Below are 69,991 nucleotides of genomic sequence, written 5' to 3' on the forward strand. Positions count from 1 at the left end.
GGTTTTTTGGTCCGTATGGTCACTGCAGGGCGCGTTGGTTTCGTGGCGACAGAACTGGGAGAGGCGCTCTTTGAAGTGGTACCGAGGGTCCCTTTAGTAGCTAAAAAAAATGACGCACATATCTACAGCTTAGTTCTGAAGACTTTAATTGGCTTAGCGTCAACCTAAGCGGTATTTTGTCCACGTCTCGATCTTGTTTGATTACCTTTCGGCTGGACCCCTTGCTGCTAAGCGACGAGTTTGTGATCTGTATAGTTCATGCGAAAAGCGTTGCTTTTGCAGCAACAGAACTTGCAGAAACCATTATTGCAGTGGTACTGAGAGAAGCTCTCGTGACTTATTTAGAAACAAGAGCTTTATTATAAATAGCATCCTTAAGTAGGGTTATAAATGAATTAAGCGTCTATTAATTATTTCCTCACTTGCCTTTTGTTACTGGAATTGTAGCCTTGCTGCTAGGTAACCAACCCGTAGTCTTCTTAGTTTCTACAGGATTTGTTGGTCTCGTAGCCACAGAATTTGGAGAAGTGATTTTTGTCTTAGTCTTGGGCGTCGTTTTGGTTGCTATATAGTAAAGTAGTAATTTATCATTATCATTTGGTGTTAATTAAAAATTAAATGAGGTATTTCAGTTTCTCTTTACGCTTTGTTAATGGAATCGTAGCTTTACTGCTAGGCAGCCGGCTTGATGTCCGTTTCGTCTTTGGTTTTGTTGCAACAGACCGCGGTTAAGAGGGGCTCGTCCCAGCCGTGTGGCGTGTGGTTTTTGTGATTGATAATAAAACGACAAAGAAAACCCAAATACGTCACACGACAGTGACGCAATTATAAAGCAACGCGTATTCATCTTTCTAATATCTGTTTGAATACAATAATAATTTATAGATCAATTTTATGGTATTTCATATCTATGGGTTATAAAACAATGCCGTAGTTCGGAACTATTGTAAGTTAAGTATCTTCCAATCCAATGGATTGGAGAAGCCATTTGGATCACTGATCGGTGTCGGTCGTTTTATAGGATCAACCTATTTTGTTTGCAGCATAAGAGGATGATTTTCTCTTGTTCGTGGCTGGCTCATAGTTCTATATTTTATACTTACCCGTTGGTCTTTGGGTCGGCTTAGTAGCTGGTTTCTTTGTACTGGGCAGACCCTTCCCAGGGTTCAAAGTCCTTCTTATGGATGGTAACCTGGTCGGCCTTGCTGGTCGTTTTGTCCCTAAAGATGCAGGTTTTACTTTTGAAGCAAAGTATGTAATACCAGAGAACATTCAAACTTTCACTATTGGAGTTCTGGACCACTTTCTAATAGTTAACTAAGAAAGGTTTTAAACATATTATTCTACGTAATATGGAAACGACGTTTGTTAATGTTAGAATTTCACTTACGTTTTGTTGCTGGATTCGTGCCGTTGCTGCTAGGTAACGAACTGGTTGTAGGATTTGTTAGTTTTGTTGGCTTTGTAACAACTGGGCTTGGTAAAACACTTTTTGTAGAAGCACTGCGAGATGCTGTATGGGAAAAAGAGAACCTAAATTTTGCTATTCATTCCATATAATTATGCAACCAGCGTTTAGATGCGAATATAGGATTTTAATGCCACGATAAAACAAAAAGATTAATCGTTTACATGGCTAGCAATTGTATATTTTAAGTTCAAGATCGCAACTTTGCCTGCGATTGACTGGTAAGATACGGGACAAAGAATTAGAACCCATACCTGAAGTATTCGTGTCCCCGTTTTCACATTGTATTCTCACTACATGTATTTTCCACGAACAACAGTGGGGGTATCAGTGGACCTTTTTGACGATGTCAAGCTATATAAACAATTTTTCATTTTTTTTTTTTTTTGTCATATATTAGCAAAACAGCCACTTCTTTCCTCTATACATGTAGATCAATTTAATTACATACATATGCGAAGTTTCATAAGAGTCAGGCCCGTACCTGGTAACAGGCAAACACACTAAATCATCATAATCACACTAAATACCGCGGAAGAGAATTTACTCATGCAAATTGCCTCAGTCATAATTTCTTCATGGACATTGCCTCAGTCATAGTTTGTTCTGGGTACGGCCCTGAGAATCCATTGTAAGCTCATGAAAACATGGGAACAAGCTTGCCAATTTTTACAAAGAAATGTTTGCCAGATGGGCAAGCGCGGCTACATTCAACGACACTTACGCCTGGTAGCTTTACTTGTCCCTTTACTTGTTGGTGTTGCTGTTTTGGTCGGATGCTTGATCTGTGTGGTTTTCGTTTTTGGAGTCGTTGCTTTAGTCGTCAGAGGGGTCGTTTTAATCGGAAGGAAACATGGTTTACTTGATGTATCACTTGCTATAAGAACAAGAAAAAAATAGTCCGTTACTCCCAATGAAAATGTTCCCACAGTGCTGATAGACACTAAATAAACAAATAAATCTTGAACGATATAATACACATCTGCAGCCAAGAAAAAACTAACATCAGAATCCTCCGTAGGAAAAAAAACTTGGCGACTGGTATACATTTACCCATAATTCATAGTGCAAGAAAACACCGACAATGCCCATTAGTACGAACAGGAAAGTTGTAAAACCTTCAAACCCAGCAAGCACAGTTTTGTTAGTACAGGGAAAAATATTTGCAAACATCACAAAACAGTGCAAAACAATATTGTGCCTAATGGGGTGTGTTAGGTTTGCGAGGTATTGTGGTAAAATGTTCAGCCGCCATCTTTTTTCCTCCGATCAACAACAACACACACTTTATCACCAAAGTAGAAAAACTCTTAGTTACAAAAAAATGTAATTGAGACAGAAAATTAGGTATATTCACCCAGAATAATCATCACTTTATCATTATTAATCATTATTCTTTGGTTGTAGTCTACGGTGACTTTCCAATATTTATTTAGTTCTTCTCCCTTGAGGCACTGATTACCAACATCGTTAGCAGTATACACTCACGTTCTCCTAACTTGTAAACAAAGATGGAATTTTCAGCTCCAGCGCAGGGTTGGCTTTCACATGTCAGGTCACATGGTTTGTAGTCGGAGGTGAAACACTGTCTTGTTGGCCCGTCTCTTTTGTACGTGCTCAGTCCGCCATCTCCAGAGTAACAATCGGCTGGTCAAGAACAAAAAACAAATCATAGATGTCTGAGATACTTTTGGGCCTGTTTTACAAAAGGAATAAATGTGTAGTATAAAATAATTCCATGTACAAAACTTAATGAACGGGAAATAGTAGTAAAGATGGGGTCTTTTCCACCGTTTTTTTGCACACTGAGTTGGCGTTTATAAGTAAAAAAAATCAACCAAGGTACTTGTTATATCATTTAACACTGAATTCTTACCTTGCATATCGACATATAGCACCAAATAAATTTGTTTTTTTATGGAGAGACAGGTCGGCTAGATGATTTGTGACAGAATAGTTTCACATGTTGGGGAAAGACTTTTACGCAACATTATTGACCGACTTTTTTTAATCGTAAATCATGCGTTTTGGGATGAATAGTAGGAATCATTCTTCAAATCCATTATGCACACTTATTATGCGATTATGTTAGTTCAGAGGGCCAATAACTTAAATAAAACAATTAGATTGCTCCATTGTCGGTCCAATATTCCCTAAGTATTGGACCGGACACTGCCTCGAATGATCACGCAAGATCACTCTTGAAGATTTTCGGGTAGCAAAGGTCGTGTAATAAATTTCTTATTAACCAAGTTTGCTCGAAACCGTACCAGAAGAATATCGGTCTTCGGTCTGTTGTTTTTGTTTTTGTTTTTTGTTTTTTACGGATTTCCCTGCATCGGTCCATGCTGTCAACACCTCGGACCGATATTCTCCCACTACGGCCCTCGCGCTTGGTTAATAAGATATATGTATGGACTTGAACATTTTGATAAGCACATGAAATCATAACTGTTCATAATTGTTCGTACCAAATTTCTCTATACCAAAAACTTCATAACCAAATTTCTTGCACTCTAATGCACATCTTTTGATTAAGTAGTCAAGATAACGTCGATCGTAAATCTCCTTGGCGTATTTTATGCCACTATATTTCGGTGAGGATTCATTACGGTCTGTGAACAACAGATGATGAAGAGGGCGTTGCTCCTGCCAGTTGTCTTTATAGCATCCTAGCCTCCTGTAGGCTGATGCTGAAAATAAAATAAAACACTCGTGAGACCAAATGTTGTCTTTATTTCTAACTTAATGAGTCCTAGTTGTTTTATCATGCCTGGAGACTAGACCAGTACCTTCTTTTTTCAGTAGATAGAAACGTTATTTGTTTACATTTATTTGTTTTAAAACAAAGGTAATACACGTTATTTTACACCTTAAAACTTGTTGAAAGTTGTTTGTGTTTATCTCATCTCATATTTTTGTAGTTCTTTTTTTTCTGCTCAAACCCAATTAAAAGATAACAGTTTTAAACAAAAGGGACTTCCTCTATTGACGTACGCCTCTGTTTAAAGACGGTTACGCGCATTACATAATCTGTCACAGTAAACTAGCAAGCAGCTGCCATCACCACATTTCCATTTGTCTTTTTATTTTTCTGAAAAATACGTCTCAAAACTATAACCACACATAAATAAATAGCAACTACTGAAACTTAAAATGGCTGAAGGTAATTACCGTCTACGTAAATCCAAAAAATGACACAAAGAATCCTTGAAAGGCTGCACATTCTACGCTATAGTCTTGAACGTGACTCCTATCAAGAAAAAAAATAGTAAAGTATAGCTTTAACTAAAGTTTTGTGGCAGACTCATATATAGCAGTTGTTGATTGAAGGGCACTCTAGGGATGGGAATGAAATGCGATCACTTCATTACCATGTACGTTTAGTAGAAGATCGGTCAGCCGGCCGGTTGCTTTACTTCATGCTGCAGCTACATCGTGCTGACGAGAAGCAACCAGTTCGAAACAGCTGTCAGCGGTTGCCATTCTTGGCTTTCAGTTTGGACTCCAAGATGTCGTTGTCCCGCGTACTAATCAGCCTTGCTTCATTATTATGTTTCTATTTTTGGCTGATCGATCTTTTACAGATCCCACGTACACCGGCAGCATTTTCGTTTGCGGTCTCCTGCATCATTTTATTTAATTTTGTTTGTTAGTTGGGTTCATGCAAGAGACGATGAAGGGAAAGTGAGTCAATCCCCCCGTACAGGACTTATTCCCAAAGTAATCCCTCTCAAGTTATTTGTAGATCACAACCGGGGTCAGAAATCCCAGGGGATCTAGATATGGCTAATTTTGTGACGCGGATTTTGCCCACGTGAACCGCCTAAGCGACATCTTCCATCAAAACATCCACGCAATGCGCGTGGTAACATGTTAAATTACCCCCGGGAGGATTGGGTACCCCATCTAAACATAACTTAAGAGGGACTACCTTAGGAATAAGGCCTATACAGGGGATTAAATGTCTTATCACTCTCTTTTGATGTGATGAAAATAGTCGCCGACTCGTGCGCTTCAGCCAAAACAATTTATACGCCAGAGGTCAGAGGCGATACTAAATCTTGCAATCAGTAGAGAAACAACTTAAGTGGCTCTTTGCGGCTCTTTTCGGCTCTTTTGTATTCTCTCTATAGTTCTTACTCTCCCGTAAAACTTTTCTTGGATCATTCCCTGTTAGGAATTTCTTCCTGCCTTGAACAGCGAAAATTGGAAAATCAGCTTACCAAAGTGCAAGGACTTTCAGAAAAGACAACGTACGTTTGACATGAGGATTTCCTTTGTGCGATCAAAGTTCCATCTCCGCGCGTTCTGGAGTTATTCACAGTGAATTTGGCACATGCAAATGTGCCCTTGGCCACATTTATATGTCCTGAACTATTACATTACATAAAATACAAATTATTTAATAGATAACTCAAACCAAGGGACTGCCTCCCAGATATATGTCCTTAGAAAATATATTCTACTTCGTAACAGCTGGAATTCGTCTTTTACCTCACAACATCATCTCCCTTCAATACCAAGTCACGAATGACTTTACACAGGAACCCTATAGGCTGCCGGCATGAATGGTCCACCACTTACATTGTTAAAGGGCCATCTAGCGCAAGTAGTTACCAATTAACCTTAGAAGAAGCTCGTACTTTAAGGATAATGGTTTAACCTTCGCTTCTGCTGTGACAGACATGAAAAAAGTCTGTTGTTTTGTTGCTTGGTTGGTAAATGGCTAGCCGAGAGCTCTGCTTGATACTGTAGACTTACACAACACGCACCAAACATGTTTTCACATGCCAACCAACCTAGAAGTAAATCAAGCAGGTACCGGAATTTCTGGAATTTGTTAGCATTTAGGTTCAGGAAAAGCACACGTTATTGAACAGTCAATCTTTTCGTGGTTTCTTAATGCTCTATACAAGATTTTCCTTCATGCCACACTTGATACAGTGTCCAGTACTATTATTTGTGCCACTTTATAATTAAACTGTCGCCTCTATGTAATATTATCTACTTGCTAAATAAAATAGACGTCCATTATCCTTGATTCAAAATGAAAAGAGGAGGGCATGGGGGAGGCTTCTCTAATTTAAAGTTAATTTGTTTCTTCCTTCAATGTACTTCCTCGCATCACGATTCTGAATAAGCCTAATCAGAATTCATTTACAAAACAAACAGCAAAATTGATGTTTTAACAGTTTATTTTGTAAAACTAGTAATTAACTAATTGCTTCTGATTCACCTGGTTGTTTTCTTTAGGATTTGACATGTGGTCGTCACTCATGCAAATTACAGCTCGTCAAAAGATGAAATTAACCGTGCCATGTGCGAAATATGAGACTGTAACCTCTTTTTCTTTTTTCTTTTCATGCAATAATCCTTGATGTGATGCTATTATAAACATATGCTTTATTGAAATGGCGTGAAAAAATATTGAAGAAATATTGTTTGAGTTCTTTTTTGCAAGTTTTTGGACCAAGCGGTAGGCGAAGTACATAAATGTAGTAGTTGGTTTGAGCCCGGATATTATTATACCAGTTGTTCGTATAGTGTGATCGTCCTGGCTAAGGTAGTTCTGAAAAGAACTGTTGTTGGTGATTCACGTTTCGAAACTCATCTTCAGAGTCAAGTGAAATTGGTTATCAGTCGCTGGTGTTATGATGATATCTGGTCCATTGAAATTGATTGGTCAGTTTACCCGTGACGGTATTGGTTGAAGTACTCGTTTAAAGTTTGTCTACAGTCATTCGTCGGTTCTAGTAAGTCTCAGCTTATCTATTGCTAGTCCAATTTAGTCGCTCGGTTTGTTGCGAATAATGTAAGTCGTTTGTAAGGTGCTGGTAGTTGTTAACATAGGTTAAGGGGCATTCGTTTTAAGATGGTGTAGCAAACATAACAGAGTTAGATTTTGGAACTGATGAAAAAAAAAAAAAAAAAAGCCAAAGCCGATAATGATATGTTATAAAACACGATCAGCATGAAAAGACGAGTATCAAGCTCATCTCCCATAGTCATGGAGTTTATGACGCCAGTTTTGTCTTTGGTTTCTTTGTATGCCTTTTGATATAGACTGGTACGTGCGTGAAATGATAATACACAATTTCTGTGTCTTGCCAAGCTCACTTCCAGACGAGGACCACCTTTCTGATGTTCATCTTGATCAGGAACACGATGGTTTTATGGGGCGTGATACTTAAAGGTATTATAATTGTTCTCGCCATGAAATATAGTATTCTACACAACCATGTTTGACGTCAAAATATATCGGTAGGATTTTGAGTGTAAACACTGTCAGCGAAGCGTCAAATTGCTGGGGCCACTTGAAACTGATGCCTGGCGGTGGTCACCGGGGTAGGCAAGAATCATATCCAGGGATGGCAGCAGCAAGTAAGTAACTTTATCATTCCATGCATTTTTTTCTTCCCTTTCATTGGCCTAGTGCCTACCACGAGACCTGCAAATAACTTCCTACAAATAATGGTCTGCTCATGAGTAATACTGTCTAAATGTGTTTTGCTGCAAATAATATTCTGCTCGTGCGTAATTGCAAGCACGCTCTTATGTGCTTCGGGAGATAATTGATCTGCTCCCACTGACAAATCACGATATTTTGTTCAAACTCCTTCAATAATAGACCTTTCCCACATTCCACCTCAGTGCGTATGAAAAATAGCACCAGAGCGAGGTTGGGGTGGACATTTTTATACATTAGCTGACCTCGACTTGGCGCTATTGTTTGTTGGAATGCGGGAAAGGTCTATTGGTGATTGTAAGTTTTCTAGTGCGATAGACCCAAGTTGATGGCACAGTAACAAATAACAATACGATGAATAGATCAATACGTTTGTTTCTCCATGCTGCGAAAGATGGAGCTTTTTGAGGCCCTAATGCAGAACCACGATATTTGTGAAGTCTCTCTCCATAAGTTTTTTCTCCGAAAATAGTCTATAGGAAGAAGATGTTTTGTTTTGGGTAGTAGAAACAAAAATGGGACTTCGTAGTCACTAACACATGCAGACCCATCCATAAATGAAGTACATTTGCAGTTCTCGTCGGTTTGTCTAGGCTTGATAAGTGTGGGAAACTATTCTTAGTGTTTACCCTTGGTACAATTTGGTATTTCCCTTTGTTTCGCATATACACTAGCTATGCGACCCTTTCGAGTGGTATACCTAGGAATATCCCACGAGTCACTTAGCGTATTGTCTCGCTATACACAAGAACCTTTAGACGAGTGTGTATGACGAGAAAATACAAGTGGCAAGTGGGATATCCCATGGTGTACCACCAGAAAGTGTTACAGACTATTTTATACCATGCCATAGAAAAAAAAAACAGTGGCAAACATAATCAATGCAGCCCACGGTATAAAGGTTGGTTGTGATAGCGTCGCGTATACAACGGCTTTCCTGTATTCTGATTGGCTGCACTTTCTATGGAATCGTATAAGGATATATTACCACACACCTGAACAAAGGAGAATGCCAAATTGTGGCAAGGGTAGAATTGAACCACAACATCAACAACAACAACAACAACAACAACAACAACAACAACTTTATTTGTCCCCAACTTCAACTATTTAAGTTTAACTAAATATCAAGCCTTTAAAAATGAATACAAGTTGCACTAATAACTATAAGTTTGGTTTGTATTTTTGGACCCAAAACACATATGTCAATAACAAAGACAATAAGGGCCTTATAAAGAAAGCGTAGCCTAAGTTCAGTAGGTGAATGGTGTTGACGGACAAAGAGTACTGTCAGCAAAATTAAATCTCCACGGGTTTTTTAGATAATAAACTCTTTAATACAAAACTTCATGCATTTTGGTTCTACGTTCTAGTCATATTTTTGTGAGTAGCCTCAACCTTCCAAGTATGTAAGTGATGTCGCTTCAGGTAGTTTATCATCTGTGGGCGGTAGGTAGTATAGCAACAAGCAGGTGTACAACTTGGTGCGCAGATCTCTCCACATGGGACAGCGCATTGAGCAGGTTGGGATGAGGATACTGTAGGTGATTGGAAAGAATAACTGACAGTTGGCAGTGGGACTGCAGTTGTACAGCAGCTTGGTGTACACGCAGAACTACACGTCAAATTACACTCGGACGGACAAAACGAGGGTGGTACCAGCCTATGATGAATTACAGGCTGAGGATGGTAGGCTGCAACGGGATATAACGGGGTTGATGTAGACATCTTGTCATAACAACCTGCAACAAAAACCCGTATGAATAAGTCGACGTGTTTATTTCTTTGAATTGTTAGAGAGCGAAATCTCTGGATTGCCACTCTTTTATTGGTCTTCGTTCCAGTTGTTCTAACTATGGGATATGCGAGAGGTTTTGCATTGAAGAACGGTTACAGCAAAGTCGAGCTGAAAGACTTTTTTAGAAGATGTGGTTAACGGATGGAATTCCTTTCCCATCAACGCTCCTTACTTAAGACTGTTCTTCAAAGTAAGACCAGAGCTACAACCTTCAGTAGTCTCGCTTCAAAACTGCGTACAAGGTGAAAAGAAGTGATCCATATTGCTGAATGTCCTTAATATAACAGCTCAACTGATAATTTTGCCTACGCTTTGCTACGAACCAAGGAAATATTTTATCTCTAAAATGTCAGTTGTACAGGCATCCAATATCAGTTAAACGTGCGACGCTGTATCGGTCTTATGACACTGAACACGGTTAAGTTTAGTTACTTTGTAGCGTAAACTACAATTTAGAAAGCAATCAGTAACTCTGACTAGAATTACAAAACATGAAAGAACGGCATTCACACCATAGCAATATAGTCGATATCTATGGCAATAAATGCAGGTATTCCTATCTATGCTCGATAGCTGTGGAAAACGGAAAGGCAGAGTTCATAATACATGTAGGCAGTTTAAAACCAATTTTTCGACAATTAAGTCTTAACAACATCACAGTTACCACAATCTCCTACAGCTGGAAAAACCCTCATATTGCCAAGCTTCCGTGACTCAATTTTGTTAAACAGTGCTCCCAAATGTTTGCCTTTCTCTCTGAACTTGATAAGTACTGTGGACACAATCTTCATTTCAAAGCCAGAACTAAATGATTAATCCAAAACAAAAATGAGTAAACAAAACAACATTAACATTTGGCTAGCATTACAAATACTTTAGCCATGACACTCATCGGTCATGGTGCCTCAAAACATGATCTTGATTAGGCTCTCCCAAGGAAACACAGTTGAGCTGTTGGCTGCTTGAGGATGTTAATTTTCTGACAATTATTAAAAGCGTTTTGCTAACTGCTTTGGCTACACTGTATCTCTCGTACATGTGATATGTACATGACACATATTTTATCTGTGCGAGTGAACAAAAAGCAAAAAATCCCAATGCTGAAGCTTCATTGAAGAACCCTCGAAAATTTTAAAGGAGTTATCCCGAGCCGTGTTAAGTGACACAGTTGGTGTTAGCCAGTGAGAATACGGTATAATAATTACCTAAATCTGAGAACTTGAACTTCTTCAAATTGTTCATCACCATCATATGCTTGCAAAATCTGAAAATTAAAGTTCCAATTTGAGACGATGAGTTGATTTCTAGAACGGTATTGAATGTAAGCAGTAATGTTAGTGTTGATGCACCTAAGTTGGTAATACAGCTGCTCGTATTGTTTGTTTGTTTGTTTGTTTGTTTGTTTGTTTGTTTCTCTGCTGAAGTTGTTCATTGTATCTTGAATCCGTGAATAAAACTGACTGGCGGACTAACTATTCGACTGGCTGACGGACTAACTGGCTGACTGATAGACTGACTAACTCACTGACTGACTGACTGACTGACTAACTCACTGACTGACTGACAGACAGACTAACAGACTGACAGACTGACTCACTGACTCACTGACCGACTGACCGACCGACTGACTGACAGACAGACTAACAGACTGACAGACTAACTGACAGACAGACTGACTGACTAACAGACTGACAGACTCACTGACTCACTGACTCACTGACTGACTCACTCTATCCTAGAGGCTGTTTATAATCATTACTAACTCCTAATTCAATTTCCCGGCGGTAGTCCATGAACTTGGAAGACTGATAACTTTCCAAATCATTAGTGTAGGTAAATTCGTCCAAGAGGATCGTGGTCCTGTAAGAATAACCTAACAATGTAAATAAAAGACACGGTGATGAGCCCAATGCAGGGATAAAACGAAGCTCGCTGAGTGCCTCTTTACCTCTAAACTTGTTAAACAAGTGCAAGGCCATGTACACTTACCTCATGTTTTCAAACGAAAAAGAGTGGATATACAATAAAGAAAAAAGTAAATAGAAACGTTTTTATAAAGCGAGGCCAAACCCCGATTTAGATATGAAATGGATACAAATTCAAAAGGTTACCACCGAAAAATAGCACGTACGGTTTTATTCAGGAGCGTGCAAGAACCTTGTGGTAAACGTAAAGAGCACATCACCTTACATCACATCGCATCGCACTTATCACCTCTAGTCTCCAAAAAAATCAATTTCTCTCTCCTTCTTAAGGTACTTACATTCAAGTTCCGATATACTGGACCTGGAAGATTTAGCGATCTTTAGAAGCTTCTTCTGGATTAATGAAGGACTCACAGCTTTTTGAGTTTTCTCTTTTGGCGCTGTGACTTTGGCAATGTTTCAAAAAAGAAAAAAAAACAATTAGCATCCAATAAAAGCAACTGTGGCAATGCTGAATTGTTATGAAGTCCATAGATACCCTAGAAAGTGATCTATTTCGAAAGGCAGTAAAAGAGCATCAGGCAATGTAAACTATTCTAAAATATTTTGATGCACACGTATGGGAGGGAAAACCTTTCTGAAAATAGAGTGGAATTGAAAACGGAGCAGTTGGTCAATGAACACTAATGAAGCCTTTAAGTTGGCGGAGATGATTGTCACTTAGATGTGAAAAGAAAAGAATAAGACTTCTTTATCCCTGAGTAAGCTAAAATCTCGTTAAGAAAAAGATAAAGCAACTTCATGGCTGTGTTCAAAACTAGAAGCCCCGGCAAAGGTCTGTGATATATAAATGGTGTCAAAACCAATGTAAAAAAGAAAAATCCATGAGGATGTAAAAAAGGGAGTAACCACAGCCAAGGAAACCGTTTTCTTAATGAAATACAATGTAAGTACTTTATATTCTCTATTGTGTCTTCAATAGATTTTTTCCTATAATCTAAATCATCCACTGTTCTTTCGCCAAGCTGAATCAGGCAATGCTAAAACTAATTTTGTATATCTAATAGCAAGTACAACAAACCTGTTAGTTTAAAAACAAAAACACTATGCTTTTCTCCGACACACAGTGTTGAAGTGTCTTGACAAAGGTCAAAGTTCATCGTAACACAGTGTGGACTCAAGTCTGACTGGGAGAAGGTAGGTGAATGATCGTCACTTGAATGACATTCCCCTCAGATAAAAAAAAAATAAACATTGTTTACTATTAAGCTGTAACTTTACCATAGTGGAAGGGAGAGCATACAAAGCCGGCAGACCAGGCCTAAAATCAACACCATACTTCAGGCCATTGGCTATAGTAGCGCTAACTTGGGCGCCGTCAAGCAGAGGAAACCGGAGAGGGGGGGGGGTACTCAAAGAAACGCATCCATGTGCAGATTGGCAGAAAAGAAGCAGGATAGATTTGTTTATGTACAGTGTATTTAGAGCCAACCTCTGCTCCACCAGAGGAGCAGGTATGACAGGAAGAATGGTGATGATGACTTCCGGCTTGAGATGAAAGATTTCAATTCCGTTTTAAACCCCGTCCATTTTTTATTATAAAGGGAATTGATTTTTATAGTTTCTGCTAAAAATTGAATATCAAATAGCATCAGTCCACACCCTACTACAGACCGTTATGGCTCAAAAAGCAGTAACCTTCAGCTCCATGGATGAAGGTAATATAAGAAATACCCCCTCCCCACCTCCCCTCGTGAACCAGTCACGTGCAGGTATTAGTGCACAGTAGTCGTGTATTGAATGCAAGGACAAGGCTCAGTGAATCGTTATTACCATAGTTTGTCAGTCCAAACACTGCATATCCCTTAACTTTGGTGGCCTTTGCGCATCTACAAGCCAAGTCAGGCAGATAAGCGTTAAATTCTTGTTAAGCGTATTTTAACCCACTCCATTTGGAACTGGACGATTTACGGTCTGTGAATAAAAGATCGGATAGAGGGCTGCCTTTTTGAGTTTTTTCCTTGTAGCACCCTATCCTCTGGAAACTTACGCCAGGACATCTTTGGCCTTGAAAAAAAAAAACAAATCCTTAATGCAATACATAAATCCTTTATAGTTTCTATAAGTTCAGTCTTTTTCGATCCTCCAGTTTTTATTTATTTTTTAAGATAATAGATTTGAACTAATAAAACTGATTTGGGGGTGAGGTAAGCGTGAAAACGAATAGCAAATATTTTTGACCAAACAAGTAATCATTTTTGGTATCAGCTTAGAGGGCTGATATGTATATTTTTTCGGAGGATTTAACTTCCCTTCAGGAGTCCAAACATTGCTTTTTTGAATTTGAACTATGCCTCCCCAGTACTAGACTCTGAATCTTGGCGCACTGTTTTGTCTATGATTAAAAATGTCTCTAAAAATACGCTTACCTTGTGTCGGTGATGTGAACAAGAATAGTGAAAAGAACACTACAAGATAATTCACTACCATAGATGTCTTCTTGTTCGTCATGATCATGACAATAAAACTGTAAAACATAACATTCAATTTGATATAAAATAGATATTAATATGTGAGCTTAACTGCATGCTACGCTCATACTAATTTGACCGAGCAAAGACAATGCTTTTGAGTTTCTTTGCGATGTCAGATTTACTTTAGATTTTTCTACAGCTTTTCTTGCAATTTCGGAACTCGCTCGATGTTTGGAGCGGGACAAATCTTAAGAACAGTACTCTTCGAATTATATCTATGCTGCCAAGAATACAGGAACATGTAACTGGGTAACTATATGAGAGAAATTTCGAAACACCTGGATTCAGTGGTTTGTCTTGTCGGTCTATGCTCAGCAGTTCTGACAATTATAATTTTAAGAACCACAACTTAAGGTAAAAGTGAACCCTGGAATAAAGAAACCTTTCTAACATCATCTTGTTGCTAATTAAGACATCCTCTGCATAAGGCTTTAGGATTGGCAAAAAGCAAAATATTTTCAATGGACTTCTTTCTGCTGGCAGACGGTCAGTTTGTAAATTTTTGCGAGATCTTGGTTGAACAGAAGTTCCTTTTGTCAATAACATTTGTTGTGCAGCTAACATGTTACAACGTATCACTTCTGATTACCATTTCGTTGCCTATTCTATAGGTTTAGAGCCTCCGTAGTTAACAATCTCGCGGCTCAAGCGCAGACCTTTCTTGAAGAGTTAAGATTAATAAGGACAAGTCAAGGAAGTGAGTATTACCTTATCCTCGTGTAACGTTGAACAAAGAGCAGCTTTCGCAGTTTTTATTTTATCTCTTCGTGTCCCAGCTCAGTAAATGATCGAAAAGCTATTTGTAAGCCATTAAAATACCGCAACAGTGAACTGACAGTTGCTTTCAGCTCTAAAGATCCAAGTACCTCGTTTAGTGATCTTTTATATTACTATTGTTTAAGTGTTCTTAGGCGAAATGTGCTATTGAACAGAGAAAGCAATCTTCGCCAGACGTTTTTTCGGTCATTAAGGGCAAACTATTCTAGCGTTCCAAAATGCACAATAGACATACCATTATGTTTTGACATCCAGGCTAATCACAAAGAAAAGTTTGTTATGAGTACCGTTAATAATACATTAGCAAGGAGGAGAAATAGTATACAAAAACATTTTCAGCCCCAAAAAATACAGGAGGTTGGGGAATCTTGATCCTATGATTTGCTGCACGGCAAGCTTTTTTTGTTTAATGAGCTTCGTGAAGGGAACACGAATACAAATCTGAATAATTTTATTTTGCCTTGTTGTTTATTGTGTCCCGCAGGAGTACCTGCAACCGACATACATACAATCCAGTTTAATTGTTCACAATTAGTTGTTATTGTTTTCAGAAAATGAAACACGACCGGTGGATTTGATTTTTCAATCTTTGGACTTGATGGGCTCCTGTTTGGGATTAGTGCCATCTATTTGGAGCAAAAATTATTTGCCTCGTTTTGATTTAAACAACTTGAGACTTAAACTTCTTCTTCAGATATAAACCTCTTTGTATTGGCTGAACCAAATAACAATCTAAGCATTTTGATCCAACAGCAGGTGAAAAATATTGTCGCAAGGGAGAACGATTCTCTCATACGTGGCTCTCATGCGAGGGTCCAATGCAATGGTAATTTTTTTTGAAATCTATTTTTAGACAAAGGCTACTACCAGGAAAGATGCCTGATTGGTTGAGCGTTGTGACGTGTATTTTACAGCCCATGACAGCTTGGGGTCTTTTCGCTGTTGTTTTACCATAAGGTCACTGACCAAGAATACGTAAGTCGCGAAAAATCTGGTGGCTCCAACAAGCTATAATCATGGCCATCTTGGTGACGGGGCAAGGTGGCCATTGTGTAAAGATAGAGTGGATATACAGCGAGTTATGTGTGTTACAATGTGACACGTTTCGGGAGAGGGACAAGGTTTTCATTTTTTCAAAATGCTTACTATTGCATTTTGAAGGCGAAAGGTTAAAGCCATGCTCACCTAAACAAATAGAAATGAAATGCCATGTGCCAAGGTAAATGGTTTGTGCGGTAACAAACCAGGCAAAAACTTCAGACGGTCAGAAGTGGCAAATCTTTCAATTATAGACATTACCTAAAGTTCCATGCCTTGAAATATTACATAAGCATTATATTTATCTTGCCAAGGCTGGTTTTACACTTAAACGTTTCTACATTATCCTTAAGAAGTATTTAACAATCTTTCAAGAAATCATCAGGTTGCGAAGTTATAATAAACGGAAAGAACAAAAACTTGCCTCGAGTTAGGTAAAAGAGATTTGACGGACGGCGTCAACTCGAGCTTGAGCCGATAAGAATGCATTGACCTTTGGAATAATACATAGTTTAAAATCCTACTTGAAATCCCTTTCTACTATTCCTTTGCTTCGTTTTATGAGGCCTGCATTTCGCCGGAAGGTACGTGTTCAGTCAAGTTTCTTATGATTTCTTGTCCAGTTAATGTTTTTCCTCTTCCAGAGGCTTTTTCTTCAGAATTGATTTAATATTTGTTTTTGTCCGCTTTGAGTTGAAAAATCGGCAACATGTCGGTGAGCAACTTGGCTCACAATTAGGAGAGCAACCCGAGGCGCACTGGGAACCAGGCCAACTCATGGGCTGAGACATTGGAAATTGAGAAGAGGCAGCTGGTGCAGGGGGGTTTGTGGCTTGTACGGGGAATTGATTATTCCACTGTTGTGCTGGTGGTTGGTAGACCTGAGGGCTTGGAACGACTGCTGTTACCGGTTGAGGTGGTGTAGCAGGCATGGGTGCCGGCACAGGCTGATAAAAAGGCTGGCAACAGGAAGCTAGACACAGGGGAACACAGGTTGATGGACAGTTGCTGGGACATTGAGTGACATCTTCGTAGCAACCTGCATTGCGAATTGAAGTTCAAGTGAAAATTGAATAAGGCTTTTAAGAACCTAACATGTATCTTAGCGCGAACGTTGCATTGTTTTCTTGAATATTTATTTTAACTACCTGCCGCAGCAATCTTTCCCTCTCCAAGTTTATCCAGCAGTTTTCCGAGGAATGTGTCTGCAGCTCTGAATCGCAAGATAAAGTAAGCTTTCACTCCTTCAGGCTCCTTTGAAGAACTGAAAAAAGGTATATTATAACCGGTCATTACAAGTGCAGATTGCTCGGTAAGATTAAAATTTAAATTGTTCTTAGATTCAGATATATTCAGTCACAATAACCAGGACCGTAGCAGACAAGTTATGAGTAAGGCAATGCCCACTGTTAAATTTTTTTCCTAGTAGGTGTTTAGGAGTGTTTCACTTTCCTTCTTCATAAAGAAAACCAACAAAAACGAAAAGAGACAACAACAACAACAATACCAACAACAACTTCATTTGTACTCAGCTAGAAATTAGAAATTAAATGAACAAAAATAAGTTAAAGTAAAACGAGTTCATGGCTGCCAGAAATAACCCCCGGCTATAACCTTAATGGGCTAATAAGACCCGGTAGCCATCCTTAGTGATTTAAAGTGATTATTTATTTGGGTCAAATAAGAGGAGAAAATAAGAAAAAGACATGCAAGAGCACACACACACAAAAAAAATAATTATACATACAGAGTTAGTGCAAAATAGTTGGATAATACAATGTACTAGTCACATACAGAGGTACAGATATTCAATATGTACTAATAGCTTACAAGTGCCTCGGTTTATCTCATACTGGCTACAGCTCTGATAATCCGCAGGACCTGTGCCCTACATGCATAATCTCCGTCTCGATCCAAATTACAGGATGTATTCACGCGGTAAAGTAATTTTCTTGTGTTTTCTTTCCATTTATTTTTTGAAGGATTGCCGTCTTTCGACAAATGAAGAGTTATATGTTATGTATTTTTTGTCTTCTCTCTGAGATACATGCATAGAACGTACCTGAATTTACTAAAGAACGCTCCACGAAAGTCTTTATCGTCTTCGTACACATTAAGCACCTTAGCAAAAGAATAATCGGGGAATTACACATTAGATTCCTAAAAACCGAAAATCAATTCTTAAAATTAAAAACTTACAGATAATCCCGTTGCACAGTGACGAAAAACAAACAGCTGCAAACGACTAAACCGTTATCTGCGCAAACCCACTTCCTCACCTCCTCCCCCCGCAGTTAACGAAGAGAAGACTGAGGGTAGGAGAGTTAATCCCCCTATATGGACCGTGTTCCCAAGGGAATCCCTCTAAAGTTATTTTCAGATGATTGAAATTCCAGACTCTAATCTTTTGATGCAGATTTTGCTCACGTGAACAGCTCACGTGGACAGCCCAAGTGGGTTTACGCGCAGCTTCTTCCTCCACGAAAAACATCCACGAAACGCGCATGGTGACGTTATCCAGGGAATAACTGGGTAGCATGTCTAAAAATAACTTGAGAGGGATTACCCTGTTTATTCTCTCTTCATAATAATGATTTGTAGGCGTGTTCAGATCTCACCTTAAGCTCTATGTCTCTTCTGGTGGATTGATAATTGTTATTTGACACAAAAAGAAAATCGTTATCCCAAGGCAGTCCTGTCTTTATTTCAACAAGGAAATTTTTACCTGTGAAGAAATACCCATTTATGAAGTTAACAGATGGTTTAGTATATTTAAACAATAGCCTCCATCTGACGCGAAAATATGTAAAAGCCAGGTGCCATAAAAACACGGTTATTTCGGGGAGACCTCTTTTTCAATTCATAAACTTCAAAGTACTTCTGTCGGCGCCCCAAACATTCAGTTCTATTCAATTTAATGATTTGCAATTGGTTAAAATGAAAACGTACTTCACGGGCAGATACAATCTTGGAGATATCATCATATCAATATCTAGCTGTGACTCCGTCACTTGATGCGTTTAGACCAATCAAAGGCGAGAATTTTTGGTCCATTATAAGATTAGTTGATGGTGTTTGCACTGTAGAAGACCCTGCAATAATTTTACCATCTCTTTTGGTTACTGTGCATTTACCGAGGGAGGTTTTAACTTACATGTAAGATTCCTCAAGTCGTCGTCTTTGGGCAGAAGGGAATTATTAGCTGAATCCCGGTGGGGTACTTTTGCAGCGGGTTTGGCAACCGGAGCCCTCGAGATTTTTGCAGCAGAGAACGTTTTTGATAATCGAGGCGGTTTAGGTGATGCCTTGATACTCAAGCTGCCCTTTGTTTTCGCTTTTCCAAGTAAGCCCTGTTGCTGGAGCATACCTGTAAGATGAAAATGTTAAACTTTGATCTTATAACATACGAGTTTACATAGCTCTATTAATCAGTTCCCTCTCGATCACTATCCACCCTTGCAGATGAGCCCTAAAACCACCAGCTGCAGTTTGAAATATTTCGTTAAACTAACAAAGTCTTTACAAGAGAATGGTGTTAAATACCACACTAATTCGTAGCCTACCTTTCCTTATTTTAACAGGTCCTTCTTGCATCTGTGGTGGTGAAAAATTGCGGATCCTTTTAAGCGCAATCCCTTGAAACAAATTGAAATGGATGTAGCGTTAATATGCAGCTCAAACACATTGTTCCAACCTGCAAATGTCATGCCGTAAAATTTTACCCTAGGAAAATTAAATTCGTAATAGTTTCTTTAAGCCCAGAATACGAAATAAGAAAATTCTGCGTTATATGCAGTGTTTTAAGGCCTTCTTTCTTAAACTTTGAGTGGTTACTTTAGCGCTTAATATTAGATTCAGGTCTTTGTGAGTCCGAAGCAATAAATAATTGTCATTTATTTGTTTATTCTTTAAGAAATGTTTGTGAGCAATTTTAGTCAAGTCAAGGGAGTCATAAGTACCACAGTGGGCGCAATTTTTTCAACTCTGCTCGCAACTGACTACGTTTGGCCATTGCTTATAACATGCTTGTACTTCAGTCATTTTAAAATTTAAACTCAAGGACCGTCATGGTTTTGCCTTGCACCAGCCACCAGACTTCTTCTTTTTAAGGACAGCATTTAGATGGCATTTGGCAACGATAGTGTTCTACCGACTGAGCAAACTTTGCAAAGTACCTCCAAAACCGTGACCGACGGCTGCAGTTTGAAATATTTCTTTCAATTAACAAGGTTTTTACAAGATTGTAATAGTGCTAAGTACTAGGACACACTATTTCGTAGCCTACCTTTCCCTATTTTGACAGGTCCATCTTGCATCTGTCGTGATGAAAAGTTGTGGATTCTTTTAATCTCGATCCCTTGAAACAAATTGAAAATGAATGTAGCGCTAATATGCAGTTCAAACACTATTGCTCCAACCTACAAACGTCATACAGAAAACATATAACGTAGCAAGATTAAACTCGTAATTGTTTCTGTGTATAAGCCCAGAAAGCGAAATGGCCAAATTCTGAGTTATACATGGATGCTGAGTTTTTCAAGGCTTTCTAAAACTTAGAATAGTTACTTTAACCCTATTCATTTGTGTCACGTCTTCGTGAGTCAGGTAATGAATAATTGTCATTTAGTTGTTTATTCTTTGAGAAATGCCCGTGCACAATTAGTCCGGCCAAGGAAGTGGCACGTGGGACTATGGGCCCAATTTTCCAACCCCGTTCGCGTTGCGACTTCGTTAAGCCATTGTTTATAATTTTCGTCAACTTTATACTGATCACTTGTGCGTTTTACTTCAGTCAACGTTACATTTGTACACAAGTCAGGATTTTGCCACCAGACTTCTTAACTTTTAAGTACAGCAATTAGATCACGGCGTTTGGCAATTTTCGTGCCCTTCTGACTGAGCAAACTTTGCAGTTCCAATAGACCAATTTCGATATATTAAAATTCAGCCTAACACAATAGACCTCAGCACGAGGCTCTGAGGAATAAACCCCACAAACTCTGTAGTTATTCCCCAGAGCCTCGTACTCAGGTTCATTGTTTTAGGCTGAATTTTAATATATCAAAATTGGTCTATTGACTACCCAACGTGATTTTGTACGCAAGTCAATATCTTTTTAATTAAATTGTGTCTATTAGCGAGTCCGTTTGGAGAAGGACCTTGAAAAGAGGGTCAAGTCTTTTTTTATTTCTAAAGAAATCCTGGCACTAGCTTTCACTTCTGTAAATTATTGAAATCACCGTCTTGCTCACGCGAACAATTACTATACGCTGTACTTGTTCAACTTACAGTGTGACGGGCATTATATATATATGCATAAAAAAAAAATGACATTTTCACTAAAACATCGCGATAGAGTAGGGTTGTTTTGTGGACAGCGGCTTTTGACAAGCTAGGAACAGATGTCGATGGTCGACGCGTAGATCAGATAGGCCAATTCTTGCATGCCAGTAGCGATAACAGAATCAAACGAAAAACTACACTAGTACGTAACCAAATTTTTCAGCCTGGCCTAAAATTCCCGTGTATTGCAGTCCGAACAATATGAAATCTTGACTAAATTTTCCACAAGACATTAACTCAATCTTGAATCACTTTTCCCGTTAATTTTTTTTCAGCAAAAAGCGGTTTATAACACGTTACAAGTGGTAGCCTACCTTTCGCAATTTTCCATGGCCCGTGTTTTGAAGAATTCTCGACAGTTGTATAATCATCCTCTGCAAATATACCGTAACGTACGTGAAACTCAAACCGATGTGATCAGTAAGGGCGGCATACAGTTACCAATATTGCAGTTGAATCAAAGGCATAAGAGCTCCAAATGATCTGAGAACAGCTCATTACAACTATGGAATCAAATGCTGCACAAAATTTAAACTGTTAACTACCTTTGTCTCCGCTTATGAAGGAAAATACTTTTTTACCTAACAGTGCACATGTACCTAAATGTTATCTTATCTAAACAACACCGTAGGTGCTCTTCTTTCGTTATTATTGTTGTTTTACACAGTTCTATTGACTACACAAACTTAGCCTGCTAAACAGGCGGATCGCGAAGCATGATGCAGGAGCGCGGAGCGCGACCACGAGCGCGGAGCGGTAGTCGAAAAAAAAAATCCAACAAGTGGTTGCGCTCCGCGCTCGTGTATCGCGTTTCGCTCTCTGCCCGGCTAATCCGCCTGTTCTGCAGGCTAACACAAACTTAGCCGGGTTGAACTAGATACATGCTCGTACGTACCAGTTCCTGTTATAGGATAATCGTCAGGTTTTTCCTCGCTCTTGCTTTGACTCGCAGAATCCGAGAGTTCATCTAATACAACCACTTCACCTTTATCTGACAAAATCAAACAGAAACATCACTACCTTTATCACGCCCTTAGCTGAGCCTATCTGACTTGACCATTTGCATCTGTGGTCTCAAAGTGTAAACTTACTACCTGACTGAAAAACAGGCATGAGATCTACGGTTTTTTTTTTTTTTTTTTTTTTTTAATTTTATCGAATGTAAAGATCTATGATACTGGATGGAACACAGTTTCGACCAATTCAAGAGGTTACATTACTTGCAAAAAAGTTTCGGACGATTTTAATTTCGGACAAAAAAGTGTCCGAAAATAAAACCGTCCAAACTTTTTAAGCGTTCGAGATATTTACTGTAGAGTACAAAACTTGGAAGTAGCTTTAAAGCTCTTGTTTTCCATCATACCGGGCCTCATGGAGCGAATTCTAGTTGAGACACGACTTCACATAAACAGCTTGATAGCATTTGTGATATTTTCCCGTCGGTGTATTAGTGAAAACTCGACTGGCTGCAGTAAAAATATCATTTTCACAGATGCTGTTTCAGCCTAAATCCTGTTTCGTAGGCGTAAAATTATTTTAGCTATATTTCAGCAGTGTCCGAAATTATTGTCCAAATTTTGTCCGAAATGAGATAAAAAGTGTCCGTAAATTAAACGTCCGAAATTTCTTGCAAGTTATGTGTGACAATTTTTTTTTTTTTTTTTGTAATTGACTTTGATACAAAGAGCACTAGTATAATACTGTGTATATTTAAGCCTTATCAAACACACAGTGGCTTAGAAGTTCAGAAGATTGAATATTGCTTGTTACCTTGTCAGAAAGCATTCGCAGCCTACAGTCACTTATAATGATCGTAAGAACTACTTACGCCCGTTAGCTGCATTATTTGAGGCCAAAGGATTCAATTCTGAACCTGCAAATTAATAATATTAAAGTAAGGGAGTGTGGAGGGAGTGTCAATAAGTAACATTTCCAATGTGGTGAACTTCAAGACTAAAAGTCAGGGCTTCAACGGGATTCGAACCCGTGACCTCCGCGATACCGGTGCGATGCTCTACCAGCTGAGCTATTGCTTAAATTGGAAAATTAACTGCGATGATCATTCTTCACTTTCATCTACAACCGCAGTTCATATATGAATTATTCCATGGAAACTTCACATCGTGGTGAAGACTGTGGAGCAAACTAACAAATAAAGAAAGATCGGCGATAAATCTCAAGCAGTTTAAGACCCAAGTACGGAGGCTAGATTTAGGCAGCATCCTACATGGATGTAGTGGCTGCCATCTTTGTAACTCATAATTTTAATTTCCTTTATAGGACTTTTCTGCATATTATTTTTAGATAGTTCTAGTTAGGTGTCCCCTATTAGCAATGGAGATTCTCCAGTGCTAGATGTAATTGACACGATAATAAAGTCATTATTATTATTATTATTATTATTATTATTATTATTATTATTATAGTTAGCTCTCTTTGTTCAAGAACGGGATCCTTCATTCACTCGTTCCTCTAAGCTAGTTGATCACATTCTTATGCAACCGTATGATACAACTGACGCATTAAGGTTGGTCAGTTCATATTTATGAACAGACACAATTTCTTATTCTAAGAGCACATTTACCAAGACAAGTGAAATCTCCCCTCAAGTCGTCAAAATTAATATGTCCCTTCCTAGATCCATCAACTAAACGTATTTGACCAATTTGGTTTCTAAACTCTGCCACATTCCACAATCTTCTTCGCATACGTTCACGGCAATAGTCAGCGTAAGCCACGCGTTGTACTTTGCCATTCACAAGTAGTTCAGCTCGAATATTTTCCCCGTCACATCCACCACCAAGCAAAAAGTCCATGTTTGAGCCTTTGATACGGAACTCTGGTGACATCAGGGTACCAATAGGGTAATCACCCTCCATGTAGCCAGCTTCGGCGGTGGGACTGGACCTGTTTTCAAATGTTCCTATCCACCAATCACCTTGCACGTTAGTTTTGATGTTCGGGTCGCGTTCGTTAACATTGTCTCTGAAGGTTGGTTGGTTATCGAAAGCGTGACCAGTTTTTCTCCATTTGGATAGCGTCTTCATGCCATTCTCAAAATCAAAATATTTACAGTTGCCTAAGAATTCAACAAGACAATATCAGATTATGTAAACTGATTCAAGATACTGCGATGACCTCGCATCAAGCTCGTTCTGTCCTCTTGTTAAAATTGGCTTTTACCGTCACAACATGTTAAGGAATTTGACATTTTAAACCTAATTAAAATGTTTCAGCTTTTCATTCTTATCAGCCCAGGGCATCCCTCACTGGAAAAAAAATATGAGCGCTTTATAAATGGGGTCAGGAGGAGTTATCGGTGTAGCTCTCCAGCGTGCGAGCCTAGTGACTCATCAGGCCGTTTCCTTAGCATAAATATTTCCATCACTAGGAGTTTACTATTGGAGAGTGATAATAAAATATGTATTTCACTGTACTCCTAGATGGGATAATAGTCCATCGCAGGTTACTTCTCAACATTATCTCAGGTTGCCTCAGCAACGCGCCGGTACCCATTTATAAAGCAGGTCGTTGAGAGAGGGATTGTAAGAAATGAGTATCTTGCCTCAAGTCGCGTGCGGGCCCTGAACGCATAATCCGGAGTTCCCGCACATGAGGCCAACGGACCCCCCGTATTCCGTCAAAACCTGAATTTTTTTTTCGAGAATTGTTTTCAGTTATAATTTATATGATCATTAGAAATTTTACAGGAACGTAATTAACTTGTCAGGGTTGGTCTTGAAAATAATTCAACCTCTTCTCGGATTTTGTTGACTGAAAAGCTCAAATAGTCCGCTAACGCGCTCCCTAGGAAATGCTCAAGCGCGAGAATTTCCTTGGTTCGACTTAGTAGTCTCCAACTTTCAAACTGATCTAATATATTCTCGTTATCAATATGGTCGTTCGTTTAAGTTTTCTATTTCCGACATTTAAAAATTTCAGTTATCTTACCCACTTTAAAATAACTCTACTTTCTATTGTTTTGGCCAGGATTCATATTTGTGCTTTGCCCCGTTTTAAATTATCACGGGCTTTTCACCATGAAATATAACCCGTTGCAGACCGACATTCAATTGAGCATAATGACACGCTTGGAACATCACTTTGAATCAAAACCAGCCTAAATTAAGAATAACATTGAAGTAGATTGTTTGTGGGTGATATCACGAATAAACACCCACCTTGCACGGAAACCAAAAACTCTGCAGAAGCCAAAAGGAACGCCAGACAGACCGCAGAGGTCCATGGAAATGATCTATATCAAAAAAATGCGAGATATCTATATTAATCAGAGCTTAACTGAAAAAAATTAAGCCTACCCTCGATTAGTAATTCCTCTTTTATTTTCCACCGTTTTGATATTCAGTTAAAATAAAAGCGCAATATTAAGATCTAACCGGATAGCTTTTCCTTTTCATGTTAGCAACACTGTTTACTAGAATATTTATTTCCCGCGCTATGACAGAAAATCAAAACCATCTAAAAGCCACTACTTATTCTAACTTGTATTATCAGGTAGCAATTTAACCATTATCCACTTCTATACTACCAAACCAACTGTATATACCTTAAAACAATTCAACTTGTGACTTGTTTTCAAAATAACTTGTTCTTTTTATAGCCGCAAGCCTTGTTTAAAACCTTATAGTTTAGTCTAGCCCTTGACAAGCCTGTCGGCCCAATTACGGCCCATTTATTTATGACTTTGACAAAACAACCAACCCACCTTAAGGCCATATCGCTGCGGCGTGATCGCATTGTTAACAACGCATTACATAAAAAAGTCCTTCACATTGAATATTTCACCTGTTTTTTTTAAAAGCGGGGTGTTTATCTCGGTTTTAGAGGTGGAGACAAAATTCGTGGTCCAACCGACTAATTGACGCCGATCTTCAGACGATACACGGAAAGCATTTTTACCACCTGTCCGTGGTTCTGGTGTTGTATTGTATGGTCTTCTGCGTGAAAAATTCACCAGTGATCTGTGTGATCAGTGGCGTGTATATTAGCAGCCTGGAAGTCAAAACAAGGACGATCTCTGAAACGAATCAAAGTCACCTTCTTGACTCCTCCAGTGAGGTTGCTAATAACTCTTTCTTATTACCTTTTGGTGATACGAATTTAATTTGGGACGGGATATAAAATGCTTGAAAAAATTATCAATCGATTCCGCGATGTTCTAAATATTTGCTAAAGCGGTTCAATATTTGGTCTTTGCATAATAGATTTTCACGCCGATCAAGCAATGATCTATGATACTGAGATTCCATAAGCTGTTACTTTTCGCGACCTTTCTGGGGAGGATTTAGAACGTGACATAATAATCCAACTCAGCACATTAGTCCTAAAGCCCTGGCCAAACGGACTCGCAAGAAGAAGCAAGTTGAAAACCTGGGTCTACTTGCGACTCCGTTTGGCCAGGACTTGCGTGCACTTGCATTGACCTGCGATGACTTGCGCTCACTTTGGTCGAGATCAAATTTGCACGCAAGTCACTGACGCAAGTTTTTCACCGTTTGGACACCCAACCCAAGACAACGCAAGTTGAGTAACGCCCATTAAGCCCTGGCCAAACGAGAGCTCTACGCAAAGTTCAACGTAAACAGACTCTACGCAAGTTCAACTTGCGGCTACTTGTCATTACTTGCGAGTACGTCTGGCCAGGGCTTAAAAACCCATTTCAAGTCAGAAATATCTTGTGTTTCATTGGCTAGTAATAGGTTAATGGACGTCTTTCAACTTGCGTTGGCCTGGGTTGAGTGGCCAAACGGTGAAAAACTTGCTTCGACCTGCGTGCAAATTTGATCGCGACCAAAGTGAGCCCAAGTCACGCAATTCAACGCAAGTGCACGCAAAGATTGGCCACACGCAGGCTCGTAAGTAGACCCAAGTTTTCAACTTACGTCTACTTGGGAGTCCGTTTGACCAGGGTTGAACGCGTGTAATTTTTTTGCGTATTTTATTAGATGAAAAGAGGCGAAAGCGAGACGAGTGCGAAGCGCGAGTTGCGCGCGAGGGGAACAGCGTAAAACAAATAACGCGTTATGTCAGGAGCCATAATCGGGTCCCCGACTATGGATGTTTTTTCGCGCTCTTCCCCTCGCGCTCGCCTCGCGCTCGCCTCCGCTTCCTAAAACACGCAAAAGAATTACGCCTATTCTGCAGGCTACAAGTCTCTATGCAAGTTCAACTTGTGGTTACTTGCGATCCCGTTTGGCCAGGGCTAAGTGATCACCATGCCATGCTCGGGGAAACAATAAGCCATGGTCGCCAGTTCCTTAGGCAAGCCAAGAGCGATAGCCGCAGCAACAGATCTAGACAATTTCGAAAACCGGGGGTAAATTTATTTTTTTACTAGGTGATGTACTTACCAGTCCGTCACGAAACGGAGCTTTTCGACCGAAGGAATTTGAAAATGTCGGCTTTGAGGCATTGATCCCCTGATAAAAACACTGCATTCCACGAGACTGTTTTCAAAGATGTTTTTCTTGGTTTATGGTGGAACAAGGCACGAAAAACTTGTAAGTATCAATCGGTTTTACTTAACTTTCTCATCTTTTGTATTTTGGTTTTCCATTTTGCTTTATTCAGCGGATTCTGTATTTCGGTTTCAGTGAATCGCTCGTTCGTGTAATAAAGGTTAAAGTTCAGCGAATCTCAAATATTTCTCCTTGTTGCCGCCTTTTGGTAGTGAACATTGGGTTCCTACAGCACGCATAAGGACAATTTCCGCATGTTTCGTCTTTCGTTCATAATTCAAAGGGGATTTCCCCGTGGGGTCAGTTCCTGGGGACTCTCCCCAGGGACCTTCCCCCTACAGCTGAAACCGAAAGGTACGACTGCGTTTCGTTTCAGTGGAGCCATGATACACGAGTTCTCGAGGTGCTAAACTGTGTATCTAGGCTACGCTTTCAGTTGCAATGTCGGCATTCCTGTACACTTTGTTGTGGTTAATCTTTGGACTCCCAGTAATGGTAGTGATCGCATTCTACGTCTTTAGAAATCGTATTTTCGTCGAAGGTAAGTGGGCATCAAACTGTTATATGTAAAGCTTAAACTTAAGTTTCATTTAGTATTCAAAAAATTATTCTCCAAAGAGAATGAACTAAATAATGTTGCTTAACAACGAAAGTAGCGGATCGAAACATTTATGTTACTATCCACAATATGAACTGGGTGTTTTGTCAGCTTCAGCAATATTATGTCTGTATTCGTAGTTCACGTTTCAAAACACTTTTGTACTCGAATCACCTCCCCTTCAAGTGGAAGTGGAAAAACCCGTTCACTGCAAAGTATGTCACTTTTAAGGTCGGTGTAAAGATACAGCAACTCCATTTCTCTCTTAGCTAGCTCACGCTGTTGTACATGTTTGAACAAAAGACGTACTGACCTTTCGCACTTATGATGAGAGCCTCTTAGGGGTTTGGGGGAACAAGGGAACATGGTCCTTTGTTTCAAGGGAACAAAGGATAATTATTTTGGGGATTAATTTGAGGGAACAACGGATTTATGCTGGTTATTGTTGATGTAAAAAGCTTGTTTTGTCCCCCATACTGTGTTGTGATATTTCAGGGGTTTTACATGAAGAACCAACCAGTTTCATTCGTAGTGACATACAAAAAAAATTAACACTTATAATTCCAGAGGTGAATATAAGAATTGGACATTGTGATTGGTCGAAAAGCGCAGCATATAACGCTATATTCACTCCCCTAGTGCTTGGTTACTAAGCTCATAACCTTTGCCCATCTTGGGAAGTAAACATGGCCGACAGATTCTGAATGAAATTTTCATTTATGCAAAAGACATCTTCCCAAGTCCAGGATATTTGAAAGGATGGAGACTTTTCAACTTGCATTGACTGCTGTCACCCTTGGACCCACAATCTTTTCAAGAACTCGTATTCAAGGCATTCAAGAATTATAAACACAGTGGTTATTTTGATTGCCAGGAGGTCAGATCAATTGACCAAAATTTATTTTTCTTCAAACTAAAGCTACTCATTTTTAGATGATGATGACAATTGTGAATGAAGTTAGCAATGGTAAAACAAAGGTACTGGATGAATTTATTTTTCGTAGTGTTTCGCTCGTTCATTTTACTGCTGAACTCAATAGGTAAATTAATTCACAATTGATGTACATGTAAGCTTATTATTAAACTATGGCTGCATATGCATCTGTGTTTTTATGTTTTAGTGCTTTATTTTGTAGTCTTTGATATTCATCTCTGAAAATTATACTGAAACAATTATTCGCCTCAGGCTCAGTGAACATTGGTGAATATTCACCAATGTTCACTTCGCCTTTGGCGAATAATCGTTAAATATTTCCCTATCTTGCCTTATATGACTGAGAACAATACAGGAAAGCTGCTTTATCTTCTATACTTGGCAATGATTCACACAGCGTAAGGTCCGAGATGTTAAACTTCAAGTACCCTTGCAAGATTGTGAATGTTAGTTCAAATAAAATCAGCCTTTTTGGGTCACACAACTATTTAACTGCGTATGTTTGGGACAGTTCATGCAAAACCCGCTGATACTTCACAGGAATTTTGAAGAAATAGTAACGCGCTCAATATTGTGGTTGTTTTTTATGTCAGGTCTGCAACAGATATTTTTTGCCCTATTTCACTTGTAGGAATCAGTCAACTGGAAAAATTGTATAGCCCAGTTAACATGTCAGTACGCACAAACATGTTCATAAATGGAAAACTGGACAACTCCCTTTTATCCTTTGTCTGTGCTAAATTAGTTTCAAAATTGAATCTGAATGTAACAACTCTGCAACTGTGGAATTGCCCTTCAACGTGTCTTTCTTTCATTTGTGGTTTCCAGTCTCCGGTTTTCGGATTCCGGATTCCAGTTTCCGGATTCTGTGTTTTAGGGTTGCCCACTTTAAAAAATGGAAGTCATAAAAATATTGTAGCTATAGTGGGTATCAGCAAACACTGATAAAATTTAATGTTATCATTGAAAGCCACAAAAATATGCAACTTCTATCATTTACAATATCACCAAAGTATCTCTACATCTGTAAGGCCAGTAATGTTTCTTTCCATTTTAAACGTTAAATTATGATTTGAAATCAAACTAGATTGTTTAATTTTCTCAAATATTTCTGAAGTTTTACTATGAGCCAATTACTCGGGTAAAAGTTCTCAGTTCTAAATTCAATTACCCCACTACATTTTGTAGCTTCCATCAAATTGCTAGCAGAATATTCCCCAGAATGTGATCTCTTTGAGCTATCAAAGATTCACGAATGAATGTCTCCAGAATTCTTTTGTTAGATATTTTCAATTTCAATGAAGAGTGACTTCTAAATGGTGCTTTGTGTTACTTTTATAAGATTTAATCTTGTTTTCTTGGTATATCAAGTCTGAACTTACAGTGAATATGCTATTTATTTTTCTATATGTTTATTAAAATTCTAATATGGCTCCAAGGCTTACTCTGACAACTAAAAATTGATTTTGAGGTTTGAATAAACAATTTCTTTTGTTTTAGTCCCTCCAGGTGTAAACCTGGGGGCAATTTTAGAATTTTAATCATTGTGAGAGACCCAGTGGCAGTGATTACAGTTGAGGCACAATGAACTTGAAGTAAACCCTGCAGAAATTTAGTGGTGAAAGTTTTCAAGATTGACTAGAGGAGCCCCTCAGAACTTCACACCATTTCCAAACAACTGTGAATGCTGGCTGACAGGTGATCAAGCAGAAAAAACCTTTGTATTTTTGTGCCCAATCGGCAAACAGTATCTATATGGAGTCACTTTTGTGTGTTCCTCCATGGCTATTTGTGTCAGCCATAACTTCCTTTTTGCATTCTCACAATGAAAACTTTCATTTTAATTTACTTCAGAGCCAAAAGCCAAAACAAGTCAGGTCATTGTGGATGTCAGCAAGAAAGATAATCCTAGATCCACCAGGAAATTGTTTGCTTTGAGCAATCAAGGGTATTGCAAATACTGACTTGTTTATCAGCAAGTTGATTTTAGCTTTGTCCAATCATGATTTTGATTTTATTGAGTGCAATTTTTCTACACAACGTGCATAATTTATTTGATGTGCGGCTTATAGCAAAGTCAACCGAGTATTCAACCAAAACCATCCAGTGAAAACTGTATACATAGTGATGCTTGTAAAACGACAATCTGTGTTACTCAACCCTTAAGACGCTGCCAAAAATATAGTCTGCACTTACATGTAACTCCCTTTTCTATAGCATGAAAAGACTTCGTAGGACTACGTATTTCCCACCGGATGGGATTTTTACAAAGGGTGACACCCGGTATTTTATATGTAACATATCAACAAAGAAATGTGAAATTTAATAATTGTAATGTTGATCTGAACAGTAAATATTGCACTTTGCATCTGTCATTGTGAAAAAAAAGTTTAAAAAAAGTTTAAAATATGACCATAGTTCTTTATGTGCCAGATAACATCTTTGAGATTATTCTTTGTGTAGACACTTAACTCTGTCACTAAAATACAGCAGGCTTAATCAAGCTACTAGAGCTGAAAATGGTTAGTGAATGTTCGTCATGAAACAGCCAATAGATACTTTTGAAAGGTTATTTTCAGTTGCTGGCAGAATCATGCCTGTGAAGCAATCCTAGGAGAAACTGATGGAGGGACTTCATTTCACAGTGAGGTCTGAAACTCCACCTGCCAGAGAGAAAGCAACCCCAAATCATGGGGCGTACTCCCTATAATGGTCTATACAGTGAGCTCCACCCGAAACGGGTACCTTTTTCAGGCTTCAGGTATATAAAAGGGAAGAGATTTCACGAGTTGAGGTACATGACATGGAAATCTCTCATTTTATTAAATCATTTTAAAGGTGCTTAAATTAAAATATTTCCAACAGACACACATTATGGCTGTACCATTTCATTTATTAGGTACTACATGAAAGTGACTAGAAGACTTGCTTTTTTGGCAATTTATTCATAATATGGGCCAGTTATGAAAGTATGTGAAAGGGGTAGCTTCTTTCAATTAAAGGTATACAAAAGGGGTATTTTTCTGTCAATTATTATACAAAAGTGTAAGGGGTTGGACCTCAGGGCGGAGCCTGCCCATATAGAACTTTGCAGAGTATCCTGCCCCCTGACCCCAAAATAATTAAGTCACCAACAAAATGATATATTTGTAGATGTGGTAGCTTGTCCAAAATTATGAAATACAGGCATTTTCCTCTAATGTGGACACCAAAGAGATGGAGCTTAGTGTCTGTTGTGGAGGTGTTTGAATTAGAGGTAGAGACATGAGTTCTGGTTTCTGTTGGACCAAGTACATTAGGGGTGGGCCGGTCAACAGGTGCATTGGATCTGGTAAAGTTCACAAATTCTACCTTAAATCAAATAATAAAATTAAATTAAATTGGCTATTGCCAACAGGTGGTGAACTAGTTGTTTAGAGGTGAACAACCCAATGACAAATAAGCCCAGCAAGTCAAACAACTCATCTTTTCCTGTTAAAAAAAATTGTAGAAATTATCAGAAGTCTTGTGGTCTGATATTTGATGCACATTTATTTTACTTTGAATTAAATTTATACTAGCTAATTAGGGTGCATTGCAGATCATTGCATGTTAACTTGGTGATTCAGGCTTGAAAGATGTTTCTATCTTGAATTTGTTGTTATTTAACAAGTTGACATCAGTTTTTTATGCATCTGTCCTCTTGTTGATGATAAATTGCATCATAACATTGTCAAAGTGGCCATGGAACCACGAGCCGCAGGCAAGTGGTTCCACTGTAAACTTTGACAATGTTATGATGAAATTTATCATCAATAAGAGGACAGACGCATATAAAAATGACGTCAATTTGTTTTTTACAATAACAAGACCCCAAAATGGTCAAATGCAGGGAATAAATGAGGGGGAAAGATGCCGCAGACTTGCCGTAAGCAAAGATAAGTGAATTTTATTCAAAATTACACGTGCATTGTCAATAGCTTTTCTTGCTTTTTGATTGGCTACTTTAAAAAGTCCCTAAAAATTTCATTGGTTAAAAAGTTGATAGTTTGACAGCTGAAAGTTGAACTTGAAAGCTTGCCTAAATTATGATTTTATCCGTCTGTACTCTTGTTGATGATAAAAATGAGCCAATCAGCATGCGAGAAATTAGACAGTTATTGTAAAAACTGTGTTTGCCCCTGGAGTCGATCAATTTCTTATGAAAGTACAAGAATATGTTATGATAGAAAGGCACTCAGTTGTACGTAATGGCAAATATAATTATACATTGTACATGGTTTTATGTATCTGTGTGAGCAATTTCGCGAAAACATGCCTACCTAAGGCTCTTTCTTGGACTCAGGGGGCTCAGGAGCCCAGCTGACCACCTTAAATGTAGGGGAGCTTCTGTTAAGGCCCAAAAGAGGAGATGCTCAAGGGAGCGGTCCAAAACGGGGGGGAGGGTGTCTTCTTGTAACACATACAGGCATTCACTTCAAGCTATTGATGTAACTTTTCATTGCTAAATATCATTAATTTTGACTGTTTCGCTGGGCACTTTACCCAGTTGTGAAACGCTGTTTGAGGAATCTATGCTGAGACAGTACACTGCTTACTAGGGGAACCTGTCCTGTTGATGGATGACAGGCCAATCTCCTCCCAGTGGGGTGGTCAAGGAACTTGAGGTCTTAAGTTCTTGCAGGCATGTTTTATAGAATACAGTCAGCTATATGTGCCTTGAGAGGTTTCTATCTACTTCGCTCAGCCAGCCGCTTACTTTGAATGGAACAGAGAAGAAAAAAATTGAACTAAAAAATGTTTCTAAAGTTATGCATGCAGACATCTCGTCTTAAAATTTACAATGTTGTCAATGTTATATAAATTTCGTAACGACACGAAATCGTTTTGATTGCTACAATTATCGCTTCTGATAGTAATACAACTTCACAAAACGTCATCATTAGTCTTGGATGACTGAAATTCTGCCTTCAGAATATTGAGCTGATGTGATATTTGGCTTTTTCTGGAACTTAGCTCGATTACCATGCAGCCGCTGTTCGAGAAAGGAGCCCGCGCTCCTCCTTGCGTGAGCGGCGGAAAGTGATTGTGATCCCGGTAAAACAGAATAGAAATAATAGGCATTGTTGAGCAGAATATTAGCAATGTATAATAATATTAAAAACCAGATGCCTAGGTGTGGATGCAGTATGCCAAAGTGACCGATAAACAAGCCACTATCTACGATGCCCGCGGCTTTGATCGTTGAAACGAAACTTTTCCCAGCGAATCATAGTACAGGTATCTTTCTTGCTGACACGCGAGATGATTTCCCTCGTTTTCATCGCTCTAAAATAAGTTACAAAAAGGAAAATTAAAATAATATTTCTGCCGTAGGAACGAAACTGCAATGGCCGTGTAAAGAATTCGCTTATTGGGAAGAATAGTACAAATAATTTTTCTGCCAGCATTTGCAGAGCGAAATGGCCGGAAGAGATTCAGTTGTCAGGGGCTCTCCCAGCCGTTCATGAAAACTTTTACTGCTACAATTTGTTACCAGGTGCACTTCGTTCTGCCCGAACATACTGCTCCTAGCTCTCCGAGGATGAATTAATTGGCCCATTAACAGACAATGGAGTCTTGAAAATTCTTTTTGTCATTTTAGAATATTGAGATATAAAAGGTTGGTTATATACAAGGGGACATAAGGAGTGGTCGATTTAGTGGAAGAATTTCTTTTCTAGGGTTTTTCCGAACTTTGTTCTAGTTTCTTGTTTCTATCTTTGTTTTTTCAAGAATTTATTTGGATGGTGAACTGCTTACAGTTAATTTCAGGAGATCCTGCCTTACACGCTTTCCCCCTCACTTCCTTGATTTCTAATGATCTAACCCTAAGCATGTCTAGTGGGCGTGTGTGTTTGTTGTTATTTGGCCGTTTATGAATATTTTAATTTGTGTCTAATATTAGGGAACGAGGATGGAGAGGATATCGTCGATCAGGCCGAAATGGAACGAATGGTACAAGAAGTCAATGCCGTCGCAGAGAATGTCCAGGAAATGAACGTTGCGGTAGAAAGTACGATTAAAAATCTACGTTCCACCGCTGATTATCTCGACCAGGTGTGGAAAGATTCCAAAATTGCCTCTGCTGCTGGAAATGGTGCTGGAATCTTAGGCGGCTTGCTGACGGTGGGTGGAGGATTTGCCACAGTCATGACAGCTGGTGTAGCTGCACCTTTGTTAATGGCGGGAACAGCAATTGGAGCGGCCGGAGCTTGCACAAGCCTTGGTGCAAATATTGTAGAAGCCTGTATCAATTCTTCTCTTATCCGGGAGGCAGATGGTGCCGTGGAAAATGCTAACCGTGCAATAAATAACGTTAGGGAAAAAATTCGCCTGTTGAAAAATGGTAAAAGTCAGTTTCGATTGGTGTTTCTTGCCGGTCTTGCTGCCAGAATGCTTGGTCCAAACCATCTGGCTGTTACCTTTATACAGAGTCTTCTTCGTCCTGATCTGCTTTCCAAAGTTCTTTCTGAAGCTGGAACGCGAGGCGTTTCTCAACTAGCATTGAGACTTGGTGTGACAGGGGCCACAACTACAGCAACTAGAGGAATCGTTGAAACCGGATCCAGAGAGGTTCTTAACATCGGCGTGACCACGGGTGTCAGAAGAGCTGGAAAAACTGGAGCTGTGACTATTCAGAAAATTAGTAAGCGGATAACAACCAGAGTGTCCAAGAAAGTGGGAACAAAAGCTGGAACTAGAGCGCTTAGTAAAGCTGGTTCGAAGACAGCGTCTAATGCTGGCAACGTTGCTGTGAAAGAGGGATCCAATGCTGTGGGAAAAGTCGGTACAAAGGTTGGAGCCAAGGTAGCGGGCGAAATCATTATGGGAGTGAGTGCAGCGTTTCTAATCCTTGATGCCCTGGAGCTGACTTTCACTGTCAGAGATATAGTCAACAACAAAGGTTCAGATGCGGCCCAATGCCTTAGAGATAAGGCAGATGAATTGGAGGAACAATTGCGTGTGTAATTTGTAGTACGAGACTGTCCTATTGCGAAATTTTGTATTTCAGAAAGCTTGTTTTTCAGACATAGCTGTCACAAGATGCTTTGCACTTGTAGATTAAGAAAATGGGCTTTAAATATTACGGTATTAGTGTCATACCTTTCTGGAAAGGTCTATTATCGTAAAATCAAACTTGTGTCAAACTTGTCTCAAACTTGTCTCAAACTTGTCTCGAACTTGTCTGCCCCAAGTGTCGCTGCATTAATCCCAGGCAAGCTTGCTTGTTCTATCTTTTCCTTATTTTTTTCTTAATTCTTTTGTGGGCGGTTGGACTTAAACTTAGAATGGGAAAAGAAGTTAGGCCTTGCGGGGACTTACGTCTTTTTTTATACCTACCCGACCTGGAAAGTTGGCAAATTTGTAAGCAAACGTTACTATAAAAACAACATAATGCTAATTGATTTTAAACTTCAGAGGGATATATGTTGAAAACTATGCTTTTGTAGCTACTCAACTGAGGCGTGTTTAGCCCGGGCCGGGGGGGGGGGGGGGATTCCCATATAAAAGGACTGGGGTGCTCGTCGTACCTTTTAGGGATGAAAAACGCGATTTTAGTACCTCATAGGTTGTTCAGCCTCAAAAGATCCTCAGCGGTAGTTTTTATGATACCTTTCAGGGTACTGAGCCGAAAAAATATGACAGGACATAATGTACTGTTTTAGAAATGGTACCCCTTGGAGATGAAAACAATTTTAAACCACACCCACAAAGCAGGATCTTGGGACCTCTTAGGAGTTCTTTGAAAAATTTCCGACGAGCACCCCCCGTCCTTTTTATATGGGAGTCTTTCCCCAGGGGTATTTACCACCCTGAATTATTTAGTTTTCGACGATCTTTGCGCTTAAAGAAAAGCGTATGTTAAGTCTCGTGATCGCACACGTCACTTCGATTACTCGGATGACCAAGTGATAAATTTTTGTTCTCTCCATCTTGGGACATCGTGTCTATGTCTTGACATTTGTCGTGATAAATATGCTTTTAAATTATGATTCTTCAATTGCTAACAAGTTCATTACTAGAAGAACCTAAGCAAAGACAATTCCAGATCATGTATTCTCTATATGTCTCAATTAGTTTTATGATTCTGGGAGTTGGCTTCTGTTTACAATTTGGTAGAACAACTTAGACTTAAGACGTGATTACACCGTTTGTCGAAACGACTTAACTTAGACATAGTTACTTGTAATATTCAAAGTAAGTACATGTCAGTAGTTGTCTCATTGGATGATTCTAACTACAAGTACAACAATAGTGTCACAATGTATGAAAATGATCTTGTAATTCTCTAGTTGTAATGAAAGATATCTCAATATATGCACATGTAATTACACCTTCAAACTTCCATATAAGGGAGCAATACTGTAAAAGCGAGATTTTTGGCAGGAGGCTTAACGGATAGTTTGTAAATCGTCCATATGGCTTATTTTTATTTTTTGTAGTAGTCATTAAATTGAAACAAATAAGTAAACGAAATGTAACTGATCAAGTGAATAACTGAAGGTGGCAGTAAATTTTTGACTGGTATTTGGTGATTTCTTTGTAAGACGCAATAACAGAATTGAAGATGTCTGTCAGTCTTTTTGCATCACAGTCTTTTGCATGCGTAACACATTATAACATGCTTTTTATTGCTTCAGTACCACTTATATAATAATTTTGAACAAAATTAAACTTGACAATTACTATTACGTTTCCATCCGAGAAAAAGTGTGTTTCATACTGATGATAGCGCCCCATTGTTAGCCCTGTTTTTAGTACTATCCAGTGGATAGCCTAGTTTATTGGACACTGGTATTACCCAATTATGCATCGAGAAAATGAAATTTGGGTCACAAGGCTGGAACCGTATATTGTAAATGAGAAACACGTCTGTGTTTGAGTGACAGAGTACGTATCATCCATGTCACAGAGCAGTAAACAGTTGAAACTCTTCAAGGAAACCAAACTACTGTAATAACGACTTACTCTCAGAATATCACTTGATGAATGACTGATCTGAATGGCCTTGTTTGAATGATGTTTCTTTCGTAAGACTTTCGCTTTCGACCAAACACAGACTGAATTCGCAGAAAATGAGTTCAACTACTAGTCGTTCTAGCTGGGTAGAAGAGCCGCCTAGTCTTTTGCTCTCAATCCTCATTTCTCTTAAGGTAGCATAGAGACGGATTGTTTGGTAGGTTTCTATTATCATAATTAAATTAAGGGAAGGAAAGACTTTTAATTTGCATTTGAGCTATATCGAAGTACACAAAGATGCGTAATTAATACATCAAGATGCGGAAACGAAATTCCGATTTCTGCGAAAAGACCCTAAACAAGCAATGTCTTCTCCACATTAGGGAAGTAATTAGCAACAAGAGAGAGTATTAGTTGGACGAATATTAGTGAGTTATCACACACAATGGGTCTCTTGCATCTCTTGGTTGTTTCTAGTAGTGTTGTAAGTAATTACTGAGGGAATTTCCAGTACGAAGATGAGCTTCGTAAGCCTCCAGCCAAATCAAACCTTTCATAGTCACTTGGTAAAGCGTGTTGTCATCTGTCCACTCTGCTGGCTTGTAATGGCAAATTTGCGTGCAGCCATCTTTACTTTGCCAGGTGTGGTCGTCATTGCTGGGTGAATCCATTTCAATTCCTCTGCTTTTCCTCAAGCAGTAGGGCGGGTAGCTGACCACCATTTGAGGGCAGGAGCTGGGATAGTCACTGGGAAGGTAAACCCTCAAGGTGTACTGTCTGTTGTTGGTACATGTTACTCTGATTTCAACTCTAGTGTCACCAGTAGGGTTGATCCAAGTCACACGGTCTCGAAAATACCGCTCAAGCAAATCTTTCTCGAATGTAAGCCTTTTCTGCTGACTAGCTGACCAAGGCATGATAAGAACAGTTTACGTTATTGAAGTCTGGGAGGGACGCAAGAAAGTGCAATTGTTCTGACGAAAAATATTTGAAGTTTCAAACAGTTTCAGTTTCTGTCACAAAATTTTGCCTTTTAGAAGATGATTCATACAATTCAGGCTTCCGGCCGGTAAAAAGGCGTTTAAAGGTCTTTAAAAGACACATTTTACCTTCTCCCACCTCCTTTGCCGGTCTGCGTCTAAAGGTAACAATTTAATTGTGTCTAATTTATTTTCGTAATGGCAACCAGTGGCGGATCTTATTTTGGGTAAAAAAAGAAAAATCACAGAAGGAAGAAAAGCCGGCCGGGCAAGCAAAACAAAGCCATCAAGCCCTTTCTCCCCCCACCCCCCTCGAGCTCAAGGTCTGGATCCCACCAAGACCTTTGCTGTCTTCAGCAAAAGAGGAGGGTTCTGGGGTCGAGAATGAAAAACAAAACAGTCTGTATTGACTTGAAAGGTTATTGTTTACGAAGATCTTTGAAAACCAAAACTGAAACCTCCACGTCCATGAAGGCAGTACGGAATCGTTCTTTGTTTTGTATTTTTTTTTTTTTTTTAGCCATACTTCACTACTAACCTAAATATTTAATACGGGTTTTCCGCGAATTTTCGATTCTCGGAAACCAATACACATTTGGGAAAACACCTGTCTTGAATAAATGAATATATTACAACATGATAATTGTTTATAAATTCAAAAGCAAATTCAAAGCAGAGCTCACGAAGGTAGTGCTGTGTGAAAGAAAACCCGAATTTGTACGATACACAGACACAACAGTGAGCGGTTTTTTATACTTCCAATAGCAAGTAAAGAGACTGAGACAACAAAACACGGCAAAAAGCTGCTTCAGTGGAAGTTAACCGTATTTCAGGTAAAAGGATCGCTAAACTCTGTTTCAAATCGATTCAAAAGTCAGACATTCTGGCCCAAGATCTCTTTCCTCGAATCAAGCTTGATTTTGTCAGGTAAGTTACTGTTTTCCTTTGCGTCCTGAAATAGTGATAATAACGCGAAACACGTAACTAAGAACAACCCGACCTCGTGTTTGCCAGTCGAAAGACACCGTCTCTCCGTAGGCGGTACTCAGATAAAACAGTGGAACAGTTATTTTTTCCTGTTTATATGGCCGTAGCTGTGTGACAAAGCGGTGTTTTGTCACAGTCAAGCAGTTTGTTACTGATTAAAACTCGACATGTTTCTAGCTTCTCAGCTAACAAAAGAACGTTTATAGCCCTTTACGATACCACATGACTCCTAAAGCCTGATCGCTTGTCTAGAAAAAATCAGATCTATGATTGCATCTCTGGTTAAATTTCGACCAATGTGTCGCCTTTGAGAAATGATGGATATTGCGCGAATGTAAGATTACATGAAGAAAGCAAGCATGAAAAATTCACAGAATAGATTTGTACAAACAAAACGACAAACAAGATATATGCTAATTAAATGAAAGTAGTCTGTCCATTGTTTGCAGTCTAGCTATGAAAGTCATCAGAACTTTCAATTTGTGATACATTTTAACACTCTTTTGTGTTCGAGACGATCAATTTAGCGTGATCGCCGGGAAATCGTTTGTGTAGTTTACTCTGATCGGATGCTATCGCCACGTTGTATATATGTAGTTCATTCTGAAACCAAAACAATACTATCTGTCCTCTGAGGAAATGACGCGAAAAAACCACTTTGATTTGATGTGTCAATCGTGTAGCCAGCAATCAGATGTGAGATGAAACCGCAAGAAAAACAAGGGAATCATTTCTCTTAATCAGTCACGAAAACACGCTGCGATCCCGTTTTCTCCTTCCAAAAATGGCTCTTACATGTACCCTGTAGTTTTCTCATTTCTAATTTAACCTTTAGTTTTACGCAGGTAAAGTAAAAATTTAAGTTTAACTGTTTAAGAGACTGTGAGGCTCAAAACTACACACGATTCAAAGCCCCAACAAAGTCGTTTTTTCAGCGGAAGACAATATCCCGCGATGTTTAAGGTCCTCCCATAAGAAGGGACTAGCTCTGCGACTTGTCCCTGCAAGAAGCCGGCGAACAAGTCCCTTAGAGTGAGTTATAACGGCCATTTTCATTTTCGCAAACTGGTTTGAATTGAAGGGACAAGTCCACGCGGCTTGTCTCTCAAAATCCCTCGTGGGTCTAGTCCCGGGGACTTGTCCCTTCGTGTGTGCCGAACCTTATGCTTTTTCATTCATGATAATTGTTAGCATTACATTTTTACGCTTCAGTGTGTCTTTTCAGTTTCGATAATGGGTCGTATAGCTACATTTACATGTAGCAGTAGTCGCGGAATCTAAAAACTTCGCACTCATGTAATGACCATTAATTTTTTTTTTTATTCCAGACGTAAACAAACAATGTGTTTTTTTTTTACCAGTATGACGTTTTCCAATCGAAGCAGTTTATCTACGGCACAAAACCAAGAACTTGAGGAAGAATTAAAAGGGTTTGCAACGAAGGTGGAAGATATGAACCTTGCCAAACAGAAGGCCATTGAACACCTTTATGGCACGGCTGATTATCTCGATAAGGTGTGGCGAGATTGTAAAATAGCGTCCATCACAGGAAACAGCGCTGGAATATTGGGAGGCCTGTTAACCATTGGAGGCGGAATCGCGACAGTTTTGACAGCGGGTGCTGCCTCACCCTTATTGATAGTCGGGATTTCACTTGGAGCTGCTGGTGCTGGCACAAATCTAGGAACAGCGGCTACAGAGGCTGCCATCAACTCTGCTAAGCTACAAGAAGCAGAGAAAGCTTTACAAGGTGCCGATGAATTGACGAAGAAAGTAAAGGAACAAATTCATGAATGGAAAGAAATGAAAGATGTAATGCGCTTATATTTTCTTGCTCGGCTAGCTGTTCAGTTGTTTGGGCAGAGTCACATTGTTGTTCAGCTGATACAAAGTGTGCTTGTAAGCGTAGGTATAAGCGCAGATATTATTCTCAAAATTTGTGCTGAAGCTGCAATTAAGACCGCCTCGGAGGTAGCCGCTAAGGCTGGTGCGGGGGCAGCAACCATAACCGCTGTTGAAACTGCAGCTGGTGCGCTACTTAACAACGCGCCTAAAATTCTGGCTGGTGCCACAGAAGGAGCAACAGCTGGATTAAAAGGAGGCGCAAGCACCATTGGAAAGGCTGGGGCAAAGATGGGTGCAAAAGCTGCTGGAGGAGTGATTATTGGTGTTAGTTCTGTGTTTTTAGTGTGGGATGCTGTGGATCTGGGCTTCAACATCAGAGATTTGGTTGAAGACAAAAGGTGCAAAGCAGCGCCTTATTTGAGAGAAAAGGCGAAGGAGCTCGAAGCATCACTTGCCCAAGACATCACCACCACTACAAAGAAGTAAATTATTCCTGATGAGAACTTAAATTAGTTTGTCATTGCTGTGGACAGTACTAACAGAGTTATATTTTATGTAATAAACTTTTGTAGTTTTAATTCATCGCAGTCTAAATAAAACTGGTTCCCTATTAATAAATTTAAATATCTTATTTACGTGGTTTGCTTGTTGTTCAAACCCCTGCCACATGCATGATTTTGTGTTTGACATGGTGTCAAGTTTGAATACGTAAGCACAGTGAAGGGCCCAATTTTTTGCTCCCAAAAGTAAAACCAAGCATGTATATAAAGTTGAAAATATTATTTCATCTCGCAGAGGCCTGAAGCAGTAACAAAAATTCCGCAATGAGGATTTCCGCCATTTTATTCTACACTTGTAGATGGAAGAAGTAGCTACAGCTGCTGGTAGAGAGAGTCGAGAAGAGTACTCGAATGTGCCCAGCAAGACGCATAGACTCGCCATATATGAAAATGATGAATTCATGCCGTTGTTTTGTACGGAGAGTCTTAAAAAGCCGCTGGATGGATCCCAGGTCTCACTTAAATACACAAGCCTTGAGCCAAGAACTGAGTAAAAGCAAAAATCATTAAGCTAAACAAAACATTGTCGGTTTTCGTTAAGATTCCTTTCATACTTGACATACTTTGACTCACGATCTGTTGTATCTTATAACTAATTTCATTTGCTTTTAATACACATTTATACCATATATTTATAAATATTCATTGATTTCCGTTTTGAAGAGTTTACTTCATTCACAATGTGTTACGAACCTTTCTAATGTATTTTTCCTTTCAGTTTCAGCCCACAATTAATTTCCTTGACGTGACTTTCCGCGTTTAAGCGAGCGCAAAGGAGAGGTAATAAATACGACAAACGGGCCGCATGGGAACAATAACAACTCCATGTTTATTTCTACACGGCTAGCACAGAATGTCACGTGACTTAATGCATGACGTCACACCTTTCCTTTTCTTCAGAAAGACAAACTAAGTGAACTTTTGACATACAAGTTTTCCAAGATGAACTTCAAACTTTGTAATAAGGAGTTACTGAAAACTAAATAATGGGCTGTTAACTCAGTTGAACTTGAACTTTGCCCGATAACAATGAAACAACTTAGGCAGACGGAAATGTTTAAGTCTATATTTAACCGTAGCAAAGTCCTGTAAATACTGTGGGCAGACTTGAACCTCGTCCGATCCTGGTCGCAACTACTGGTTTAACTGAGCGTTATGGTTGCTCCTGACTTTCGGAAACTGTTGCAGGTTCTGTTTGTTTGGGCCGAACAACACAGTTGGCTTGGACTGGTTGACCTGTTGTCTGGGTTCTTTTTGGTGCACCCTAAGAGATGATGTGGTTCAACTCAACTAGTTCCAAGTGGTTCCATGGTTCGGACGTTTCTTCTGTGCAGTCTACCATCTTCTGTTCTGCAGACTTCGTAAGAACGAGCGTCAACTTGGTCTTAAAAGTACTCGTTCCTTAAACCATTCGCGCTCCCTATATTTATCACCTCTCAAACGACGTTTGGATTTTGCTTTCTTCGATGATGGCATTTTCAGCCTTGCCATTGCTCTTGGCATAGCTAGGTGAACTTGTAATGACTTCAAACTCGAAGCGTGCTGCGAATACCTTGAATTCTTGAAAATTTAACGGCATGTTGTCGCTGATTAGCTGGTTTGGGATTCATTGCTCGGACTGAAAACTGTTTACGGAGTATTTTGGCATGATCCCCTCTACGGTCTTGATTTCTATATTCTATTTACTTCAAAGTAACTTGAACAGTAGTCAGCTACACAGAGGTAATCTGCACCATCAAGTGTGAAAACATCTGCGCCAATCTTTTGCCAAGGTCGATCCAGCAACCTCATGACAGATGAAAAGTTCCCTTGCTTTGATGGGTAGAATGAACAGATATCGCTCTTGGAATTGTGGTCAGTTAGGTCAGAATTCAGTCCTGGCCTATACACGGTCTCTCTTTTCCCATCGGAGACAACTTTGAATCCCTGTGTGGGTTCCATGTATTTCCCCATTTATTCTTGTGCGCAGACTCAAGGGAGTGACACCGCGCTGACCTTTGAAGATTAGATCATCTAGTCCTGATAGCTTATCTCTAACTAGAAAATACGTATGGAGACGTGAGGACTTCATTCTTCGTGTCAGAACATCCACTAATGATGGTTTCCCTCAGTTGTCGAACAGTGTCATCTTCAGCTGTTTCTGCTTGACCGATAAGAAAGGCCATGCTTAACCACTTGATGCTTCTGCATGTCCACAACGAATTGGAAAATGGCGTAGGCATGGTAGAGGTTGTCAATCTGTTTGTGGGAGACAACCACTGAGGTGTCTGTGTTTGCCTCTAAGGCAACTCAGACAGAGTAAGATTTCCACGAGCTTACTATTACTTTGACAGGTGAAACATTTGTCAGTTTCAAGATAGGAGAACATTCCAATGGGTTCTCCGAACTCAAAACCCTTTTACTTTTAAAATAGCCTACCGCCACCCCTCCCCTTGTCTCTCAAGGTTTGGTTTGTTAAGGTCATTCAGGATCAGCTTACACCCGCTTTCAGTGTTACGTGCATAGGCGACATCTTTCGACCGTTATGCTCACATGCCATTTTTGACTTAAGCCCAGGTTACATAGCATGTTAAAAGATGGCATGTCGAAAGATTTCGCCTATGCACGTAACACTGAAAGCGGGTGTAAGACCTCCTATCAGAGATTCTAAAGCGCAAAAATTTGCGCTTGGCTTATAAAGATGTTGAAACTAAATAGAGCCAATTTTTTACATTGTTACCCTGAAAGAAACTTTTTTTTCTCTCTGCTAAGTTTTGTTTGGTAGGAGGCGTTTTAGCCTGATTTTTTGTACATCGGATACATTTATCACCCCAGCTCGATCATTACACACCCTTGCGTTACGCATTGAAGCATACATTTGACCCTGTTGCTATGGTTTCCGTGTAACGCCGTACACGCAGGTGCTATTTTGTTTCCGGGAAATTAGTTTTCCGTGGAAACCAAAACCACTACAAGAGCTCTCGTATTACCGTCGCTCTCACCGTAGCGTTCAGTATTGTGTTCTCCGTCGCTCTTCCCGAAGCGTTCAGTACCATATTCGCATCATGCCATGGTCAGCATCTCAACAAACGAGGCTTGGCTACGAGAAACAGCTGCTTGAGCAGTATTTTCGCGGGAACCGTGCGACTTGGATCGATCCTACTGGTAACACCAGAGTTGAAATTAGAGTAACATGCTCCAGCAACAGAGAGTACACTTTGAGGATTTACATTCCAGTCGACTTCCCTAATTCCTGCCCTCAAATGGTCGTTTGCAACCCTTCCCATTGCTTGGTGAGACGTAACGGGACTGCGATGAATTTTGCAGACGATGACGACCACACTTGGGGAAGCAAAGATGGCTGCACGCAAATTTGTCATTACAAGCCAGCAGAGTGGACAGATGACAACACGCTATACCAAGTGACTATGAAAGGTTTGATTTGGCTGGAGGCTTATGAGGCTCATCTCCGTACTGGAAATTCTCTCAGTAATTACTTACAACACTACTAGAACCAGAGGAAAGACGCACCACTTTTAATTGGGTGACAAAATAGCGAAATGATCTGTGAAACTTTCACCTCGTTGGAACAATTAGAATTTGCTTGGCATGCCGTATAATATTATCATTCTGTAATATCCAGGAGAGCAGTTGTTTAGTTTTATTAGCTTATAAGCTTTGTAAAAGGCTTTAAAAGGGGCGGTTATATTTCTGTATCACTACTGTTCTATGTACTTTCAGTCCCATGTTAATTAATATGGTACAAAGTATTGAAAGTTCCTGCTTTTCTTGGAAACACCATCTGAGACCCAGTTGATACATCGCATCAAAGTAAACACGAAATAGAATAAATTTCTTTTATCCCTTTGAAATGTTTACTGAGACTATGTACGATGAATAAAATCCATTAACTGTCTCAAAAAGTCTCGGATTTGCAGAGAAATGGCGAAAAAAACGGTGGTATTTCAGACGAAGTAATATTATAATGGCATGCAGGGGAGTGGAGTTGGGGCCGGGGACGCTTTAGTGATCAAATTTAAAATGACTGCCGATAGTAAAACGTTACACATTATTACGGCCAACTCTAGCCCTCGTGTAACGGAAAAGCCCTAACCAATTATTTTACTTCCCTAAAAGACGAAAATGGATAGTATCAGAATTGATACATAGCCCACCCACCCCCTCCCCTCTCCCACACTGGGAAAGTTTGGTCCAAATGAAAGACCTAAATTCTGCGAATTCAGAAAATAAAAATAAACATCTCGATCAAACTCGAATATCGTATTGTTGTTTGCGTATCGACAGGTTTTAACCTCATTTCATAACCCATGTACATCCTTCCTAGGTTTTATATCTTTATTACAAGAACGACAGTCTCCTAAGCAAAAGGAAACTTCCAGGACGTGTGCTAAATATCTGTAAGTATTAGTCCGAACAGATTGAGAAAAATCAAAAGAATAGGCCGCTTTCGATATATTAATATTCAGGTTGATAGTGAGGTCCAGAGGGCACAAGCAAAATATATGACTAAACATGTCGTTAAATTTCCTTTGTTTTTGTCCTCTAGGCCTCACTGCCAAGCTGAATTTTAATATATCGAAAACAGTCTATTGTCACATTATTTTTAGCGTAAATTTCTCAGAAAGATCGCGACTTCGTTAAGATCAACTTGCGTATGCATCGTTTTCTAAGAAATGCGCTGTTCATAAAAAGTGCTTTAGAAAATAGCAGAAGTCAATTTTTCTGTGACAAATAAAATTCATCATTAATATCAGAATACTGTCACGCCGTAGTCAAAAGTGGAAAGCACTAAGCAATCTATGATTGCATGCAAAGGCATTGGTGTTCAAGATTTCAATTCACAACCTTGTATCAGTAGACCAGTATACGTTCCTGGGTGAAAGGCCATGTCTGACTGTTGGTGAAAGCATTTCTTGCCCGGATAATTTTATTTTTCAGTTTTTTCTCAATGAATTTATTGTGAGTGGAATATAACACCAGTCGCAATATAACCCGAATTTCAGTCGTGAGTCATCGCCTCAGTATTTCGTCGATGATTATTTTATTCTGCGTCAAAACGCCGAAAGATGAATATTTTAATGGTACATAGAAGATTTTTCTTCGGTTCTTCTAAGAATGCCTTCGCTCGGGGCAACAGTTTCCCTTTATAATATAACTAGAGTATCCGGAAGAAAACTTGATTTGACCTGAAAGAAATTTAATTTCTGTTACACAGTTAACCTCCTATTTCACAGGTTAATCTGTTTCACGCAAACTGTTGACCGTCGCTATATGTATCCAAGTCTCCTTTAATCCTGATCTTCAAAATAATTAAGCTAACAGCAGAAGAGAGGTCTTTTTACGATCAGGTAATGCAGACGACACATGGTTTCCGAGAATAAGCTTTCGGGGAAGTCCCTAAATTTGCCCTGAGAGGTGCCGAATATGTGCTGTCACTGTGCTGTGTCTCTGCATAAATAAGTAGGGGTTTCCCCGTCTGAATTCCAAGAATCTACACTTTTAAGACGCACTTTTCTATTTCTGTTGTGTGTATCGACGGGATCTGACTTAGGTCACGTGCTTTCCGAGAATGAAAGGCCTAAATTTTGTCTTGACGACAGCTGAATGTTTTAAGTGCTAACCAATGACATGTTTCCGCATAATAATAATTAGGGGGTTCCCCCTTCTGAATTGCGAGAATCGACATTTCAAGGAAACGCTTGGGTTGCGTTTCTGTCTTAGGTATCGACAGGATTGAGCTTCAATTTCTGAGTCATCTCTGTATACAGAATATTAAGGAAACCAAAAGTATATTGAATCACAATCTTTATAAAACAAAATTCGATTATGAAGTGTAGTAAAGCAATCTCCAAGGGGAAACTGCGGATCATTGCGGGAGCAGTCGTGTTGCTAATAACTGTTTTGGCTGTGTCTCTTGTCGTCATATTTGAGATTCGCAAATCTCCTGATGAGGATGGTAGGTACATATATGCAACAGTGGTAAACATATAACTTAGTAACTACTCAACATTAGAGCTCTTTTGTTCGACCAACATGATCAGTACTGCTCTAAAATTATGAGACAAGCTTACAGACAGTGAGTCAAGAAAAATAAAATGCTTCGCTCAGCATCTTCTGCAGCCATTTATCCGCGGCAGTTTATAGTCATTTTAATCCTGTTAGTGTGTGTAAAACTATCAAATTTGTTATGTTGATCATTATTTGTTTCACTGTGCGCCGCCGACCGACCGGAGTAGCTCGAAGCCTTCGGACATCGAGAAAGTTGCCTGCTTTTTGGATGTAGCATCCGTGCAATCCTGGAATCTGGCAAGGCACAGAAGATGCAACGCCGAGCTGTATATAAAGAGCTTCTTTTTTTATCCAGTCACTGCATGAATTAATAGAGCATTAGAATACGTTTCGCGTGTACTAAAGTGTCAGTGAAGGCAGTTTCTTGAAACCTTTAATTTGTTCACCTTTGATACTAATATTTCAATGTCCAAAACAGATGAAAAGGACAAAAGAAGTTTGGGCACTTTAACTTTTGACTGTACGCAGAAGCCCCTTTGTGATGCCAACGCTATCTGTACAGCTGACCTAAGAGACGAGAAACGTTACATTTGTGTTTGTAACAATGGCTTTAAAGGCAATGGCTCTGTTTGCCGAGGTATGAGAGTGTTTTAGACACATTATGTAGTTTATTACTAGGCCTGTTATCTATTCAGTTTGACTGTTTTACTCTAATGCAAGGCCAGGCTTTGAATCTTGTTTTATATGACAAAGTTGAAAAACAATCGATAAATCGATTCAGGCAATACTTGGACTGTTGTTGCGGGAAAAATCAGTGTCACATGATTGGCTATATCTAAACTCTTCTAGCATTGCGGAGGTCAAAAGTGATCTCACCTCTAATGAGATATACATAGGAGATTCTTGCCCTTAATCTTTTCTTTCTTTTTATTTCTTATACAGAAAACAACACTTACAAGTACAACATTCGCTATACACTAGTTGTGTGCATACATTATTTACATTCATTTTCTTTTCCATTACCCTCTCTTGTCGCATTCCATTAGCAAACCAAAATGATATCTAAATGAGGTTTTGTCTAACCATGGCTATTATGTATGTCATCACTTTCTACAGACATTAATGAGTGCTTATCCCAAGACCTTCATTCGTGCCCTTCTACTGCCAAATGTGAGAACACCATTGGTTCCTACCAATGCAGTTGTCTCCCAGGATTCCATGGGGATGGCAAGTCTTGTCAGGATATTGATGAGTGCAAGGCTAATATGCATAATTGCAGTGTTCATGCTCTCTGCAACAACACTATTGGCTCTTATGCCTGTAGTTGTCTTCCTGGCTTTAAAGGAAATGGCTGGTCTTGCCACGACATTAATGAATGCAAGGATGGGACTCACAAGTGCCACACATACGCGGCATGTACAAACATCGGAGGCTCTCATGAATGCAGCTGCCTTTCTGGGTTTCGAGGAGATGGTCAAGTTTGTCGAGATGTTGACGAATGTCTGGATGGATCACATGACTGTAGTTTGCATGCGACTTGTATGAACACTGTGGGTTCCTATTCATGTTCATGCAATGACGGTTTCTATGGTAATGGTCGTACATGCACTGATGTTGATGAGTGCAGCGAAAAAATTCATCTTTGCGACGCTCATGCCAGCTGTGTTAACAAGCCTGGTTCTTACAGCTGCTCCTGCAGAAAAGGTTACACTGGAAATGGACGACATTGTAAAGGTAAGTACAGGATCGACAATTGAAGCTTCATTGATTTCTTGATCACAGTTTTCCTCCTGCATGATTTATGCTAAAGAAATACGTCCCCTGTGTGTAGTGCCTGGGCCAAGGCTCTAATACCTGCAGTTGTGATTCACGTTTTCATGGTGATGGGATGTCATGTCGTGATTTAGACAAGTGCGCACAGTGTGTCCACGACTGTCATCGGCAAGCGGTGTGCAGTAATACTTTGGGATCATATCGCTGTTCTTGTTTGTTTGAAAGACAAACAAACATTACAGTGATCGATCTAATCCTGGGGTCCAGCGCCACCGGCCCATTTTGCCAAAAAACATCAGAATATTTTTTGCAGTCTCCTAAGGTGATTCCTCAGAAGTAAAAGTTGTCGAACGATTCTTTTTTGAAAATATTTTTAATGTTCCCTACCAAGCACTGCTTCGAAAAATACAATAAAAAAAAAACTGATAGGTCACCGTGCTCGGAAAAGCGATGTGATGGACCAATCCTACCTCCGGTTAATGCCTGTACTGGTTCCAATCACGTGCGTTATCTTATCGGTTCACGTTATATTCTGCAGTAGCTGGAAGCAACGTCTCGAGCAAATGGAACAATATAATTTACGAGTAAAAAAAACAATTTTAAACAACACAACTCAAAACGTTCCTGGAGTGGTTGTTCTTAAAAGGCCATAATTTGAATCCTGGAGTAACCGTATTGTGCACATTTATAGCCATATCATTTTTTTTCCTTCTGAAATATTTTGGTCAAAATTTTCAACTTAAAGAGGATAATCAGTATCTACCAAAATTTTACAGTTGAAACTAGCATTTAGTTCGCTGTCGATCTTAGCTTGAAGGAAATCTCTTGGTGTTAGATATTTGCACCACAGGCCGCTCAACCACGAAAATGAGAGCCCGTATTTATACCGTAGTGCTCAGGTTACGCAACAGTCGGAATTAGTGTATCAATATATGGGGAAACGTTTATATTCTCAAGCCTAAAATATACGAAGTGTTTAGTTTTAGGTAGCTTCTTTTTGAATTTACTCTTTCCGACTTTTTAGAGGGAGAAAAGGCACCAACTGCCGACAGTACAAGTTGACTGGAACAAATAAAAACGTTTAACCAGGAATCGATCCGTCGAAATCAACAAATGCAAATTTAATCACCGCAGCGTCCCTTCAGATCATGTAAGGCTACAAACCTACAAACCAACAATATCAACTTGTTATTACACTTAACAAATGAGCTCAAAATGATTTTCTTCCTAGAACTCGTTCTTGTAATTAAAATGATCAAAAAAAAAACGTCAGCTTAATGTGGCTGGTACCAGTTTTCAGGTTTTTGATGGCTCATAACTTTGTAAGAATAGAACAAAAAGACAGACCAGGGTCACTGTAATATTTTTGTAGATTTGGATTACATAATTTATACTTGACCTAAAACAGCTGTTATTTTGTCGTCAGCAGTTACCATGGCAACATTCCAAAAGGATTTTCCAGACCTGATTTTTCGCTCATGTCACTAATAACTAAAAAAATTAACCCGGTGACCCCGAGTTTTTTTTTTTTTTTAAACCATAGCTTTTGGCATCTGAAAAGGGAAATGCACAATTTTGAGTAAATTTAGCAAGACATTTGGCATATACTCAGTTTAAGTACACGTGTGCACGTTGATTCTCCGACGGTGAGTCTCTCCAAGCCATTTCCTGAATTGGTGACAGTATTATATGGATAAACTGTAATACAAGGACCAATGTAATGAAAGACAAGACAGGCATTTTTGATCCCCAAGGGCCAGACTCTTCAACCTTCTGGGATAAACAGGCGTGACGAAATTTTGATCCATTTATATTTTTAAATGCATCCGCTTTAGTACACGTTTCCCTTTTCTCTATTTTTTTCAACCTATCATGTTACATATATCGTTTAATATTATTTCAAATTTTGTAACCGTTTTATCCATTTTACTCCAGTCCTGTCTAACCGAAATATTGGGCATTAATTTTATCCTTTTCAGCCGTCCGGTCAGCCTTTCAATTGGTTTTAGACAGCGTTATATACCGTTTTTGTTCAGTGTTTAGTGATATGTACAAGTTGGGATAATGTTCGTGGTTTGTCTAGTCCCATGTCAACCATCTGCTTTTTCATCGTATTTCATTTATTAACTTGCGATTTGGATGCATGGACAGTGTAATTACACCGGTAGCAAACCTCGTTTTTCGAATTTAGGTTTTGAGAATGCAAGACTGCAGTTTTTTCTCGTGGTTTCTCATATGATCTTTTTCTTCTTTTGCAGCTTCCGCCGCAAACCAAGGACAAACACTAAACAAACAAACAATTATTATTATTGCTTCTGTGTGTGGGTTTATCGTCATTATGGCTTTTGTTTGTTGTTTTGTGTTATGTTTCTGTAGGCAAAAACGTCGATAAGACTATAGATGTTACATCCATTACTCTGTAACTAGCTCAATCTAAATATTGAAGGTAACCTTTTCAAATTAAGCAAATAAACAACATGAAGAGGTAGTGGATGTTGACGTCAATGACTGTCTTATCTTTTTATTTTGGTTTGAAGCATTTATATTATTTATTCAAACATTGTGATACGACTAGCGAAGCTTGTTAAAGAACGGAAATGTTATCAGTCCAGGGGTGGAATAAGGGGGTCAGATTGGGTGGCTAATCACCCCACAAACCCCGCCCCCCCAATCCCTCCTTCTTTTGGACAGCTAGAACAAAAATAAGGTAGAAAAATATTGTGTATATTTTGGCAGAAGTAAAGGCAAACACTTTGCACAGGTTCCTCATTGCAATTAAAAGTAGTATTTGTTTTCTTGCTAAAATAGTGATAAAAATACGTCTTCCTCCTAAGCATACGCAGATATGTAGACGCAGTAGAGTGCTGCTAAGGAGTCCGAACATCAGAACAGGAGAACGAGAACTGCTGTCTCCCGTCATGTTGCTAATTAATGTTTCCCGTTCATTCAGCCTAGGCAAGAAAATCTTCTTAATTTCGTCACTAGAGAACGACAGCGCATTTGGTAACTCTTCTACTGGTACATGTATCCGGTGGGCAGACTTTCAGTCACTCCAACAGGGTATCCCGACCCCTGTTCTTGCTTTTAGCTATGCGTCCTTCGAGGCGTGGAGCAACGTCTCCGTTTGCAGATCACACCCGCAGCGAGGTTTGCCAGGCTTTTCGTGCTCTTCATACTCCTGCATGCAGCCATAACTTGATAAACGCCGATTGTTACTTCGAGGAGAAGAACATAGATTGAGTGCTATTTTAGACAAATTTCTCAGAACCTCAGCACTCAGTGGCGGATCCAGACCTTGAACTAAGGGGGTGGGGGGTGGGGCGGTTTTGTTTTGCTTGCCCTGCCGGCTTTTCTTTCTTCTTTGATTTCTTTTTCTACCCAAAATAACGGGGCGCGGACGCCCCGGGCCCCTTCCCTAGGTCCGCCGCTGGCACTATTTTTCAAAAGGCCGGATGCTTTTTACCGTCACTAGCCTTGCATTTTGTTGGGCAAGGGTCATGTCGTCCAATTTCACTACCTCAAGCCTTGTATATTGACGTTCTCTTAAACTGGCGTGTTTTCCCGTATATCAAATTAGAACTGCTGAAAACCACTACTTGTGTTCTTTAAAGATCTCATTGATCCCGCCAGAAGCATCTGTGACTCCAGCTTAAGAAATCTGTACTGTACTGATAGTAAAACAAAACTCGCAGCACCACATCTGTGTGAGATAAAAACCAAAGTAATATATTATTATTTTTTTTGGTTTCAATTCAAGCTTAGTCCGAACACAAGAATAAAGTTATGAACCAAGTAACTGACACTCTGACATGTTTTATGAGGGGAGGATGTGCCCGAAAGGGGTGCCGGTAATTTGTCAGTTTGGAGGTTAATAAAAGAGTCGGTCTGTTTTAGACACAGACTGCAGACTGCGTACTGCAGCGGACTGCAGAATAACCCTAGCTCGTCGTAATATTGGCCATAAATAACCTTGGGCTAGTATTATCCCTGTAACACTCATTATTTAGTTATATTTAGTTAGCGCTCCATGCTCAGTACAACACGAGAGGCATTTATTTTTCTGTTAGTTATTACGGTGAAAAGCATAACACAAACTGTTGCAGGTTCTGTTTGCTTGGGCCGAACAACAAAGTTGGCTTGGACGGATTGACCTGTTGTCTGAGTTCTTTTTAGTGCACCCTGAGAGATGATGTGGTTCAACTGAACTAGTTTCAAATGGTTCCATGGTTTCCACGTTTCTTCTGTACAGTCTACCATCTTCTGTTCTGCGGACGTCGTAAGCACGAACGTCAACTTAGTCTTAATTCTACTCGTTCCTTCAACCATTCCCGCTCCCTATATTCATGATCACCTGCTCAGACGACGTTTCCTGTCGGTGCAGACGGATCTCCTTGGTGTTTTGATTTCAATATTAGGTCGATTTTACTTCTGTTTTAGGGGTTTCTCCATCACATCTTCTTGGACTTTTGCTTCTAACAGGTAACTGATGGTGGAAAACAGAGTTCTTGCTTCGCGTCCGAATATCCATTAAGCGGCGGAGCTAGATCTCTCCTTCACGAACTAGACCTTCCCTCATTTTCTTTTTTTCTAGCAGGGATAAGTAATTGTCTGTGCTTTTTGCTTAGCATTCTTCATGATGGATATTCCTTTCTTCAGTGATGGCATTTTCAGCCTTGCCATTGCTCTTGGCATAGCTAGGTGATCTTGTGATGACTTCAAACTCGAAGCGTGCTGCCAATTCCTTGAACTCTTGAAAATTAAATGGCATGCGAGTTGTCGCTGATTAGCTGGTTTGGGATTCATTACACTGAAAACTGCTTGCGTAGTATCTTGGCTATCACCTTTGCGGTCCTTCTTTCTAGTTTATTCTCTGCGAAGTAACTTGAACAGTAGTCAACCACACAGAGGTGATCTGTACCATCGAGTGTGAAAACATCTGCGCCAATCTTTTGCCAAGGTCGATTCAGCAACCTCATGACCGTCCGCAAACGAAAAGCTCCCTTGCTTTGATGGATAGAATGAACGGATGTCGCACTTCGAATTGTGGTCAGTTAGGTTGGAATTCAGTCCTGGCCTACACACGCGTACGGTCTCTTTTTTCTGTCGCAGACAACTTTGAATTCCAGTGTGGGTTCCACGCATTTCCCCATTTATTCTTGGGCGCAGACTCAAGGGAATGACACAGCGCTGACCTTTGAAGATCAGATCATCTAGTCCTGATAGCTTATCTCTAACTAGGAAATACGGATGGAAACATGTGAGGACTTCCTTCTTCGTGTCAGGCCATCCACTGACGGTTTCCTTCAGCTGTCGAAGACTGTCATCTTGAGCAGTTTCTGCTTGACTGACGAGGGAGGCCCAGCTTAACCACTTCATGCTTCCGCATGTCCACAACGAATTGGAAAATAGTGAAGACATGCTGTAGGTTTTCAATCTGTTTGTGGGAGACAATCACCCAGGTGTCTGTGTTTACCTTTACTGCAACTCAGACAGAGAAAGATCTCCACGATCTTACGATTACTCTGACAGGTGAAACATTTGTCAATTTCAAGATAGGAGAACATTCCAATGGGTCCTCCGAACCCAAAACCCTTTTACTTTTAAAATAGTCCACCCCTACCCCCAATCTTCCCCCCCCCCCCAACCCCCCTTGTCTTTCAAGGTTTAGTTTGCTAAGGCCATTCAGAATCACCTTGCACCCGCTCTCAGTGTTACGTGCATACGCGACATCATTCGACCGTTTCTCTCACATTTTTGACGTAGGCCCGGGTTACATAGCATGTCAAAAGATGGCATGTGGAAAGATGTCGCTTGTTTATGGGAGGCGTTTTAGCCAGATTGTTTATATATCGGATTCATGTATCACTTAGCTCAATCATTACACACCCTTATTATCTCTGTCTTCCGTTACGCATTGAAGAATACTTTTGACCCTAGCCAGTTGCTAGGATTGCAAGGTAACACCGTAAACGCATGTGCTTTTGTTTTTTTCCGGGAAATTAGTTTTCCGTGGAAACCAAAACCAGTGTAGGAGCTCTCATATCACCGTCGCTCTCACCGAAGCATTCAGTACTGTGTTCTCCGTCGCTCTCACCGAAGCGTTCAGTACAATATTCGCATCATGCCGTGGTCAGCATCTCAACAAACGAGGCTTGGATACGAGAAACAGTTGCTTGAGCAGTATTTTCGCGGAAACCGTGCGACTTGGATCGATCCTACTGGTAACACCAAAGTTGAAATCAGAGTAACATGCTCCAACAACAGAGAGTACACTTTGAGGATTTACATTCCAGTCGACTTCCCTAATTCCTGCCCTCAAATGGTCGTTTCCAACCCTTCCCATTGCTTGATGAAACGTAACGGGACCGCGATGAATTTTGCAGACAATGACGACCACACTTGGGAAAGCTAAGATGGCTGCACGCAAATTTGTCATTACAAGCCAGCAGAGTGGACAGATGACAACACGCTATACCAAGTGACTATGAAAGGTTTGATTTGGCTGGAGGCTTATGAGGCTCATCTCCGTACTGGAAATTCTCTCAGTAATTACTTACAACACTACTAGAACCAGAGGACAATCGCAACATTTAAAATTGGATGACAAAGTAGCGAAATGATCTGTGAAACTTTCACTTCGTTGGAACAATTAGAATTTGCTTGGCATGCCGTATAATATTATCATTCTGTAATATCTAGGAAAGCAACTGTTTAGTTTTATTAGCTTATAAGCATTGTAAAAGGCTTAAAAAAGCGCGGTTATATTTCTGTATCACTACTGTTCTATGTATTTTCTGTCCCATGTTAATTAATATGGTACAAAGAATTGAAAGTTTCTGCTTTTCTTGGAAACACCATCTGAGACCCAGTTGATATATCGCATCAAAGTAAACACGAAATAGAATAAATTTCTTTTATCCCTTTGAAATGCTTACCGAGACTATGTACGATGAATAAAATCCATTAACTGTCTCAAAAAGTCTCGGATTTGCAGAGAAATGGCGAAAAAAACGGTGGTATTTCAGACGAAGTAATATTATAATGGCATGCAGGGGAGTGGAGTTGGGGCCGGGGACGCTTTAGTGATCAAATTTAAAACGACTGCCGATAGTAAAACGTTACACATTATTACGGCCAACTCTAGCCCTCGTGTGACGGAAAAGCCCTAACCAATTATTTTACTTCCCTAAAAGACGAAAATGGATAGTATCAGAATTGATACATAGCCCACCCACCCCCTCCCCTCTCCCACACTGGGAAAGTTTGGTCCAAATGAAAGACCTAAATTCTGCGAATTCAGAAAATAAAAATAAACATCTCGATCAAACTCGAATATCGTATTGTTGTTTGCGTATCGACAGGTTTTAACCTCATTTCATAACCCATGTGCATCCTTCCTAGGTTTTATATCTTTATTACAAGAACAACAGTCTCATAAGCAAAAGGAAACTTCGAGGACGTGTGCTAAATATTTGTAAATATTAGTCCGAACAGATTGAGAAAAATCAAAAGAATAGGCCGCTTTCGATATATTAAAATTCAGCTTAATAGTGAGGTCTACAGGGCACAAACAAAATATATGAATAAACATGTCGTTAAATTTCCTTTGTTTTTGTTCTCTAGGCCTCACTGCCAAGCTGAATTTTAATATATCGAAAACAGTCTATTGTCACTTTTTTTTAGTGTAAATTTCTCAGAAAGATCGCGGCTTCGTTAAGATCAACTTGCGTATGCATCGTTGTCTAAGAAATGCGATGTTCATAAAAAGTGCTTTAGAAAATAGCAGAAGTCAATTCTTCTGTGACAAATAAAATTCATCATTAATATCAGAATACTGTCACGCCGTAGTCAAAAGTGGAAAGCGCTAAGCAATCTATGATTGCATGCAAAGGCATTGGTGTTCAAAATTTCAGTTCATCGCCTTGTATCGGTAGACCAGTATACGTACCTGGGGGAAAGGCCATGTTTGACTGTTGGTGAAAGCATTTCTCGCCCGGATAATTTTATTTTTCAGTTTTTTCTCACTGAAAATATTGTGAGTAGAATAAAACACCAGTCGCGGTATAGTATAACCCGAGTTTCAGTCGTGAGTAATTGCCTCAATACTTCGTCAATGATTATTTTATCCTGCGTCAAAACGCAAAAAGATGAATATTTTAATGTTACATATAAGATTTTTCTTCGGTTCTTCTATGAATGCCGTCGCTCTGGGCAAAAGTTTCCCTTTATAATATAACTAGAGTATCAGGGAGAAAACTTTATTTGACCTGAAAGAAATTTAATTCCTATTACACTGTTGACCTCCTATTTTACATGTTAATCTGTTTCACGCAAACTGTTGACCGCAACTATATGTATCCAAGTCTCTTTTAATCCCGATCTTCAAAATAATTAAGCAAACAGCGGAAGAGAGGTCTTTCTAAGATGACGTAATTCAGACAACACATGCATGGTTTCCGATAATAAGCTTTCCGTGAAGTCTCTAATTTGCCCTGACAGGTGCCGAATATGTACTACAGTATGTCTCTACATAAATAAGTAGGGGTTTCCCCGTCTGAATTCCACGAATCTACATTTATTTTTTGCATCTCTGTCGTGTGTATCGCCGACAGGATCTGACTTAGGTCACGTGTTTTCCGAGAATTATACACCTAAATTTTGCCTGGGGGAGAGCCGAATATTTTAAGTGGTAACCAATGACAAGTTTCCGCATAATAATTGGGGGGTTGCCCCTTCTGAATTCCGAGAATCGACATTTCAAGGAAACGCTAACGTTGCATTTCTGTCTTGTGTAGCGACAGGATTGGGCTTTAATTTCTGAGTCTTCTCTATATACAGAATAAAGGCAACCAAAAGTACATTGAATCAATATCTTTATAAAACGAAATTCGATTATGAAGTGTAGTAAATCAATCTCCAAGGAGATACTGTGGATCATTGTAGGATTAGTCGTGTTGCAAATAACTGTTTTGGCTGTCATCATATTTGAGATTCGCAAATCTCCTGATAAGGAAGGTAGGTACATATATGCAGCAGTGGTAAACATATAACTTAGTAACTACGTAACATTAGACCTCTTGTGTTCGACCAACATGATCAGTACTGCTCTAAAATTATGAGACAAGCTTACAGACAGTGAGTCAAGAAAAATAAAATGCTTCGCTCAGCATCTTCTCCAGCCATTTATCCGCGGCAGTTTATAGTCCTTTTAATCCTGTTTGTGTGTGTAAAACTATCACATTTGTTGATTTTGATCATTATTTGTTTCACTGTGCGCCGCCGACCGACCGGAGTAGCTCGAAGCCTTCTGACATCGAGAACGTTGCGTGCTTCTTGGATGTAGTGTCCATGCAATCCTGGAATCTGGCAGGGCACAGAAGACGCAACGCCGAGCTGTATATAAAAAGCTTCTTTTTTATCCAGTCACTGCATGAATTAATAGAGCATTAGAATAAGTTTCGGGTGTACTAAAGTGTCAGTCAAGGCAGTTTCTTGAAACGTTAAATTTGTTTATCTTTGATATTAATATTTCATCTTCCAAAACAGATGAAAAGGACGAAAGAATTTTGGGCACACTGACTTTTGACTGCACACAGAAGCCCCTTTGTGATGCCAACGCTATCTGTAAAGCTGACCTCAGAGACGAGAAACGTTACATTTGTGTTTGTAACAATGGCTTTATAGGCAATGGCTCTGTTTGCCGAGGTATGAGAGTGTTTTAGACCCATTATGTAGTTTATTACTAGGCCTGTTATCTATTCAGTTTGACTGTTTTACTCTAATGCAAGGCCAGGCTTTGAAACTTGTTTTATATGACAAAGTTGAAAAACAATCGATAAATCGATTCAGGCAATACTTGGACTGTTGTTGCGGGAAAAATCAGTGTCACATGATTGGCTATATCTAAACTCTTCTGGCATTGCGGAGGTCAAAAGTGATCTCACCTCTAATGAGATATACATAGGAGACTCTTGCCCTTCATCTTTTCTTTCTTTTTATTTCTTACACAGAAAACAACACTTACAAGTACAACATTCGCTATATACTAGTTGTGTGCATAGATTATTTACGTTCATTTTCTTTTCCATTATCCTCTCTTGTCGCATTCCATTAGCAAACGAAAGTGATATCTAAATGAGGTTTTGTCTAACCATGGCTATTATGTATGTCATCACTTTCTACAGACATTAATGAGTGCTTATCCCAAGACCTTCATTCGTGCCCTTTTACTGCCAAATGTGAGAACACCATTGGTTCCTACCAGTGCAGTTGTCTCCCAGGATTCCATGGGGGTGGCAAGTCTTGTCAGGATATTGATGAGTGCAAGGCTAATATGCATAATTGCAGTGTTCATGCTCTCTGCAACAACACTATTGGCTCTTATGCCTGTAGTTGTCTTCCTGGCTTTAAAGGAAATGGATGGTCTTGTCAGGATATTGACGAGTGCAAGGCTAATATGCATAATTGCAGTGTTCATGCTCTCTGCAACAACACTATTGGCTCTTATGCCTGTAGTTGTCTTCCTGGCTTTAAAGGAAATGGATGGTCTTGTCAGGATATTGACGAGTGCAAGGCTAATATGCATAATTGCAGTGTTCATGCTCTCTGCAACAACACTATCGGCTCTTATGCCTGTAGTTGTCTTCCTGGCTTCAAAGGAAATGGATGGTCTTGTCAGGATATTGACGAGTGCAAGGCTAATATGCATAATTGCAGTGTTCATGCTCTCTGCAACAACACTATTGGCTCTTATGCCTGTAGTTGTCTTCCTGGCTTTAAAGGAAATGGATGGTCTTGTCAGGATATTGACGAGTGCAAGGCTAATACGCATAATTGCAGTGTTCATGCACTCTGCAACAACACTATTGGCTCTTATGCCTGTAGTTGTCTTCTTGGCTTTAAAGGAAATGGATGGTCTTGTCAGGATATTGACGAGTGCAAGGCTAATATGCACAACTGCAGTGTTCATGCACTCTGCAATAATTCTATTGGCTCTTATACTTGTAGTTGTCTTTCTGGCTTCAAAGGAAATGGCTGGTCTTGCCACGACGTTAATGAATGCAAGGATGGGACTCACAAGTGCCACAAACACGCGGCATGTACAAACATCGGAGGCTCTCATGAATGCAGCTGCCTTTCTGGGTTTCGTGGAGATGGTCAAGTTTGTCGAGATGTCGACGAATGTCTAGATGGATCACATGACTGCAGTTTGCAGGCGACTTGTATGAACACTGTGGGTTCCTATTCGTGTTCATGCAAAGACGGTTTCTATGGTAATGGACGTCTATGCACTGACGTTGATGAGTGCAGCGAAAGAATTCATCTTTGCGACGCTCATGCCAGCTGTGTTAACAAGCCTGGTTCTTACAGCTGCTCCTGCAGAAAAGGCTACATTGGAAATGGACGACATTGTAAAGGTAAGTACAGGATCGGCAATTGAAACTTCATTGATTTCTTGATCACAGTTTTCCTCTTGCATGATTTATGCCAAACAAATATGTACCCTGTGTGTAGCGCCTGGGCCAAGGCTCTAATACCTGCAACTGTGATTCATGGTGATGGGATGTCAAGTAGTGATTTAGTGTGTCCACGACTGTCATCGGCAAGCGGTGTGCAGTAATACTTGGAGATCATATCACTGTTCTTGTTTGAAAGTATAAGACGGAAATGGCACAACTTACATTGCCTGATATCTAAATTACGATAATGTGTACAAATGGCCCAAGTTCCACAACACAAATAGCAAATAATGACAAATCAGGTTTGAAGAATAGAAGATTGTAGTTTGTTTTTCTCGAGGTTTCTCACAATAATTATCTGGTTTTTTTTTTTCTTTTGCAGCTTCCTCTGCGAGAAACAACCGAGTGCCTCAAGTTTTTCTTCTCATTATTATTGCTTTTATGTTAGGTATCGGTATGTAAAAACTTCGAAAAGACTATAGCTGTTCCATACATTATTATGTAAACTGGAACTGTCATGGATTCACCCAGCAATGACGACCACACTTGGCAAAACAAAGATGGCTACTCGCAAATTTGTCATTACAAGCCAGCAGAGTGGCTCGTCACTTTATACCAAGTGACCAAGTGGCCATTTGATTTGGCTGGAGGCTTTTGAGGAACATCTCCGTACTGGAAATTCCCCCAGCAATTACCTGCGATCCCGGAAACAATTTTAATAAGTAATATGGAGTAGTCATGCCAGCGAAAAGATATTTTAGGTTTATCCGTGTGATGAATCGAGTGAGATACTCATGCTTTTCTCGGACACACCATACGAAAGGAACCCAACCGGTAGATTTTTGAAGGAAACTATTGTCAACTATAGCTGCCAGAATTCGAACGCTGGTTTTGTATAGAACTGTGCAAAATAATTTGATTCGTTTTTCTTCATCAATATCTTACTACAACTTTTTTGCGATAAATAAAATTCATTGATTTCAGAATGCTGTCTCGTGATGTCAAAGCGTAAAGTGCAAAGCAATCATGATTATTGCGTAGATGGGATAGTGGTTAACAGTTCGTAACCTTACATTTCGTCGACTGCTGACACTATCGGATAGTACTGTGACGCCGAGTATTGAACTTTCCCGGGTGAAAGGCCATGTTTGACTGCAGGCAGAATCATTCATTGCCTGAATGATTTCATTTTTCATTTTTCTCAATAAAAATATTCTAAGTGGATGTCGGGGTAGGGCGGATTGGGTTGCTAGTCACCCCCTTTCGGAGAAGCAGAAAATTTTAAAAAAAAATGAAAAATGACTGTGAATACTATGGCAGAAATAAAGGCAAACACTCTGGGCAAGTAACTCATTATAATTACAAGTGATTTTTTTTCTAGCTAAAACAGTGATAAAAGTACGTTATTCTCGACTAACAGTAACACAACTGAGTAAGAATAAAGATAGCCCGCATGTATGCCCCATTGATTCTGTAACCCCAGGATCCTCCTCCGGTTAAATATAACATCCAGTTGCAGTATAGCCTGAATTCCAGTCGTGGGTCATCGCCTCAGTAACTCCTTAAGGCTAGGCACAATAATCTAGCCCTGTATAATTTTTCCGCTGCGTCGAAACTCATTTCATATCAGTTTATATCATATCATGAACAATTGACTGTTTATTCAGGTTCAAAACAACCTGAACGGAGAAAGTCTGCAGCAGAACATGGTAATCAATGGCTGGAAATTCTTTTGAAAGGATGAAGATTAGCCTGACTGACTGAATTTTTATGTAAAAGAAATTGTAGTCTCCAACGAGCTCTGTTGGTGAGTTAGTGAGGCTAATTTAAATACATACAAACAAGTTTAAACTTGGCAGCCATTTATGAAAAGGGTCAATACAGTCGTTGTTACTTATATTTTATTCAATAATACTACATTTTTGGTTTATGTAAGCTGTTGCTCTGGTTAAAAGTTCCTCTTTATAATCTAATGAGAGTATCAGAGAGAAAAGATAACCTGAACGAAATTTACACAATTACACAGTTGAGCTCATATTTTACGTGTAAATCTGTCTCACGCAAACTGGGGTCCCTAACTATAATTAAACCTCAATTTATAGATATTGCAAGTCTGTCTCTTAATGCAGCTTTAACTATCACGATCTTACAAAACATTTAATTTTTTCATTTACTAGATCAACATGGATAGAAGGCTCTTTTCCCTGGCTAGTCAAATACAGTAAACAACACACTTCACAATAACGATGACGTAATGCGGAGGTCACATGATTTCCGAGAAAAAGCTTGCCCTCACAGGAGCCGAATATATGTAGTGGCAGCCAATAAGGTGTCTCTGCATAATGTAATTAGGGGTTTCCCCGTTCCAACATTTCTGAGAAACGCTTATATTGCATTTCTGTCGTTGGACGGGATTGAACTTCATTTTTTTGCCCTTCCTTTCATAAAGTATATGCCTAAGCAACGAAAGGCACCATGTCAGAGTCCAAAACGAAATTCGATTCAACAAATATCAAAGAAACAGTCAGGCTCAAGTGCAGTAAAGCCATCTTCAAAAAGATACTAGCGGTAGGAATTTTCGTGTTTCTAATTGGATCAATAGTGGCTACTGCGTGTCTTGTCCTCGTAGTTGGCAGTAAATCTCCTGGCAAGGAAGGTAAGCAACCACTTAACATTAGCTTGTGTGTTAGCTGCAAGATCAGTACTGCTATCATATTGATATATAAGCTTATAAATATACGAACAGAGAGTCGAGAAAAATAAAATGCTTCGCTCAGCATCTTCTGCAGACATTTATGCGCAGCCAGTTTCATCTGCTTTATATTAAAGATACCTGTTTGTGTGTGTAAAAGCATCGTTATTTTATTGGCTTCACTGCCCGCCGTCCGGAGAAGCGATATCAAATAAAAGTTACGTACTTGTTTTAGAAATAGTTTCTTGGTTGTAGCGTCCGTAAAATCCTGGCATCTGGTTCGTGTGATCACTGCTCGTGATGATACCACCACAAAAGATGCGACGCCCAGTAACTTTCCTGTGATTGATTTATTGTTGGCTCTACATAAGAAGCTTTCTTCATCACACCACTACATTAATTAAATAGAAAAGTAAAATATAGCCAAGTAATAAAAGTTTCGCGTATAGTATCAGTCTCGGGCGGCTTCTTGAAACCTTTACTTTGTTCGCCTTTGATGCTATTACAGATGAAAAGGACATGAGAAGTTTAGCTGCATCTTTTGACTGTAGACAGAAGCCGCTTTGTGATGCCAACGCTGCCTGCACAGCTGACCTAAGAGATAAGAAACGTTACATTTGTGTTTGTAACAATGGCTTTGAAGGAAATGGATCTGTTTGTCGAGGTATGAGAGCATTTGAAACCCATTGTAGCTTACAACTTACGCGTCTGTTTAGTTTCTATAGTAATTATTATTTTCACCCGTCCCTTGTTCCGTTCGGCCAAATGACCATGTTACAAACTGGACAGCTGTTTAATGATTCCTTACTAAGCAGAATTTATCAGGCCAGCCTGTAATTTATGTCATTGAAGAGAAGGGTAATAGTGTTAATCTCCCAGAAAGACCTTATTCCGACGAGGTAATCCCTCTCAAGTTAAGTTTAGACATGGTGTTTCTTTAGTTGTTCCCGTGAAGAAAATCGGTGTCACCTGATTGGCTATTTCTAGACCCTTCCTGTATTTCTAAAGCCCTGAGTAATCTTGAAATAACTTATAAAAGAGGTTATTTTGAGAAGAGGGCCTACATAGGGGATTACCTCTCTTATTCTTCATCCTCTCTTTTCTATTATACTTAATATATAAAACAACACCTACATGTACAAGTACAACATTCTCCTTACACTAGTTGTATCCACAAATTATGTTCCTTCACTTTTCCTTCGTCGTTTCTTATTACATTACATTAACGATCCAAAATAATGGCTGATTGATGTTTTTATCTAACCATGGCTATCATATTTTTTCAGATATTAATGAGTGCTTATCCCAAGAACTTCATTCTTGCCCTTCTAACGCCGAATGTGAAAACACCATTGGTTCCTACCAGTGCATTTGTCTCCCGGGATACAATGGTGATGGAGGAGTGTGCACAGACGTTGATGAATGTAGCCTCGGTGTCCAAAATTGCAGTGTCCAAGCACATTGCAGCAATACCATTGGTTCTTATCACTGTAGTTGTGTGGATGGATTCCAAGGAAATGGCAAGTCATGTGAAGATGTCAATGAATGCAAACTGACCAATATGCACAGTTGCAGTGTCTATGCACTCTGCAGTAACACGTTTGGTTCTTATGATTGTGCTTGTCTTAAAGGGTTCCATGGAGATGGCATTTTATGTCATGATAATGATGAGTGCAATAGCAATATGCACAATTGCAGTGTCTATGCACACTGCAATAACACTATTGGTTCTTATAATTGTACATGTCTTGTTGGATTCCATGGAGATGGCATGTCTTGTCAGGATGTCGATGAGTGCAAACGCAACATGCACAATTGCAGTACTTATTCAGTTTGCCATAACATCATTGGCTCTTATGATTGTACTTGTTTTCAAGGATTCCATGGAGATGGCATGTCATGTCAGGATGTTGATGAGTGCAAAGACAATGTACACAATTGCAGTATTTATGCACGCTGCAATAACACTATTGGCTCCTATCATTGTACCTGTCTTGAAGGATTCCATGGAGATGGCATGTCATGTCAGGATGTTGATGAATGCAAAGACAATGTGCACAATTGCAGTGTTTATGCACGCTGCAATAACACTATCGGTTCCTATCATTGTACCTGTCTTGAAGGATTTCATGGAGATGGCATCTCATGTCAAGATGTTGATGAATGCAAAGACAATGTGCACAATTGCAGTGTTTATGCACACTGCAATAACACTATTGGCTCTTATGACTGCACTTGTCTTGAAGGATTCCAGGGAGATGGAAAGTCATGTCAAGATATTGAAGAGTGCAAAGACAATATACACAATTGCAGTGTTCATGCACTATGCAATAACACTATTGGCTCCTATCATTGTACCTGTCTTGAAGGATTCCATGGAGATGGCATGTCATGTCAAGATGTTGATGAATGCAAAGACAATGTCCACAATTGTAGTATTTATGCACTCTGCAATAACACTATTGGCTCCTATCATTGTACCTGTCTTGAAGGATTCCATGGAGATGGCATGTTATGTCAGGATGTCAATGAATGCAAAGACAATGTGCACAATTGCAGTGTTTATGCACGCTGCAATGATACTATTGGCTCCTATCATTGTACCTGTCTTGAAGGATTCCATGGAGATGGCATGTCATGTCAAGATGTTGATGAGTGCAACGGCAATGTGCACAATTGCAGTATTTATGCACACTGCAATAACACCATTGGCTCCTATGATTGTACTTGCCTTGACGGATTCCAGGGAGATGGCATATCTTGTCAGGATATTGATGAGTGTAATGGCAATATGGACAGTTGCAGTGTTCATGCACACTGCAATAACATTATTGGCTCTTATTATTGTACTTGTCTACCAGGTTTTAAAGGAAATGGCTGGTCTTGCCATGACATCGATGAATGCAAGGATGGAACTCACAAGTGCCACACATACGCGGCATGTACAAACACCGGAGGCTCTCATGAATGCAGCTGCATTACTGGGTTTCGTGGAGATGGTCAAGTTTGTCGAGATGTTGACGAATGTCAAGACGGATCACATGACTGCAGTTTGCATGCGACTTGTATGAACACTGCCGGTTCCTATTCATGTTCATGCAAAGACGGTTTCTATGGTAATGGACGTCTATGCACTGACGTTGATGAGTGCAGCGAAGGAATTCATCTTTGCGACGCTCATGCCAGCTGTGTTAACAAGCCTGGTTCTTACAGCTGCTCCTGCAGAATAGGCTACACCGGAAATGGACGATATTGTTACGGTAAGTATTGGATCAACAATGTAAGTTCCATTGCTTTCCTGTTCACAGTTTTCCTCTTGCGTGATTTATGCCAAACGAATATGTAAAAGGTATGAAGTACCAAAAGGTATGAATGGCAGGGCTTTCAGGTAATCACTGATATTTTGAAAAGAAAAGGGTTAATTTTACTAATTATAAAGACAAGTTTATAAAATCAAATTGTTTTTGAAAGCCTTTTATTCTATTTGTACATGTATTGTAGATTAGTTATGTAGATATTAACTCATAAGGTTTTAATTTTGCTTTATATACGTTTCGAACATAAATTTAATTCAGTTATTTATAACTCAAAACGTCATTTCGAAACTAGAGATTGAACAGAAAATAAATTAGGACTTCGATGAAGATAGTACTAAAATAACGAGGGTACTAACGACGATCTAACTTACTTTTGTTTAGATATTAATGAATGCAGAGATGGAACAGATGAATGCAGCTGGAACGCTCGTTGCAGTAACACAGAGGGCTCTTACACATGTGGCTGTAATTCAGGCTTCCATGGTGATGGGATGTCATGTGGTGATTTAGATGAGTGCGCACAGGGTGTGCACGATTGTCATCCCAAAGCTATGTGCAGTAACACTTGGGGATCATATCAGTGTTCCTGTTTAAACGGATATCACGGAAATGGCAAACAGTGTAAAGGTAAGCAAGTCATTCAGGTTCATTTACGTCAACAGTCTCAGTGCCACAACAGAAAAAGGTAACAACATCAGTTTGCTCCGTTCCCTCAATGAGCAGTTAACTGTATTTACACAGAAGTAAAAGGGTAAAGAGGAGGAAAGGTTTAAATTCACGTGAATCCCAACCCTGCATTAAGCAAAGCATTTTGCATATTTTCAGTGTTGATTCCCCGACAATGAAATTCTCTCTTAGCAATTGAATTGGTTGCAATGTTATAATATTTTATCATTTATGTTCAGTTTTTGTTCATATCGAGGAGTTAGGGTCAGTTAGAATACTGTTCGTGGTTTCTATAGTCACATATCAACCCTCTGCTTTTTATAGCATTTCAGTCATTAACGGTATGCGACAAGATGCATGGCAATGTTATTGTACAGGTAGCAAACCAGGTTTGGCAGGTTTCGGAGAATACAAGAATGTAGTTTGTTTTTCGCAAGTTTTCTCATGTTATCTTTATCTTTTGCAGCTTCCTCTACCACAAATCAACAAGTGCCTCTCAACACAGTTTTTCTTTATATTATGAGTATTGCTCTTAGTCTATTGCTCTGTATGTAAGAACTTCAAGGAGACTATAGATGTTACATAAAGTACTCTTTAAGGGTTTCAATAATTCATTCTAAAGATTGAAAGTAACATTTTAATTTACATTCCGACCGAAGTTGCTCACAGAAACAGACTTTTCTCGTTTTCCACATTTCTACTTTAGTTGTAAAAGAAACCGAAAACAAAAAAAAATCTTAGGTTATTAAAAGCAATGAATGCTGACCTTGATGTCAGTGTTACCATTTTATTTTAGTTTGAGGCATTTGTCTTAAAACAAACTACCGCTATAATAGTGCAATATGACTATCAAACACTGTTAAAGAAAGTTAAATGCTGTCAGCCTGACACTTTTCGATGGAGATTAGTTTACAGCCATTTTATTCTGTAGAAGTCAACGTTTTTAATAAGTTGCTATTTTCAAAAGAATAACTGAATCTTATACAGGCCTATGTGAACATGAAGCAAAGACTACATTTCGTAAGTAATGGAATATTTATGCCTTTAATTTCAACTGGTATCTATTGACTATCGGAGCTTTTACTTGTATTTATTGATTACCAAATAACTAGTGTTTTTCTTCCTACCTCTTTTCTTGTTTTGTTCTTTTCTTGTTTTAGAGCTGTATAGCCAATAATCTGTAATTTTCAACTGATATCCAACACGTTCCCCGGTATCTTTTGCCAGTTCCCGTTTTTTTAATGACGTTTCTGAATATTTGTTTGAAAAAGGTAATAAAACTGTTCTTGTTGTTGTTGCTGTTGTGTTTGTTTTTGTTGTTGTTAAGATTCGCCAGTAGAAAAGTGCTAAGACTTCGT

General features: G+C 39.4%; 7 protein-coding genes and 2 pseudogenes across 12 annotated transcripts; 5 read left to right on the forward strand and 4 right to left on the reverse strand.

Annotated features, from left to right (window-relative positions):
- Nucleotides 1–4,694, reverse strand: part of LOC149118941 (uncharacterized) — a 7,322-nt pseudogene extending 2,628 nt beyond the window's left edge.
- A 4,213-nt stretch (nt 4,695–8,907) lies between these two features.
- Nucleotides 8,908–14,169, reverse strand: LOC149118942 (uncharacterized; annotated as a pseudogene). The gene is made up of 8 exons (XR_016202353.1): nt 14,090–14,169; nt 13,494–13,727; nt 12,742–12,891; nt 11,999–12,106; nt 11,499–11,608; nt 10,941–10,999; nt 10,400–10,539; nt 8,908–9,679 (listed from the first exon to the last, which is right to left on the reverse strand). The product of XR_016202353.1 is annotated as an uncharacterized LOC149118942 (transcript).
- Nucleotides 14,170–16,235: 2,066 nt separating this feature from the next.
- Nucleotides 16,236–26,269, reverse strand: LOC110045003 (uncharacterized). 2 transcript variants are annotated; one of them, XM_089274715.1, is made up of 13 exons: nt 26,079–26,269; nt 25,534–25,607; nt 23,937–24,431; nt 23,181–23,225; nt 22,248–22,337; nt 21,667–21,726; nt 20,295–20,366; nt 19,573–19,644; nt 19,164–19,376; nt 18,628–18,734; nt 18,072–18,130; nt 17,158–17,273; nt 16,236–17,048 (listed from the first exon to the last, which is right to left on the reverse strand). In XM_089274715.1, exons 1-13 carry the CDS (start codon nt 26,108–26,110, stop codon nt 16,633–16,635), a joined length of 1,851 nt encoding a protein of 616 aa, XP_089130841.1. In that variant the 5' UTR covers nt 26,111–26,269; the 3' UTR covers nt 16,236–16,632. The 2 variants fall into 2 exon arrangements, with proteins under 2 accessions (XP_089130841.1, XP_089130837.1); XM_089274711.1 differs by having other exon boundaries at nt 22,248–22,343.
- A 1,883-nt stretch (nt 26,270–28,152) lies between these two features.
- LOC110045069 (uncharacterized) lies at nt 28,153–37,913 on the forward strand. 2 transcript variants are annotated; one of them, XM_020750661.2, is made up of 2 exons: nt 28,153–28,372; nt 35,290–37,913. In XM_020750661.2, the coding sequence occupies exons 1-2, from the start codon at nt 28,273–28,275 to the stop codon at nt 36,351–36,353; spliced, it is 1,164 nt and encodes a 387-aa protein (XP_020606320.2). In that variant the 5' UTR covers nt 28,153–28,272; the 3' UTR covers nt 36,354–37,913. The 2 variants fall into 2 exon arrangements, with proteins under 2 accessions (XP_020606320.2, XP_089130850.1); XM_089274724.1 differs by lacking the exon at nt 28,153–28,372 and adding an exon at nt 32,111–32,157.
- An 80-nt stretch (nt 37,914–37,993) lies between these two features.
- LOC149118943 (uncharacterized) lies at nt 37,994–39,341 on the reverse strand. The gene has a single exon (XM_089274759.1). The coding sequence runs from the start codon at nt 39,260–39,262 to the stop codon at nt 38,819–38,821; it is 444 nt and encodes a 147-aa protein (XP_089130885.1). The 5' UTR covers nt 39,263–39,341; the 3' UTR covers nt 37,994–38,818.
- Nucleotides 39,342–39,395: 54 nt separating this feature from the next.
- On the forward strand, nt 39,396–42,788 carry LOC149118944 (uncharacterized). 3 transcript variants are annotated; one of them, XM_089274736.1, is made up of 2 exons: nt 39,396–39,489; nt 41,674–42,788. In XM_089274736.1, exon 2 carries the CDS (start codon nt 41,675–41,677, stop codon nt 42,641–42,643), a length of 969 nt encoding a protein of 322 aa, XP_089130862.1. In that variant the 5' UTR covers nt 39,396–39,489; nt 41,674; the 3' UTR covers nt 42,644–42,788. The 3 variants fall into 3 exon arrangements, with proteins under 3 accessions (XP_089130862.1, XP_089130854.1, XP_089130857.1); XM_089274728.1 differs by lacking the exon at nt 39,396–39,489 and adding an exon at nt 39,750–40,252 and having other exon boundaries at nt 41,641–42,788; XM_089274731.1 differs by lacking the exon at nt 39,396–39,489 and adding an exon at nt 39,751–40,252.
- Nucleotides 42,789–45,641: 2,853 nt separating this feature from the next.
- On the forward strand, nt 45,642–46,973 carry LOC149118945 (uncharacterized). The gene has a single exon (XM_089274745.1). It carries the CDS (start codon nt 45,762–45,764, stop codon nt 46,206–46,208), a length of 447 nt encoding a protein of 148 aa, XP_089130871.1. The 5' UTR covers nt 45,642–45,761; the 3' UTR covers nt 46,209–46,973.
- A 1,259-nt stretch (nt 46,974–48,232) lies between these two features.
- LOC110045024 (uncharacterized) lies at nt 48,233–53,332 on the forward strand. Its single transcript, XM_089274850.1, has 4 exons — nt 48,233–48,673; nt 49,205–49,363; nt 49,843–50,460; nt 52,758–53,332. The coding sequence occupies exons 1-4, from the start codon at nt 48,544–48,546 to the stop codon at nt 52,889–52,891; spliced, it is 1,041 nt and encodes a 346-aa protein (XP_089130976.1). The 5' UTR covers nt 48,233–48,543; the 3' UTR covers nt 52,892–53,332.
- Nucleotides 53,333–59,241: 5,909 nt separating this feature from the next.
- On the forward strand, nt 59,242–69,930 carry LOC110045023 (uncharacterized). Its single transcript, XM_089294463.1, has 9 exons — nt 59,242–59,514; nt 60,046–60,204; nt 60,684–61,916; nt 62,341–62,416; nt 64,418–64,614; nt 65,159–65,314; nt 65,937–67,910; nt 68,349–68,594; nt 69,100–69,930. Exons 1-9 carry the CDS (start codon nt 59,394–59,396, stop codon nt 69,186–69,188), a joined length of 4,251 nt encoding a protein of 1,416 aa, XP_089150589.1. The 5' UTR covers nt 59,242–59,393; the 3' UTR covers nt 69,189–69,930.
- Nucleotides 69,931–69,991: the final 61 nt, after the last annotated feature.

The sequence above is a fragment of the Orbicella faveolata genome, unplaced genomic scaffold (genome assembly GCF_042242905.1).
Source record: "Orbicella faveolata isolate gen_17 unplaced genomic scaffold, um_ofav_v1 contig_1, whole genome shotgun sequence".
Taxonomy (NCBI): domain Eukaryota; kingdom Metazoa; phylum Cnidaria; class Anthozoa; order Scleractinia; family Merulinidae; genus Orbicella; species Orbicella faveolata.

Bases quoted from the DNA above. Each gene is read 5' to 3' on its own strand.
- LOC110045003 (XM_089274711.1), bottom strand. From the start codon at position 26,110: ATGCGATCACGCCGCAGCGATATGGCCTTAAG. The intron at 25,608-26,078 runs GTGGGTTGGTTG...TTTTTGATATAG, and splicing joins CGCAGCGATATGGCCTTAAG to ATCATTTCCATGGACCTCTG. The intron at 20,367-21,666 runs GTAGGCTACCAC...ATTTGTTTCAAG, and splicing joins GCCATGGAAAATTGCGAAAG to GGATCGAGATTAAAAGAATC.
- LOC110045069 (XM_020750661.2), top strand. From the start codon at position 28,273: ATGTCGGCATTCCTGTACACTTTGTTGTGGTTAATCTTTGGACTCCCA. The intron at 28,373-35,289 runs GTAAGTGGGCAT...GTCTAATATTAG, and splicing joins AAATCGTATTTTCGTCGAAG to GGAACGAGGATGGAGAGGAT.
- LOC149118943 (XM_089274759.1), bottom strand. From the start codon at position 39,262: ATGCCTTGGTCAGCTAGTCAGCAGAAAAGGCTTACATTCGAGAAAGAT.
- LOC149118944 (XM_089274728.1), top strand. From the start codon at position 41,654: ATGTGTTTTTTTTTTACCAGTATGACGTTTTCCAATCGAAGCAGTTTA.
- LOC149118945 (XM_089274745.1), top strand. From the start codon at position 45,762: ATGCCATGGTCAGCATCTCAACAAACGAGGCTTGGCTACGAGAAACAG.
- LOC110045024 (XM_089274850.1), top strand. From the start codon at position 48,544: ATGAAGTGTAGTAAAGCAATCTCCAAGGGGAAACTGCGGATCATTGCG. The intron at 49,364-49,842 runs GTATGAGAGTGT...CACTTTCTACAG, and splicing joins CAATGGCTCTGTTTGCCGAG to ACATTAATGAGTGCTTATCC. The intron at 50,461-52,757 runs GTAAGTACAGGA...CTTCTTTTGCAG, and splicing joins AAATGGACGACATTGTAAAG to CTTCCGCCGCAAACCAAGGA.
- LOC110045023 (XM_089294463.1), top strand. From the start codon at position 59,394: ATGAAGTGTAGTAAATCAATCTCCAAGGAGATACTGTGGATCATTGTA. The intron at 59,515-60,045 runs GTAGGTACATAT...CTTCCAAAACAG, and splicing joins CAAATCTCCTGATAAGGAAG to ATGAAAAGGACGAAAGAATT. The intron at 67,911-68,348 runs GTAAGTATTGGA...ACTTTTGTTTAG, and splicing joins AAATGGACGATATTGTTACG to ATATTAATGAATGCAGAGAT.